This window comes from Apium graveolens, chromosome 4 (assembly GCF_009905375.1).
Source record: "Apium graveolens cultivar Ventura chromosome 4, ASM990537v1, whole genome shotgun sequence".
Classification (NCBI taxonomy): Eukaryota; Viridiplantae; Streptophyta; class Magnoliopsida; order Apiales; family Apiaceae; genus Apium; species Apium graveolens.
In genome coordinates, this window is record NC_133650.1 from 85907758 (window position 1) to 85979846 (window position 72089).

Sequence of the window (72089 nt, forward strand, 5' to 3'; positions counted from 1 at the left end):
AAAATGAGAAATCAGAAGTTAAAAAGGAATTAGCTTCTGACAAACTAAAACAGGAAAAGACAGCTGAAGTTAACATAGGCTTAATGACAAAGAAGCAGCTTAAGCATAAGCTGAAAGATGTTAAGAATGCAAACAAGGTAAAATCACCTAGGAAAAACAGGAATGGAAAGGAAGGTGTGAATAAAAGCAATAACTATAAATCTGTTCCTGGTGCTCCTAGGAAAGCATGTCATAACTGTGGAAGTTCTAACCATCTGGCTTCTTTTTGCAGGAAGAATAAGAATATTAACTCCTTATCTACAAAGTCAGGAGTTAAGAGTCAGTATGTTAGATACAAACCACAAAATCCTTGTTTTCATTGTGGTAGTTTATGGCATTCCATTTATACTTGTAAGGAATATCATAGTTTGTACTATGATTATTATCAAATAAAACCTTCTTTAAAGAAAGTTTCTGTTGTTCCTTCTAGTGTAAGTTCTGATTCAAAGTCTGGTAGTATAAGTTCTGATAAGAAAACTGTTAACATAAAATCTGATGCTAAATCCGCTGCAAATGTTAACAAACCTAAAAAGGCCAAAGGATCCAAGCAAGTCTGGGTCCTTAAAACTAATAATTAGTGGTCTTTTTGATTGCAGGGCAACAGGAAAAATATTTTAGTTCTGGACAGTGGATGTTCAGGACACATGACTGGAAATAAGGCCCTGCTATCAGACTTTGTGGAGAAAGCTGGCCCAAGTGTTTCTTATGGAGATGGCAACATTGGAAAAACTTTGGGATATGGCAATATCAATCTTGGGAATGTCATTATTAAAGATGTAGCTCTGGTCTCAGGACTTAAACACAACTTACTGAGTATAAGTCAAATCTGTGACAGAGGTTATCATGTTGATTTCTTTGCAGAACATTGTGAAATAGTTAGTAAATCTAAAGGAAAAATTGTTCTGAAGGGATTCAGGCGTAGTAACATTTATGAAGCTAAGCTTTCAACAAGTTCTGATGGTTCTGCAATCTGCTTAGTGAGTAGAGCCTCAACTGAAGAAAGCTGGAATTGGCACAAGAAACTCTCTCATTTAAACTTCAACAAGATAAATGAACTGATCAAGAAAGATCTTGTGAGAGGACTGCCAAAATCAGTGTTTGTTCCTGATGGTCTTTGTGACTCATGTCAGAAGGCTAAACAAAGAAAATCTTCGTTCAAGAGCAAGACTGAATCATCAATTCTTGAGCCTTATTATCTACTTCATGTTGATCTATTTGGTCCAGTGAATGTCATGTCTATTGCAAAGAAGAAATATGCGTTGGTCATAGTAGATGAGTTCACCAGATACACATGGGTGTATTTCTTGCACACAAAAAGTGAAACTGCATCTATCCTGATTGATCATGTCAAACATCTGGATAAATTGATCAGAGATTCTGTGAAAATTTTGAGGAGTGATAATGGCACTGAATTCAAGAATTTGATAATGGAAGAGTTCTGCAAAACTCATGGAATAAAGCAGGAATTTTCTGCTCCTGGAACTCCACAGCAAAATGGAGTTGTTGAAAGGAAGAATAGAACTCTCATTGAAGCTGCACGAACAATGCTTGAAGAAGCAAAGCTTCCAACCTATTTCTGGGCTGAAGCTGTGCAGACTGCTTGTTTTACTCAAAATGCAACACTCATTAACAAGCATGGAAAAACACCATATGAGATGGTGAAGAACAAGAAGCCAAATCTCAAATACTTTCATGTATTTGGATGTAAGTGTTTTGTTCTCAAGACTCATCCTGAACAGCTATCCAAGTTTGATCTAAAAGCTGATGAGGGAATCTTTGTAGGATATCCACTTTCTACAAAAGCCTTCAGAGTCTATAATTTGAGAACAAACGTGGTCATGGAATCTATCAATGTCTCTTTTGATGACAAGAAGATCACTGGACTTGAAGATTGCATTGATCATGATCAGCTGAGATTTGAAAATGAAGATTCATATTCTGATACCTCAAGTCCTGACAATCTAAGTCCTGATACTGTAATTTCTGATGGATTAAACTCTGATGTTATTGAAACTGTGGTGACTACGTCAAAGGAAGATGCACCAATGCAGGGGGAGCATACTCAAGAGATTATCACATCTCAAGAAGCATCAGAACATACATCTGGCTCTTCAAATTCTGATTCGTCAAGTTCTGATAAGCCAAATACTGATAGTGCTGAAAATCTAAATACTGAAGGATCCAACTCAGAGAGCATAGTTTCAGGGGGAGCATCAGAAAATGAAATCGAAGACAGCATGAATCATGGGGGAGCATCCAGTTCTAGAGAAAATCTTCCATCTGCAAGGAAGTGGGCAAAATCACATACACCTGATTTAATAATTGGAAATCCTGAGGCAGGTGTCAGAACTAGAACAGGTACTTCGAATGAATGTCTTTACAATTCTTTTCTCTTTCAGTCTGAGCCAAAGAAAGTGGAAGAAGCTCTTCAAGATGCTGATTGGGTGCAAGCAATGCAGGAAGAGTTGAATGAATTTGAAAGAAACAAAGTATGGACCTTAGTGCCAAGACCCAAGAATAGATCGGTTGTTGGTACAAAGTGGGTATTCAGAAACAAAACTGACAGTGATGGCATAATTGTAAGGAACAAGGCAAGACTGGTTGCAAAAGGATATTCTCAACAGGAGGGAATTGACTATGATGAAACATTTGCTCCAGTTGCTAGGTTAGAAGCCATAAGGATATTCATGGCTTATGCTGCTCACAAAAAGTTTACTGTCTTTCAAATGGATGTGAAAAGTGCTTTTCTCAATGGAGAATTGGAAGAGGAAGTATATGTTGAACAACCTCCAGGCTTTGTAGACTCCAAACATCCAGACTATGTCTACAGGCTTGATAAAGCACTTTATGGACTTAAGCAAGCTCCTAGAGCATGGTATGAGACTTTAGCTCAGTTTCTTCTGGAAAGTGGATTCAACAGAGGAACTATTGACAAAACATTGTTCTATCTCAACCATGGCAAGGACTTACTTCTAATCCAGATTTATGTTGATGATATTATTTTTGGGTCTCCAAATGACAAACTTTGCAAAAAGTTTGCCAAACTAATGCAGTCAAGATATCAGATGAGTATGATGGGAGAACTTAGTTATTTTCTGGGCCTTCAAGTCAAGCAGACTGAAGAAGGAACTTTTATTTGCCAATCTAAGTATACCAGAAACTTGCTGAAGAAATTTGGAATGCAAGACTGTTCAAGTGCATCCACTCCCATGGCCACTGCAACAAAACTGGATAAGGATACTGGTAATTCAGTAGATATTACTGATTACAGAGGTATGATTGGCTCACTTCTCTATCTAACTGCTAGTAGACCAGATATCATGTTTGCTACCTGTCTTTATGCAAGATTTCAAGCAGATCCAAGAGAACCTCACTTAACAGCTGTAAAAAGAATCTTTAAGTATCTTAAAGGAACAGCTGATCTAGGCTTATGGTATCCTAGAGAATCAGATTTTAAATTAATAGGTTACTCAGATGCAGATTTTGCAGGTTGCAAAATTGACAGGAAAAGCACTAGTGGTAGCTGCCAATTTCTTGGAGGCAGATTGGTTTCTTGGTATAGCAAGAAACAAAAGTCAATTTCCACATCAACTGCAGAAGCAGAGTATATTGCTGCAGGAAGCTGCTGTGCACAGATTCTCTGGATGAAGAATCAGTTACTGGATTATGGGTTAACATATTTCAAAATCCCTATTTACTGTGATAATCAAAGTGCTATTGCTATGACAGGTAATCCAGTTCAACACTCTATGACAAAGCACATCAGCATCAGGTACCATTTCATCAGGGAACATGTGGATGAAGGTACAGTGGAATTGCATTTTGTTCCCACAGATCAACAAGTAGCAGATATCTTCACAAAACCACTGTGTGAAGCTACCTTTTCAAAATTGGTAAATGAACTTGGAATGATTTCAGGTTCTTTCTCTAAATCTGCTTAAACTTGTTCTATGATATCAGACTTTATGATCAGTATTTACAGAATTAATCTCTTTGTATATTCTGTCCATTAATTGATAAATGTCTTTAAGTACTGACTGTTGTCTGATATATGTTTCTAAACTCTGATAAGTGATATGTCTGTTTCAGTAACTATTCTATCCTATGAGGATAACTGTGCTAGATACTGACCTATTAGTCTTCAATAAACAAATGATCCCATGAAAGAAGTAATTATTTCTGTGGAAATCTTATGACACAAGCAACTTCTGATAACTGAGCTTAGTTAAGTTTACCTTGTATATCTTATTACTAAGTCACAAATTAGAATAATGCTACTCATCTGTTTAAGTTCTGATTCTAGTAAAACTGCTGAATGTACTAAGTGCTGATAAACCTCACTTATCGAAGAAAAAAAAAAAAAAAAAAAAAAATATCAGGTACTCCTTTGAGATCTAGAGTAAAAATGTGAAAGGGACGACCCAAGTGCATTGCTGGTATTAAGTAAATATGCATTAGAAAAGCAAAATATTTTCTTGGTGACTTTTCACACTCTATGATTACTGGAGAAATACTCTGATAATAGCATAAATTCTGATAAACAGTCGTGACTCACTTACACTGAGAAGCCACTGTAAAATAGAATTTCAAAAGATGCATAAAATTAGCACAAAAACAGTTGAGGTGGACTCATGCATGAACTCATTTATCAGTAGGTTTCAGGATAGTGACAGCTCTTTAGCAAAATTTTAATTATGACTTATTTCTAAGATGTACTGAAGTAAATCAGACTTTACTCTTTGTCTGTTATTTAGCTTAATGCACACACACATCACTCCATATGAATGATGAAATTTCTGTGGTGGTCTCTGTTATTTTAGATAAACAGTCATTGTGTCACTAATGCACAAATTCTGAGGACAAGTTCTAGTTACACGTTCTGATGATTAAGTTCTGACGTTCATAACTAAGAACTTGTATGAGTATTTACTAAGATAGATATTCCTTGTTCAAGTTAAGACATTATGTTCTGATGACTGTTAAGTTCTGGTATAGGTCTAAGTTCTGATTTTTCAGTCCAACCCTTTACTTGACTTATCTGTGAATAAAATTTGGTAACAGTCTCAGATTAATTTCGAAATGTTGAAGTGGAAGATTAATAGTCTATGGTTAAAACATAATGGCACTCGTTCTTGAACAGTTCACTCTTGTTACATGTGCACATTCCTTTTCCAATGACTGTTATTCTTTTTCAAAGTCTAGGGAGACGAGGTAGAATTACTTCTATCTGTCAGCATTAAATATCTTCGCGTCTCTTGGCATTCTCTTGCCTATATAAACAGCCACTTCACATTATTCTTCTCATCCCACTTGTATCACAAATTCAGTCTTGTTTTTCATTTACTATCACAAATGGCTGAATTTGGCTGGTTCTACAATTACGGTGATGAGACTGTGCATGTCTTTTTGAATGGAATTCCAACTCCCTACCCTATCACCAACATCCCTCACAATCTCTGGATTCAATTTCCAGAGGTTATCAAACGTGATCTGGTGGCCGTTCGAAGAGACCTTCACCTTCGTCGTATCCGTAAGCAAGAGCGAATCATTCGACTCGCCATCTTGTTTGTCGAAGATAGGAAGAGGAGGATGACTTAATCTCATCTTCTTCCTGTTCTTCTTCATCCTCAGTTTTGTCACGCTTCTTAGCTAAGACTAAAGCTGTTGACGTTAGGATTAGAAGCTTAGGGAAAATCTTGTATTGATGTAATTTCAATTTCATATATGTATTGACTTGATATATTAATGAAAACTGTTTTTACTTCAAGATTTTGTCTCTGAGTTATTTTATCTTGTGTTGATAAATCCTGATTGATATTCTGATGACCATTTAAATTTTGTTTTTTAAGTTCTGATTCTCCGTCAGCACTTATTCATAGAAATTATCTCGGTCATTTTTAACATGATTCATTTTCAGAATATTAATGTTGCAGTGAAAAACAATCCAATCAGTGATAACGGGTTAAAATTTGAATTGTTTTCCTTGACAAAAGGAACAGTTTTTTTTTCCTTGAAACTCGGCAAATGGGTAAGTCATGATTACTGTTTTCTTGAGCCCAGTAACTATCCGTTATTACTGCATGTCTGACAGGTGTCCAACGGTAACATTTTTTTTGTATAAGTACAGCAGAGAGAAGATTTCTTTAATCTTTTTAATTTCTTCATCTTCTATCTCTCTTCTTACTTTTACTCTCCTTCACTTTACTATTTCCGTTGTTTTCATACAGATATTATATCATACACCTATCAGGCATACTTAACTCTAACTTTTTCACATGGCACCAAAGGATTTAATCATTGATGGAGCAAAGTTTGTTCCAAACAACTATGCAACAAGAAACAGAGGGCACAGAGGCCAGTTTCAGATGATGAGGAGGAAGCAGCTAAGGAAGGGGATCAGGAATCTCTGATCTCACAAGACAAGGAATTTGCTCCAGTCACTTCTTCTCCATCAACTCCATCTCAGGAACCTGTATCTGATAAGGCTAATTCACCTTCTATATCTCTTGTTGATCCAGGCACAAGTGCTGAAATTGATATTCAGAACTTGGTTGTGCCTGAAATACTTTTCTTAGAAGCTCCAACAGCAAATAATCCTTCCACAACACCTGTTACTGATGCTGTTCAAACTCCTGAGTTATCACTAACATCTTCTCTGCATCAAGATGATGATCAGATTTTAGGTGAGCATCAGGAAATGGCTGTTGATCAGCACTTAGTATCAGATCAGCAATTAGAGGATGTTGAAGCCTCCATTGCTACTCATACAGTTGTCTTATCAGAAGATACTGATTCTGTAAATTCTGATGCTGCAAATGTTGGAGATACTGGTGAAGCTGCTACAACTATAGATGCTGATGAAGCAGGTCCTTCAGGACATACTCCTCCACTGACTCTTCCTAAGTCTGAACTGCTAAAGGAGTTTGTTATCAGGGATGCACCAGTACCTTGGAGTGAAACTCCTGCAGGTCAGGAGTGGACTAAGAAATGGAACTCAGTTTCATGTGTTCCAAATGCTTTACATCTTGCTGAGCACTTGACTAAAGCTGATGAAATGCTAAATTCTGATGATTTTAAAACCCAGCTTAGAGTCACTGCATTGAGTACTAAACATCTACAAGGTCTTCATTCCAATACTCATGCAGAGCTACACAAGATTCAGGAGAACTTAATTAAACAGGAACAAGTTTGGAAACTTGATAAGAAAAAGTTCTTCCAACCTACCATTGACAGGATTGCTTATATTGAGAAAACTCAAGAGAAGCAACAAGCTCAGCTTGATCAAATTCTGACAAATCAAGCTTCTCAGCAATCACAACTTACAGAAATCCAATCTTCAGTGGAATTGCTTATCTCTCTTCTACTTCCTGCTGATGCCAAAAAGGGGGAGAAAGTGATTAAGTCCAAATGCAAGGATGACAAGTCACTGAAAGGAAAGGATGATGGAAAAGATGACCAAGGAAACTCTGGAATGGGTAGTGGTCATAGTCAAGGTAGAAGGTTTATATCAAGACAAGCTAGTTACAGAACAAGTTCTGATACTGGGAAAAGAATAAGTTCTGCTGCTGGTAAAAGAATAAGTTCTGATGAACTTCTAGATCTTGATGAGGAAATGTCGAGACAGTTATTTCTTCAAGAAAATCCAGGGATGGACTTGGAAAGTTTAAAGGAAGAAGAAGCCAGACTTAAATCAGAGAAAGTCACATCTAAATCTGAAGCTTCTGGTAAAAAGTCACTTCCAAAACTGAAAGGTATTGTGATTAAAGAAAAGGCACAAACTGAAGCAACATTTGCTAGATCACAACCACAGATAGATCCAAGATCCAAGGGTAAAGAAAAGGTTGGTGAACCTATCAAGCCTTATGTACCTCCTGAGGAAGAAGAAATTACTGATGGAAAAGATAATCTTGCTCTGACTTCAAGAAAAGTTCTTAAAACAACCTCTGACATGGCTCAAGTTGTTCAGAGTCAAGAAATTGTAAGTTCTGATATTCAGAAGAAGCAAGTAACCTCTGACAGTGCTCAAGTTAACTTGATATCAGAAATTAAATCTAAAACACTCCTACCAGGATTCACTAAAGCAAAACAGACTCAATCTTTGAAGACTACTTCAAGTGGTTTTGAAGCAAGAGTAGTTACTGGAAAGGAAGCTAGAGATAAAACCGGATTGGGAAGTGCTGATGAAAGAAGAGTACACAACACTACCGATGATCAAACTTCCTTGAGTGAACCAGGTATTGGAGCAACTCCTGAAAGATTGAATCAACTAGAATCTGTACAGATGGTTTACCATACCTACTTGAAAGAATACATCATGTTGTATTTCATGACAGATGGTAGGGTTTATCATATAAGACAAAATGCCATTCCGTTGAAGTATTTTGAAGAATTGGAGCATATATTGTTCTTACTTCAAGTGGATGACAGAATAACAGAGACTGCTGCAAACTACTTAAAGGAACAGATTCAGAGACAGAAAAGACTTTATTCTGTTAAGTCTGACAGCAGATATGTTCCAAAGTACAGAAATCACAATGGTGATATTGTTGATATGAAGCCTAATACTGCACAGATCAGAACATATCTTGGTATTAAGGGGCTTGAATTCAATCTAGAGTCTAACAAAGCTTATGTCATAAGACTAGATCAGGAGTTGGGAAAAGCAAAGATTAATGATCTCAGAGCTGCAATATTTCAAACTGGTGAAGACACTGCAGAGCTTAAAGATGTTAAACGGAGAATGATTGATGAACTCAGATATGCTGAGAAATGTTTGTTGAAGAATTATCTCAGAACAACTCCTGACATCAGAGAGATCAGAAAATGATGAAGCCAAGTCGAAGATCTACAACTGCTTAAATTCTGATGTTTATACAGATTGAAGTTGTTATCAGAAGCTGAATTGGTAAAAACTTTAAGGACTGTAAGTTGTAGTTATCTTGTTTATTTCTCATGCATTTGTACTTAATGTTTTTGACATCATCAAATATCTGTTAAACTTGTATATTTTGTTAATTTACAAGTTGGGGGAGATTGTTAGATATATTTGATAATGTCATGGCTAATATGTTTTATGTTTAGATTACAGATCTTATTTGAACAGAACAAATCAGTACTTAACTGATCAGTACTTATACTGGAAGTCAGAACTTAAGGGATATCAGTACTTATGTCATCAGGAGATAGATATCAGAACTTAAGTGCTGAAGGACGATCAGATAAGGACAGTAGCTGATTAAAGTTAAGAAGATCAAGATAAACATAAGAAGAGATATGCATGAAGAAGGAATTCCGTGAAGAATGGAATACTTGGAATAGAAGATATCTGATTGATATATTTTAGGAAGCAGAATTATATTCCATATCAATTAGCGAATATCTTGTAACTGTGTAGTATATAAACACAGAAATAGAGTTTACACTATAAGTGTTATCATTATCGAGAATATTATTAAAATATAACTCTAGTAGCTCTCGTGATATTTTGTTCATCACTGAGAGATAACAGTTCCAGATTGTAACAGAGTTTATTGTTTAAATAAAGTTTGTTTTCTGTTACATAAGTTCTTGAGATTTGATTTGATTGTAATAAACACTGTATTCACCCCCTCTACAGTGAAAGTGTGACCTAACAAGATATTTAGCCACGGTCTGATCACCGCATACTGGACAGGCCCTATAACCCTTATTAACGCACCTCGACAAACTTTCATATCCCGGGAAGTCATTTATTGTCCACATCAAGATTGCCTTTAGAGTGAAAAAGGATTTGGTATGGGCATCGTACACGTTTGGTTCACCTTCCTCCCATAATTTTTTTAAATCGTCGATCAGTGGCTGGAGATATTGTTAGGGCGAAAACATGCACTAATATTCACGCAAGTATACGCGTTCGCAAGTAATATAGAATACTTTCTAGTTCGTTCCCTCAGAGACTCAGACTAAGTTATTGTCTAATTAAACTCACTCACCAATGTATGATTACTTCTCAATGTTAAGATAACACTTAAAATTGTTGATTAAATATTAACTATAATTAACTACTTAATTAACCACTTAACTAACACTTCAATTTATCAATAATAAAACACTCATGAGATCACAACTTCATTATTACTTCCTTCTATAGCCATTGTTATTACCTTTAGCATGTGACGGTGATGATATTAATCGAATAACACGGAACTGATAAAAGCCAACTTTCATTATACTAATACCATTCTACCAAACATCCACAATTAAGATAGAAGTTGAATAGTCATCAATTATGTTGAGTTCCTATATGTCTACAGAAATTGACAACATAACGATTTAAGCACAAGTTATTCCTTTTGATTATATAGGGCAAATAAAACTGTTAGAGTTACCCACTAATCATGCACAACGTACATGAACCTATGCTAGCATGGCAAGTTCTAAATCTCAAGATCCATCGTCGCTTCACAAGAGATTAACACCCTATCTTATATGTTCGCGACGCACATAAGACGAATACGCACAACCAATACTAGATATCATGCAATCATCACACACTAAAGTATTAAACAATTAACTAAAGAATTCCATAATAAATCCGTTGCAACCCCATGATCACGATTAGCCCATAATAGAACTTATCGCCATCATGGGTTCATATGAAATCATGATAAACAAACACAAGAAAATAATAACTAAACTAATTATATTAAAACAGAGTACGTCACAAGAGTAAATAAGTCAAGTAAGAAAACTAGCATCCAACGTTACAACGAAACAAGAATCACAAGAAAATATGCTTCCTCTTCGCTGCAGTGTGCTAAATCGGTCTTCTTCCTTATCTCCTTCGCTTCTTGCACAAAACACAATCTAAAACATAATCTCCTTCATTCTCTCTATGAAAACGTCTCAAATCTACTTATATAATAGTCCCATAAAACTCAGATTACATAGAAGTTGGAAGCCAAACAGAAGTAGAAGTCTAAAATAATTTATCCTTTTCCCCGACCCTGCGCGGCCGCTCAGCATTTCTGCGCGGGCGCGCAAGGCTGCTGCACGGCCGCTCAGCATTGCTGCGCGGGCGCGCAGGACCCTACTGGAAAAAATCCAGGTTTGCTCCATTTCTTCGCCGTAATCTGCCCGTTCTTTTCCTCTCGCAATGGTGAACACATGCCAAGGCTTATTCTTGATGATTCCTCCTCCGAAATGCAACTAATACCCTGAAATGCATAAACACTAGAAAAACGCATCAAATACACAAAATACTTGATTTCAAGACACCAATTTAAGCCATTTTAAGACGTTCTAAGTGGTATAAAATGCCACTTATCACACCCCCAAACTTAAATCGATGCTTGTCCTCAAGCGTCACAGACTCAAAACAAATAAAAATATGCATGAATGCAATCTATATGAAAATGCAACGATCCCCCTTACTACAATTAACCAACCAAATTATCACATCTCAACGAATGCAGTTAGACAACTAAAGATCAATAAACTCATGCAAACGGACATACAGCCAGAAACGTGGTGTGTGCAAATGCTTAACAGATATGCTTCGGAACTAGACCAATTACTATGACTAGACTATCTTCAAGGCAATCCTACGATTATACAAAGAATAAAAATTCTAGGCACAAAGTGATATACAACACTATAAGAACTCTGGAGCTTACTACGGAATTGTGCTTTTTATTTACAACTCAAATGCTTATTTGACCGTGCAATGAGTGAGGTCCACAAAAGACTTATACAATGGTATCCATGTAACGAGCGTTAGGTTAGCGGATCCCAGACTCTAAAAGCCTTAGGTCACTAGGCACAAAGTCCCCTAAGAACTTAATAACTCGAATACCAAAGAGCCCACTCTTGATCAATTATGCAAAAGTTTTTTTTTTCTTTTCTGAGCAAGTGCGTTTCGCTCCATCTTGCTCAACCCTAGACTACTCGCATAACATGCGAGCCGGCTACTAGCCATTTCACGCCTAGCCACAACTAGCAACAAATTCCATTTTTACTCCATTTTTTTTTCTTTTTCATGCCTTTACCACTAAGAACCTATTATCAAATTCTAAGCATAATAAATAGATTAACCTCGAAAATAATCAGATCATAACAACAATCTAGCCCTTAAGCATTCTCTAAGACTTAGTGAAAATACAAGTGCTTCTAGCATGCATATCAACCTACACAACTTAATATCACTTTAATGTTATCACTACACTCGCATCAATATCACAATTCAGTCGATAAATCATTGCAAAAGGGATCATGGTATATGCATGAGCTATATGATATGACAAACAAATAAAAAAAAACTATATGGCAAAAATTATGCAACTATATGAACTAACTATCATGAATATGCAGCTATATGACACACACAAAATATTCCTTAACTACCACCCCCAAACTTAAAATCTTCACTGTCCCCAGTGAAGGTAGTAGAAAGGAACACAGGGTATACCTACTCGGAGTCATCATCATCATCACCCTCAGTGGGTGGAGTATCAGGCGGCGGGTATGCAGAGTCCTCACCAAAAACTGGCCACTGGATATCAGCTCCAAGGCCTCGAAAAGCAGTCCCTAACGCAAGAGTGAGCTCCTGAGCAAACCTGTTCTGCGTCTCATACATGGCATCCATCCGCCGTGAAAGCCTCCTATACTGGGCATCACCCATCCCAGCACCCTCCTGAGCTCTCGAAGAACCAGCCTCACCACGCCCTGGCCTAGCCATAGTAGCACCTCATGCTGGACGTCCTCCTGGAAGACGATAACCCAGCCCATACTCCTCAGGCTCTCCACCGGTCCACTCCTGCATCCCATTCAGAGTGCCAGAATCTATTGGAGCTGCTGGCAACTGCAACTGCTCATGAGCCGGCCAGTTCACTCCTACTACTCGGCATAGCTTCATAACCGTGGATACATAAGGGATGTTCATATGCTTTGCTCCCCTCAAAAACTTCAGAATTCCTTGGTAGATAAACTCACCAAGGTCCACATAGTATTCCTCATTCAGAATTCCCCACAACAACTGTGCTCTCTCAACTGTGACCTCGTGTGCATGTGAAGAAGGCAAAATATTAGCACATATAAATGCATTCCATGCACGGGCATACCTGTTCATGGCGATCGCTGGAAAGTGACGATACTCATTATTGGCTGGACTGCGGTTCCAAACTGTGCCCGGTCGACAGAGAGTCGCACAAATCAAATCCAAGTCAAAATCCTCAGCAGTCTTTTCATTCCAGTTCTCCTCCTCGGGCTTCCTCTCTCGCTGTCCAATCACACGGCGAATCGCCGCAGGATGATAATCAACCGTCAGCCCACGAACTACAGAAAACCCATTCTTTTCAGCCTTCGCGTTCGCGTAGAACTCGCGAACAACACTCATCGGTACTGCTTCGGGTGACTCACAAAAAGCTATCCACCCCTTCTCTGCAATCATGGGCAACAACTCACCATCCCTCCCTGATGGTAAAAACCCCCTCTCCTTCAGAATTGGCTTCCCCAACAGCCTAGTGTACTCCTCCTCCGCAGCTCTGTCAGTTAACCGAGGCCTTGCAGCAGTACCCCTTGATGAATCAGCAGTAGGAACTGTGCTGCTGCTGTCAATAGTGCGTGCTCTCTTGGGTGCCATTGATTTGTGAATAAAAGTGTGTAAGAACTGATTTTTGATGTTTATGAGAGGGTTTAAGAGTAGAAAGTTTGTGGGAGATATGTAGGATAGGTGTATGTATATATAGGGTGTGGAGTAGGTTAAATTAGATTAGGAGTGGGGTTGAGGGATAAAATCATGGGGTAATGGGAAAAGAATTTGTGGGTTTATGTTCTGTGATGGGTTTTTTATGTTTTTTTTTGTTTTTTTTTTTTCTGAACTGCAAAAAATTTTCTGGAACTCGACCCCTGCGCGGCCGCTCAGCATTTCTGCGCGGGCGCGCAACAAGCTGCGCGGCCGCTCAGCATAGCTGCGCGGGCGCAAAGAGGGTCTCTGGAATTTTTTTTTTCAGCCCCTGTTTTCTGATTTTTTTGTGTTTTTGGATAGGTTATTAACTTCTAAGGGTTCCTGTAACAACAATTCATGGGTTGCCTCCCACGCAGCGCTTCTTTTTCGTCATTAGCTTGACATTCCGTACCTTTCTCAAGTAGTCAACAAAATGGCACTAACCACCTCTCGGTTTTCCATGTCCCCATAGTAGTGCTTCAACCGCTGACCGTTAACCTTGAATGCTTGGTCCGAATCATTCTCAAAAAATTCCACCGCTCCATGTGGAAACACAGTTTTGACAATAAAAGGTCCAGACCACCTTGATTTCAACTTCCCAGGAAAAAGTCGGAGCCGAGAGTTGAATAAAAGAACTTGTTGCCCTGGCACAAATAACTTAGGATGTAGCTTCCTATCGTGCCACCTCTTCACCTTTTCCTTATACATTTTGTTATTCTCGTACGCTTGCAGTCGAAATTCATCAAGTTCATTAAGCTGAAGCATTCTTTTCTTACCAGCTGCATCTAAATCCAGGTTCAATTTCTTCAATGCCCAGTAGGCCTTATGCTCAAGCTCCGCCGGTAGATGACATCCCTTACCGTACACCAACTGAAACGGTGACATCCCAAGTGGAGTTTTGTATGCTGTTCTGTAAGCCCAAACAGCTTCATTGAGCTTTAAAGACCAATCCTTCCTTGACAGACAAACAACCTTCTCTAGAATGCGCTTTATCTCTCTGTTAGACACTTCCGCTTGACCATTTGTTTGCGGATGATAGGCAGTAGCTACTCGATGATTCACATTATAACGCTGCATCATAGAAGTGAACTTACGGTTGCAAAAATGCGATCCTTCATCACTTATGATTACCCGAGGCGTTCCAAACCTTGTGAAAATTTGCTTATGAAGAAAATTTAGTACTACCTTTGCATCATTTGTCGGTAAGGCTTTAACTTTGACCCATTTTGAGACATAATCGACTGCCAGCAAGATGTACTGATTATTGCAAGATGAGATAAAAGGCCCCATTAAATCGATTCCCCATACATCAAAGACCTCGACTTCAAGCATCACATTGAATGGCATCTCATCCTTCCTTGACAAATTTCCCACTCTTTGGCAACGATCACACCTTAAAATAAAGTGATGAGCATCCTTGAACAAAGTAGGCCAGAAAAAACCTGCTTGCAGAATACGAGCTGCCGTCTTCTCACCTCCATAGTGTCCACCATAAACCGTGGAATGGCAGTCTCGTAATATCCCCTCCGTCTCACAGAACGGGATACATCTCCTGATGATCTGATCAGCTCCCTGTCTAAACAAATATGGTTCATCCCACATATACCACTTCACCTCATGCAGAAACTTCTTCTTTTGAGCGGATGTCAAATTAAGCGGCATTATATTGCTGACAAGATAGTTTATAATATCTGCAAACCATGGTTCTTCCTCCTGAATTGCAAACAACTGCTCATCCGGAAAAGATTCATTGATTAACGTCCTATCTTGTGAAGTAGAATCGGGATTCTCCAACCTAGAGAGATGGTCAGCTACTTGATTCTCGGTACCTTTTCTATCTTTGATCTCTAACTCAAATTCCTGAAGTAAAAGCACCCAACGAATGAGTCTCGGCTTCGAATCCTTCTTAGAAACTAGATAGCGAATAGCTGCATGATCAGTGAATACTGTTACTTTCGTACCAAGCAGATAAGATCGAAATTTCTCAAAGCCAAAGACTATAGCCAAAAGCTCCTTCTCAGTAGTGGTGTAGTTCAATTGGGCCCCATTTAAAGTCTTACTCGCATAGTAGACCACATGGAAAAGATTTTTCTTGCGCTGTCCCAGAACTGCACCTACCGCATAGTCACTCGCATCACACATCATCTCAAACGGTTCTGTCCAATCTGGTGCTGTAATAACTGGTGCCGTGATCAAACTCTCCTTGAGAGTTTTGAATGCTGCCAAACATTCATCATCAAATTTGAAAGGCACATCTTTCTCAAGTAAATTGCACAACGGCTTAGATATCTTTGAAAAGTCCTTGATGAATCGCCGATAAAAACCCGCATGACCGAGAAAACTACGGATTCCTTTCACCGAATTAGGTGGGGGAAGATTTTCAATGACTCCCACCTTGGCCTTGTCCACCTCCAGACCTTTGCTAGAGACCTTATGCCCAAGGATAATGCCTTCACGCACCATAAAATGACATTTCTCCCAATTAAGCACCAAATTAGTTTCCACGCATCTTTTGAGTACGGCTCGCAGATTATTCAAACATTCATCATATGAGTGTCCAAAGACGGAGAAGTCATCCATGAACACTTCGACGTTATTTCCAATCATGTCCGAGAATATAGCCATCATACATCTCTGAAAGGTGGCCGGGGCGCCACATAACCCAAACGAAACTCTACGAAAAGCAAATGTGCCAAATGGACAAGTGAAGGTAGTCTTTTCCTGATCCTCTGGTGCAATACAAATCTGATTATACCCGGAATAACCATCCAGAAGACAAAAATACTCATGTCCCGCCAATCTGTCAAGCATTTGATCAATGAATGGGAGAGGGAAGTGATCCTTCCTTGTGGCTTTGTTCAATTTTCTATAATCCATGCATACTCTCCATCCTGTAACTGTTCGAGTAGGGATGAGCTCATTCTTTTCATTTGCGACCACAGTGATACCTCCTTTCTTAGGTACACATTGCACGGGGCTCACCCACGAGCTGTCAGAAATAGGATAAATGATGCCTGCATCTAGCCATTTCAGAATTTCTTTCTTCACCACCTCCTTCATGATCGGGTTCAGTCTTCGCTGCTGTTCCACAGTTGGCTTACTACCTTCCTCTAACAGAATTTTATGCATACAATATGAAGGACTTATCCCCTTGATGTCTGCTATGGTCCATCCTATAGCCGATTTGAATTCTCTCAAAATCCTTAAGAGCTTGTCTTCCTCACTACCTGAAAGGTCAGCTGAAATAATAACAGGTAACGTAGATGAATCACCTAAGAAAGCATACCTCAAGTGTTCAGGTAATGGTTTGAGCTCCAAGGTAGGTGCTTCCGCTATTGATGGTTTGAGCTTCCCTTCAGCATTCTTAAGGTCAGAAGTACCAAGAGATTCAAATGGTATGTCGAGCTTTCGCTTCCATGGAGAAGCGTTCAGATATTGTAATTGCTCGTTGCTATCTTCATCATCGCTGCCAAAATCCCCCACTAAGGCCTTTTCCAATGCATCAGATATTAGCATGTGATCGAGTTCCGAAGTAACTGCGGAATCAATCACATCCACTTTTAAGCACTCTTCATCTTCTGTAGGGAATTTCATTGCCTTGAATACGTTGAAGGTCACATCCTGATCTTGGACCCGCATAGTAAGTTCCCCTTTTTGCACATCTATCAAGGTACGGCCAGTAGCCAAGAAAGGCCTCCCCAAGATTATGGGAATCTTCTTATCTTCCTCAAAATCCAGAATAACAAAATCTGCAGGAAAGAAGAGCTTATCCACCTTGACGAGCACATCCTCAACTATGCCCCTTGGGTAAGTAATGGAACGGTCAGCCAATTATAGCGACATGTATGTGGGTTTTGGATCAGGCAGATCCAGCTTTTTAAAGATCGACAACGGCATCAGATTAATGCTTGCTCCCAAATCACAAAGGCACTTGTCAAAAGTTAGATTGCCAATGGTGCAAGGAATGGTGAAGCTTCCTGGATCTTTCAGTTTTGGTGGTAACTTTTGCTGCAGAATAGCGTTGCATTCTTCCGTGAGAGCAACGGTTTCAAGGTCATCCAGTTTCACCTTCCTTGAAAGAATAGTCTTCATAAACTTCGCATAACTAGGCATTTGTTCCAGAGCCTCAGCGAAAGGTATATTGATGTAAAGTTTCTTGAACACCTCAAGAAACTTCCCGAACTGTCTATCTAGCTTTTGTTGCTGCAATCTCTTAGAAAAAGGTGGTGGAGGATAGAGCTATTTCTCCCCTGTATTAGCCTCAGGCAGAGTGTGTTCAACAGTAGTCTTCTTTGGTTCCGCCACTTTCTCCTTTTGCTTAGATTCTTCATCTCTAACTTCAGCTTCGACTTCTTTTGCCTTTTCAGCATCAGCTACTTTTCCAGACCTTAAGGTAATAGCCTTGACTTGCTCTTTAGCTTCCTTCCTGCCTGGTACTTCCGTGTCACTGGGAAGAGTGCCAGGTTGACGATTGAGCACTGCATTGGCTAATTGACCGATTTGATTTTCCAAGGTCTTGATAGAAACCGCCTGACTCTTGCACAACAGCTTAAGTTCCTCAAAATCAGCACTAGTAGGTGCAGCTGCACTTCCCTGTTGAGGATATGATTGCCTTGTAGCATACTGCTGTGGTTGCTGGAATCCAGGTGGGTTAAACTGTTTACTCACTCCTTACTGATATGGTGGCTGAATAGCATTCTGATTATTTCCCCAGCTGAAATTTGGATGATTTCTGTTGTTAGGATGATATGTCGCTGGCACAGGCTGCTGTTGTTGCTGATAATTATTCACATACTGAACAGATTCGTTGACAAGAGAACACTGATCCGTAGCATGAGAACCTGCACAAAGCTCACAAACCATAGCTATTTGTTTAACTCCATACGTAGCCAGAGAATCAACCTTCATTGATAGCGCTTGGAGCTGGGCTGCAATAGCGGTGGCTGCATCAACTTCCAGAATACCTGCGACCTTGCCTGACGTCATCCTCTGAGTTGGGTTTTGATGCTCGTTTGCAGCCATTATCTCTATAAGATTATACGCCTCAGTATAGCTTTTAGCCCATAAGGCTCCTCCAGCTGCTGCATCGAGCATGGGCCGAGATTGGGCCCCCAAACCATTATAAAAACCAGTGATTACCATCCAATCCGGCATTCCATGATGTGGACATTTTCTCAACATTTCCTTGTAGCGTTCCCAAGCCTCACACATAGATTCTGTAGGTTGCTGCGCAAACTGAGTAAGAGCACTCCTCATAGCAGCAGTCTTTGCCATTGGATAAAACTTCACCAGAAACTTTTGCGCAAGATCTTGCCACGTAGTGATGGACCCAGCTGGTTCAGAATGTAACCAGTCTTTAGCCTTATCCCTCAGTGAGAATGGGAAAAGCCTCAACTTGATAGCCTCATCAGTCACGCCATTATACTTAAAAGTGCTGCAGATCTCGACAAAATTCCTTATGTGCATGTTGGGGTCTTCAGTTGCCGCTCCTCCAAAGGAAACAGAATTCTGCACCATCTGAATAGTGCCCGGCTTGATTTCAAAGGTGTTAGCTTGAATAGCCGGATGAAGGATGCTTGACTGAATGTCATCAATTTTAGGCCGAGAAAAATCCATAAGAGCTGGATCAGCTTGAACAATACGATCTCCCATGTTTACTGGTTCTTTCTGCTCAGTTCCTGAATCCGAATCCTCAAAATCTAACTTCTCCGGAGTATCAAGAACTTCGTCTTTCTCCTCAGCTGTATCTATGGTCCTCTTGCGAGCACGAGAACGAGTTTGCATAAACGCTTGCTAAAGTACCTGAAACACAACCGAAAAGAGTAATTAACTACTACGTCCTAATCACTGAGTCCTAATGACCAATGATGGTAAGTACATAAACTAAACAAATACGCCGAGTCCCCGGCAGCGGCGCCAAAAACTTGTTAGGGCGAAAACATGCACTAATATTCACGCAAGTATACGCGTTCGCAAGTAATATAGAATACTTTCTAGTTCGTTCCCTCAGAGACTCAGACTAAGTTATTGTCTAATTAAACTCACTCACCAATGTATGATTACTTCTCAATGTTAAGATAACACTTAAAATTGTTGATTAAATATTAACTATAATTAACTACTTAATTAACCACTTAACTAACACTTCAATTTATCAATAATAAAACACTCATGAGATCACAACTTCATTATTACTTCCTTCTATAGCCATTGTTATTACCTTTAGCATGTGACAGTGATGATATTAATCGAATAACACGAAACTGATAAAAGCCAACTTTCATTGTACTAATACCATTCTACCAAACATCCACAATTAAGATAGAAGTTGAATAGTCATCAATTATGTTGAGTTCCCATATATCTACAGAAATTGACAACACGATGATTTAAGCACAAGTTATTCCTTTTGATTACATAGGGCAAATAAAACTGTTAGAGTTACCCACTAATCATGCACAACGTACATGAACCTATGCTAGCATGGCAAGTTCTAAATCTCAAGATCCACCGTCGCTTCACACGAGATTAACACCCTATCTTATATGTTCGCGACGCACATAAGACGAATACGCACAACCAATACTAGATATCATGCAATCATCACACACTAAAGTATTAAACAATTAACTAAAGAATTCCATAATAAATCCGTTGCAACCCCATGATCACGATTAGCCCATAATAGCACTTATCGTCATCATGGGTTCATATGAAATCATGATAAACAAACACAAGAAAATAATAACTAAACTATTTATATTAAAACAGAGTACGTCACAAGAGTAAATAAGTCAAGTAAGAAAACTAGCATCCAACGTTACAACGAAACAAGAATCACAAGAAAATATGCTTCCTCTTCGCTGTAGTGTGCTAAATCGGTCTTCTTCCTTATCTCCTTCGCTTCTTGCACAAAACACAATCTAAAACATAATCTCCTTCATTCTCTCTATGAAAACGTCTCAAATCTACTTATATAATAGTCCCATAAAACTCAGATTACATAGAAGTTGGAAGCCAAACAGAAGTAGAAGTCTAAAATAATTTATCCTTTTCCCCGACCCTGTGCGGCCGCTCAGCATTTCTGCGCGGGCGCGCAAGGCTGCTGCGCGGCCGCTCAGCATTGCTGCGCGGGCGCGCAGGACCCTACTGGAAAAAATCCAGGTTTGCTCCGTTTCTTCGCCGTAATCTGCCCGTTCTTTTCCTCTCGCAATGGTGAACACATGCCAAGGCTTATTCTTGATGATTCCTCCTCTGAAATGCAACTAATACCCTGAAATGCATAAACACTAGAAAAATGCATCAAATACACAAAATACTTGATTTCAAGACACCAATTTAAGCCATTTTAAGACGTTCTAAGTGGTATAAAATGCCACTTATCAGATATACGTCAATATCATTACCAGGCTCTTTTGGGCTAGAAATTAATATTGTTAACATCATAAACTTCCTCTTCATGCATAACCATGGAGGAAGATTATACGTTACTAACATAACTGGCCAACAGCTATACCGATTATTTAATCCATTGTTATATGGATTTATACCATCGGTCGCTAATCCTAAACGTATATTTCTTGCCTCGCTACCAAACTCAGGCTACCTACAATCTACATTTCTCCAAGAAGGAGAATCAGGGGGGGCGCATCTTTCCATCTTTGGATCGATTATTTGCATGCCAACTCATTAATTCAGCAGTAGACGAAGATTTAAACATTCTTTTAAATTTGAGGATTATCGGAAAATACCACATAACCTTAGCTGGCACATTTACCCTAACTTGACCATCTTTCCCAACTTTCCAGCGAGAGAGATGGCATTTGGGACACTCGGAAGAAGACTCGAGAACTGAACCCTTGTATAATACGCAGTCATTTGGACAATCGTGGAATTTAATATACTCGATGCCTAAATCAGTCAAGGTTTTCTTGTCTTCATTCATATTAGACGGAAGCAAATTATCTTTAGGAAGAATTGATCCAATTGATTGAAGCAGATCAGTAAAAGCTTTATCGTAAACTCCAAACCTAGCTTTCCCATTATGTAATTTTAAGACCGACTCTAGTTTAGTACACTCACTTCCCTCAAAAAGAGGTTGTTCCGCATCGACATCAAACCTCTTAAAGTTATCTAAATCTTTATCGCAATCTTCCCTACTAAAGGCTGCTTCACACACGTTAAATGTTTCTGAAATTGGTATGGGCTTCGAGGGAGGACAAGTACTACCAACAGATGACCTAGTACTATTAACATGGTTTTCTCCATGCCAAATCCAATCAGAATATCGTAAACTAAACCCTGATTCATAAAGATGACCTCTGATTATATTCATAAAAAACTTTTTGAAGTTAGAGCAATCTGCACAAGGACAAGGAATTTTCTTAGGGTTTTTAGCATTTTCCTCAGCAAATATCAAGAAGTTCTCAACACCAATTTCATACTGTAGAGAATCCCTAACGGCTTTTATCCAAGACTTATCCATTTAAAACCACCTGGTATGTCACTAAAAAATTCAGTATAAGGCTTATATTTATTTTATAAGTCTAATATCTATTTTATAAGTCTAACTTGATTTTAAGTATGACAACCACACATAGGGCTACAAACGACATAAGAAAACTGAGAATTCATATTATACATAATGCATATTATACATTTTAATGTTATACATTCTATTATAATATGAATCGATTTGTAATGCATTGCATAATTCATATTATACATTTAATTATAGTACTAGTACTATATATTAACTAGTTATTCAATACTTAATGTATAATCACTATATAATTAACTATAATTAATCATAGTATAATAGTCAGATCTCAGATGCAGATTATCAAATTATAAATGTACTATTTTCAACTAAACACTTGCATACACAATGACTAAATTAAGAACACAAAACTGAGATTTCACACCACACACTTGCATACAAAATTCAGAACATACTAATACAAAAATGAATTCTCCTGCACATAATTGTAAACAAAACAAAACTCAGATTTCATATTATACATAATGCATATTGTACACAGCACATAGATCAACATAAGAACCAACTACATAGCACATAGACAAAAAAACACTATCAAAACTAACAAAACAAATCAAATGTATAAGCGTACAAAATAGAGTTGGAAAGGAAAACTCACCGAAGATCGAAAAATCAAACAGCACTAGTGTCCTGCAAAAATAAATCATAACATTACAAATAAATGAAAACCTAATTTACAAAAAAAAATAAACAAAAATACAAATGTACAACCAAAAACACCCAAATTACCTAAAGCTTTAAATCTTTTTCTCAGATTAGTCCTGTATACAACAAGAAGAAAAGTATTAGCAACAAGTTTAGACACTAAGTTAATAAAAAAAATAAGGGTTTCGAATTAGAAAAAACCCCAATTTATAAAATTAGGGTTTTGAATTCAAAATCTTCAACTTTTAAAACTGGTCTTCATGGAGAGAAGACCAGTTTAATTCAAGTAGATACAACACTTACCGAAGTAGAGAGGTTAACTGAAAGAGGCTTAATAGAGATATTGAGAGCGGAGAGAGGTTCAGAGAGAGAGAGAGGTTTCAGAGACAGGTTCGAGAGAGAGAGAGGTTCGAGAGATTGTGATGGTGAGATGATGACCGGAGTTCAGAGAGATTGTGAGGGGAGAGAGGTTCGATCGAGAGAGAGGTTTGAGAGAGAGATAGAGGTGTTCGAGAGAGAGAGAGAACAGTTTTTTGTTTTTTAGTTTTTAGTTTTATTTTTTAGTTTTTAGTTTTTAGTATTGATTTTGTGTCTGAGGATTGATATTTGGGGGAACCAAAATTTGGTTAAGGGAGGAGAATTTTGGGATTGGGGGGAATTTAGAATTAAAACTGAATGAAAATTTGACTAAGGGGGGAAAGAAAAGGTGGGTGCAAAATTATTTTTTTTGGTGAATTTTAGACATCGGTTTAATTATAACCGATGTCTACAAAGAACAAAGACATCACAAAAACACGGGGTGATGTCAATACTTCTTTTAACATCAGTGACAAAGTTAACCGATGTCTAATGTGTGATGTCTATTGACATTATTCTTGTAGTGATGGTTGAATAAATGCTAGTTGTAAAGAAGTTTTAGGTAGTAGTTGAAGGAGTTGGTTTGCTTATTTCCTAGTTTGTAGGTGTTAGTTTCTTTCAGTAACTCTTTTATATATTATATTGTTTTATTGAAATAAAAACCACGGGACTTAACATGTACAAACTTTTGTTTTCTCCGTTTTATCATATCAAACAACTATATATATATAAACATGTATTTATATATATTTAAGAATTACAATAAACAGCATGTCAATATTGTAACTTCGATACATGGACTTACTAATTGCACACAAGTTTTCCCATTTATCATTCCTTTAAAAACATGTAAAACTTCTGCATATCTTTGTTTAAGGCAGAGTTCAGTGTTTCTAAAAATATTGTTACATTGTGACCGTGACATCAATATACAACTAAAGAACGAGGAGTATCCCTTGAAGGAGAATGATAATGTGTCATATCAATCTAATATATTATATTATTATCATGCATTCATATCTATATTATAAAGATTACTTAACTAACTAATAAATATGTTTATAAATATTTTTTCATTGTCTGCACTAGTGACCAGGCAGAATATTACAATATTATATTCATTACATAACATACAAGAGATTTGCAGTAGACTAAACAAAGAATTTAAGATACCTCAGTCAAGATATTCATCTTTTCGTGAGTCCTCTTTCTTGACTTTTCTACCAGCAACGATCTTTGAATTGCAGTTAATGCCTTGGTGTAGCTTTGCAAGGAGACCAAAGTGCAAAACTACAAACAACTATCCATGATTAATATCAATATAACAGCGATAGCTTACATCTGTTCTTGGCATTTGCTCCCGCTAAATCCGGTAATTTTATAATATTAGTAGTTGTAATCTTAATCCTCAGATTCTTAATTGTTCTCTTTGCTTGTTAAGAGCAAAGGTCCACTATTCCACTAGTAAAAATATCACACAATAAGAACTAGAATCTAAACAGTGCAAACACATTACCTTTGCCCAGTCAACCTAGTAGGGGTCTTTGTAATTTTAATTTACAATGATAAATTAACCAGTGTCAGTGACTGTACTAAATTCGTAGACTCGTAGTACACCCATTTATATATATTTACAATGATACATATTAATATCAAAATAACGGTAGAGATTTATTTAATAATGAAAAAAAGAGTTAGTAAGTTACCTATGTTTTTTCTGCAATCTCTCTCAAGATAATATCCAAGACTCTCAGGGCCTTTTGAGAGTTCTTCGTAACTTGACCTTTCAAAGCATTTCCAATGGCCTGGACTGGAATCTTTGCTGCAAAACTAGTATTCACTTTCATTACTTTGGACAGGGAGGAAATGCCTTATCCTCTTGGTGTCACTCCCATTTAGACTACCACTTTCACCATTCTCCCGAGTCCTAAAAACACATTCCTTCCTATTAGCATCAAAGAAAAAGTCTAATTATATTTCACGATATATATAGAGATCATAAAAAAAACATTTCACCTCTCTGAAATGATAGCATCAAGTATAACTGTGAACTCTATATGCCTGCATAGCAAGTTTGTTTCCTGCATTTGATCCACTATTGATGACATTAAAAGCAAGAACTAGCAACACCAACTTCTTGTGTAGCGACTAAATTTGCCATATGCTCCAATTGATAAGATAAATATAATCAATTCTAGTTTGTTTCATGACTACTACTTTCAGTTGACAACTAAGAAGAAAGCTAGCCATATTTTAAACTACAAATAATACTAGACTGATGAAGAGAAGATAGAGACCACAAAATATAATTCATACTTGACTCCAATATAACGTACATACACACATATATATCTATTTAAATAAGTAAAATATTAAGAAAGATCCAAGAAAGCAATAATTTTACAGCAGAATTACATCTTACAAATCACAACAGAATATACACTGAATATAACAAACAAAAACACTATAAATTTAAAAAGTTATTCCAAAAAAAAAATTCTATACAGTTAGCTACAGTCTATTGTTTAATCGTTACATACCAAAAATCCAACATACAATCATAGAACATGCTCAAATATGAGAAATTAAAAAACAATATAATTATAGACCTCAGCTCTGAATATAGGAAACAAATCCTTGCTCAAAGATTCAATGGCCATAATTGTATTTAAGAAAGGTCCTGTATAGAACAAATTCAAATAAATTAGTAACTTAAAAACATCGAACGCATATAGTGCACCAATTAGGGTTTCGATTTCAAAGACCCCCAATTTCAAAAATTAGGGTTTCAATTTGAAAAGCCCAAATTAAAATTACATGCAGAGAAGACCCTAATTCAAGGTTATATAATAAATTTACTTACTAATTCAAGTTTCTAAAAAGACAAGAGACCCTAATCCGAGCTAATCCTCTAACCAATAGAGCAATGAGTAGCGGATGTGTGATGGGAAGAGTGAAGGTGAGCAGAGAGTCAAGATATAGAGGTGAGCCGAGAGAGAGAGTTTTGTCGAGAGAGAAAGAAGGAGTTGAGAGAGAGAGAATTGTTTTTAGTTTTTAGGTGTTGGGTATGTTTAGTCTGTATAAAAGATAGATCGGAAAAAGGGGGAAATGTAAAATTGGTCAAGGGGGGAGAAATTTTTGGAATAAGCGGGGAAGAATTTGACTAAGGGGGGAATGTTGGATCGGGGGCACGTTCAATTTTTTTTAAGTTACTTAAGACATCGGTTATAAAATTAGTGATGTCTTAAAAAATGAATGATATCACATTTACGCGGGATGATGTGATTATTTCTTTTAACATCGGTGACACAATCAGTTGATGGCTAATCTGTGATGTCTATTAACATTTTTCTTGTAGTGTTGTAATAATATTTATTATTCAGATGTAAGGTTAACTAAGGTTGTGGTTTGTGTGTATACTTTAACCTGTTGCGATCCGTGGTTATTTTAAGTAGTGTTATTATATATATTATTTCATAAATAGATTTATATATTGTGTGTATGTGTGTTGTGAACCCCAAACTTCTGACCCGGGTTTGGTATCAGCGCTACAGGTTATAAGCCACAGACACAACCCTAGATTGTCGGGAATGGGTAGAGGGTTAGGATTAGGAGTAAGAAATAAAAAAATAGGACGTCGAGAGGATAAGTGCGACTATATACTAGGTCTTTCGTATGATTCGTGTTGTGATTCAAGATTCTTATTTTGCAATGTGATTTTAAGATAGCAGCGATGGTAGATCCTATCATTCATGTACCATCTGATCATTCAGAGCTTTCAGTTCGACATGCCAATCTTGGCTCAATAAAAAAACAACATGAATCAACAACAACAGAGACATGCCAATCTTCAGGTAACTTTTAAGACTTTTCAGGCGGTGAATCCACCGGAATTCAAAGGTTCTTTAGATCCAATCGAAGCAAGAGTTTGGTTAAAGGAGATCGAGAAGTCATTTTCTTTAGTCAATGTGAGAGAGGAACATAAAACGAAGTTTACGAGTTTCTATCAGAAGAATGAAGCCACCTATTGGTAGGAAACTATTAAGACATTGAAAGGTACAAATGTTATTGTATGGGATAAATTCAAGGAGTTGTTCTTAGAGAAATATTTTCCTCAATTTGTTTTGGATCAAATGGAATTAAAGTTTCTGGAGTTAAAGCAGGGGAATATGTCAGTAGTAGATTATGAAAGTAAGTTTGAGGAATTGTCCAGGTTTGTACCATTTTATGTAGACACTGATAGGAAGAAATCCAAGAGATTTCAACAAGGTATTAAGCCATGGATCAGAAGGAAGGTAGCTATATTTGAGTTGGATACGTATGTAGGAATAGTACAGAAAGCTATGATTACGGAGACAGAAAGTGAAATGTCACAAAAAGAGATTGAGAGTAAGAAGAGGAAGTTTGAGGGAAATAAAGGACAGTCACAAGTAGGGAAGTTTCCAAATGTTGGTAATCAGAAGAAAGGCAAGTTTTAGACGGGAAGGAATTTTAATTTCAGGAAGCAAAATGTGGGAGACGGAGGATAAGGCAACCGTCTAGCCATGGAGAAGCAACCAAATCAGCAAAGGCTAGTTGTACCAGAATGCCATGTGGAAAGAGACATGGAGGAGTTTGTAATAAGTTAAATGTGGTATATTATAGATGTAACCAGAAGGGGCACTATTCAAGGGAGTGCCATAATCAACTAACCAGAGCGCCAACAAATAAGGATCAACCTACCAGGAATCAAACATGCAAGGTTCCAACAATTGGGTTTACATGCTTCAAGTATGGAAAACCAGGATATATAGCGAGGGATTGCTAAACACCAGCCCCAGTGAGTAATGTGCTGAGAAAATATGGGATCTACTCTAGTAGTGAATGAACCTCCCAAAGCTAGAGTTTATGATATGTCTATGAAGGATGCTATTCAGGACATTGATGTTGTGGCATGTACGCTACTGTGAATTCTTTATGTGCTAACATGTTAGTAGATACGAGAGCAATTAGATCATTTATTTCTCAAGATTTTATTGATAAGCCAAACTGCCCAGCTGGATTATTAAATGAGATTATGACTGTAGAATTAGAAAATTAGGAACGTGTATCCATTAACCAAGTATGTACGGATTGTGAGATTGAGATTTCTGTTAATAAGTTTTGTGCTGACTTGATACCATTTAAGTTAGGAGAATTTGACATGATTCTAGGAATGGACTGGCTATCTAAGCATGATGCTCAGATAGACTTTCATAATAAGAAGGTAATTTTAAAGACACCAGATGAGAAAGTGGTGGCATTTAGAGGTCAAAGGCAAGTGAAGAATTTCTTAACAATGATTCAAGATAATAAATTACTGTGACAATGATGCGAGCATTATATTGCTTATGTAATAGAGAGAAATCAGGAGCCAACAAAACTTGAAGATATTCCAATATTCAATGAATTCCCAAAATTGTTTCCAGACGAATTACCAGGACTTCCTCCAGATAAAGAAATTGAGTTTGTGATTGATTTAACACCTGGATTGGAACTGAAGGAGTTAGCAAAGGGCCCATACATAACGGTGCCTGTTGAAATGAAGGAGTTAGCAAAGAAATTGCAAGAGTTGTTAGAAAAAGGAGTGATTAGACCCAGTGTCTCCCCATGGGGTGCACCGATGCTATTTTTTAAGAAGAAGGATGGAAGCATGAGATTATGTATCGACTATCGGGAGCTCAATAAGATTACTATCAAGAACAAGTATCCATTACCTCGAATCGATAATTTGTCTGAACAGTTAAAAGAAGCAAAGTATTTTTCCAAGATTGACTTGATATCCGGATATCACCAACTGAAGATTAAACCTGAAGACGTATCGAATACATCTTTCAGAATAAGGTACAGTCATTATGAATTCTTAGTGATGTCATTTGGATTGACTAATACCCTAGCAGCATTTATGGACTTGATGAACATAATTTTAAGGAATATTTGGACAAGTTTGTCATTGTGTTTGTAGATGATAATTTGATCTACTCGAAGTCAATGGAAGACCATGCGGAGCACTTAAGGAAACCTTTTGGAATTTTGATAAAGGAAAAATCGTATGCTAAATTTTCAAAGTGTGAGTTTTGGTTACAAGAATTTATATTCTTAGGGCACATAGTTAGTAACGAAGGGATCAAAGTGGACTTAGCGAAGATTGAAGATATTATGAATTGGGAAAGGCCAAAAACATCAACAGAAGTGAGAAGTTTTTTAAGATTGACATGATATTATCGAAGATTTGTTCAAGATTTCGACACCTCTGACAAAGCTTACTAGGAAAAATGAGAATTTTATATGGAACAAGAAGTGTAAAGAAAGTTTTCAGGAATTAAATAAGAGGTTTATCACGACACCTATTTTGTCGCTTCCAGATGATCAAGGAAAGTTTGTAATCAATAGCGATTCTTCTCATAAGGAATTAGGTTGTGTTCTGATGCAACACAATTAAGTTATTACATATGCATCTATACAAATGAAACCTCATGAGCACAAGTATCCTACTCATGATATAGAACTAGCAGCAATAGTATTCGCCTTGAAGATTTGGAGACATTATCTATATGGAGAAAGGTATGAGATTTATATGGACCATAAGAGTTTGAAGTACATATTAATGTAAAAGGAACTTAATATGAGAAAACGAAGATGGTTGGAGATGATCAAGGATTATGATTGCACGATTAACTATCACCCAGGAAAAGCAAATATAGTGGCAGACGCGTTAAACAGAAAGGAGAGATTATATGTGTTTAAAGTACCTGAAGAGTTATATAAGGAATTTGAGAAATTGGAATTGGAGGTCAGAATTTGTAAGCCTAATAAAGCAAAGATGTATTGTGACGGCCTAAACCCCGGGGTCAGGAGTTGACGTTACTAAACACAATTGCCAAAAATATAAACAACAGAATTATTATTAAAATATACTAACTTGACCCCGAACCAAGATCCGATCCAGGTTCAAGTATAATTCAGGTTCTCATTATTACAAACTCTTTATTCAACAACTAAGACACACAAACTTTATTCAGCAACTCTTCAGACCTCATGGTCTGATACAAACTACCTCAGAGGAGCCAGGTCCAGTAGGGGCGGGAACACGGGTCGGTCTAACTGATCTTCTAGGCATCTGCGAAATATACATAACAGTTTCCAAGAGTGAGCATAATCGCTCAGCTGTACCAAATATGAATAACAGATTAAAAACTGGAATGTAACAATAAACAGGAACAGAACTGTAATCATGATATCAATATTTCATAATGAAAATTAAAGGTAACTGGATATCACTATTTAGCATGCTTTGTTAAAACATTATAGCAGTGTGCTGGGTAATACCAGAGTCCAATTTTAGCATGCTACTCATTTTATACAACCGCTGTATCAACCAATTATACTCTTATATAATTCACAAATCCCATTCAGATACATAGCGGATATGTGAAGACAGCTGATCAAGCTATCAACACCAGACGGCTCTAACTGCCATCCCATTTACCTGTTCCGGAACTCAAAGACTAGCTAGGTTTCTGACCTGCTGGACTAATCGGTTTTATAATGCGCGCAACTGAATTAGCCTCTTACGCTACCTCAATAGGCCTACTATGGCCCCAATGTATCCCATATCTGACCGTTTTATCCAGTTTTCAAAACACTTGTACCTATCTCATTTTCAAAATCATTTAATTAACCAGCACACATATAAAATCCGTTTCGCAATTCATTTCATTTGAGACAGGTACCTTTCGAAGTTACTTTTCCCCAAAACAATTCGAAAACAATGATTTTATAACTACATGGGATACGTAACTTAAAACATTTCTGTTCCATTACGAGAATAAAACATTTAGCTATTCATATACACTGAACCATAAAAGAATGGTCAGGGGTACTTGCCTTGCAACGCTTTAGAAACCCTAAGTAGCTTTCACGGTGACTTTGATCCTGGAACAACTCGACTGGGATCTACAATTAAAGAATACCCTAATTAGTTATACTGATATGCTTGATATCCTCAAATCCTAATAACCCAAATCCGACAACCCGACTCGTATTATTATTATACACATAATCATGTAATCACGTCTCTCGACATAAATAAGGGTAACACGTAAAATATAATTATGTACGATTACAAATATATTTTTAGAAAATTTTGGCAGCAACTTCTTTATTTATAAGACTACCCGTCGATTATAATCAACGTCAACAATTCTCAACAATCCACAACATTATTCCACCATTTATATAACGTACATCCCAACACCAATCAAAATTAGTTATTTAAATCCAAACATATTTTACATAATTATTTTATTTTATTTATTTATAGAATTTAGGACTCAAAACATCATCATCACCGTCCACCGTCCGCTCATAGCGAGTCATCGCGGTACGGCGGCAAAATTTCCGGGGTACCCGATAATTAGGATTCCAACCAAAAATTTCACCGATTTTTAAAATTATTTTTAGTGCACGGTATTTTATTTCACAAAATCAGTCAACAAAAATCCCTGCAATAACACAAATTAATTCATATTAAACCAACTGCACAATAATTAAGCCCATAATTAGAGCCCACTACTAAACCCAACTGTCAGGCCCAATAATAGGCCCAACAAAAACCAACACAATCGAGCCCAACAGAATCCAACACAAGGAAACAGCACAACACAGGACCAACATGACCACAGCACACACGCGCCACGGCTCGTGCGCACACACCGCAAACAACACACACAACTCACACACACCACACACACAACACACACAACACACACAACACCATACAATACACACACAATCACACACAAACGCCTACCGCCGCCACCAACCGGAAAACCAGCGGCAACAGCGGCCAGAGAAAGGAAGAGACAACGAGGGAATACAAGAAAACAGGCAGCATAGTAATTACCGAGAGGAGGTGGAAGCAAGCGAAGGAAGAAGAAAATAAAAACGGAACCAAGAAACGAGAGAGAGAAGAGAGCAACAGGGAGAGACAATAGAGAGATGATGTTTTAATCTCCCCAAAGCCAACTGCTGACACGTATCTGTTAATTGGATACGTGTCAATTTCTTTTATAAGATTTTGACACGTATCCCAGATATACCCGGGAACTGAAATTTTGCCTCGAAAACTGAATTTAGCGAACCAAGCCACCCTTAAAATAATTTCGACAAATTTCCAAAATAAAAGGGAAAATAATGTAAATATCCCGAAGTTATGGAAACATAAATTTCGAAATTTTTAAAACAATTCTGGGTTGCGCTGCATACCCGCTTTTTAATAAATAACGAAACAACGCGCGCATGAAACGATTCCCGAAAATTCCCAAAATAATTTTAAAATTCTCAGAATAATACGAACATAATAAAATATAAATTTCATAATTTTTAAAGATTCGCATAATTAAATATGGATTTTAGCATTTAACACACTCAGAAAATCATTTAAAAATGAATAATTAACAAAATATTAATTTCTCAATTTTATAAAGTCCTAAAAATAATTATTGAAATTATAAAATTAGAAAACCAATTTTAAAAACAACCCGAATATTTATGGAATTAAAATTACAATAAAGTCACCTTTACAAGTAAAATAAAATCACATAACTCATCAATAAATCACATAATTCCAATCCCACATATCAACAAATCATAATTAATTAAATAACAATCAATAACCGCTGCCAAAATCAATACACATCTTTTATTTATTTACTTAAACTTTTATTACACTTCCAAATATTATAAATAAAATAAAAATAAAAATACACGAGTCGTTATATTCTTTCCCCCTTAAAAAGATTCTGTCCCCAGAATCTAACTCAACTAAACAAATGAGGATATTTATCAAGCATGTCTGACTCGAGGATTTCTCCACAAAACTTTTACTATAGGAATTGACTTATTCCTAAGGACTCGTTCCTTACGGTCTAGGATTTGAACCGGTTGTTCTACATAGGACAAATCTTGTTGAAGCTCAATCGGTTCATATTCTATAATTTGATTCGAATTAGGGACATAGGGCTTCAACATAGATACGTGGAACACATTATGAATGTGCTTCCACTGCGGTGGTAACGCTATCTCATAAGCGACCTTTCCCACTCTCTTCAAAACCTCAAAGGGTCCTATAAATCTAGGGCTAAGTTTACCCTTCTAACCAAATCGTACTAACCCTTTCCAAGGCGATACTTTTAGTAACACCAAAGCTCCTATCTCAAAGTCCATGTCTTTCCTATGCAAATCTGCGTATTTTCTTTGTCTATCTTGAGCTGCTTCCAATCTTTTCCGAATCAACACTATGGCATCTCTAGTCTGCTGAACCAACTCAGGGCCTAACACTTTCTTTTCTCCTACCTCATCCCAGTACAATGGTGATCTACACTTTCGTCCATACAAAGCTTCATAAGGTGACATCCCTATACTGGCATGGTAGCTGTTATTATACGAGAACTCAATCAAAGGTAGGTGCTCGTCCCAATTACCCTTAAAATCTATGTAAGTCATATGTCATAGCCTATTTGTATATTCGAGGATTCAACTCAACTCAAATAAGAATGTAATAAGTAAATAGTGGATCGACCGTCAGAGAGATCTCGCAAAGTAATATCTGTCAAAGGATTCAGAAACAAGGTTCATCTACAGACTTGAGGAGTTAATTCACTGGAAGAAGTTCAAGAAGTTGATCATGCCTCAGTGATATAAATCAAGATCGTGGATTTAATCAAGTGACAGAGATCTCGTAAGAGTATCATTAATTACAAGGATTTAATCTGAAGAAAATCAGAGTATCAAAGTCAAGACATGAAGAAACGTCACGGAAGTTAGTCACTCATGAACCAGACAGTACATCGAGTGTCAACGTTGAAGTGGTGGAATTGATTCATAATTTTCAGTGATTTTCAGAAGATATTCAGAAGATTGGTTGCTGCTCACGGTTAGTATTAATTCTCTATTAATTAAATTAAGTCATATAATTTAATTAAGAAAATAAATTATATCTGCAAAGATTAATTTATTGATTAATTAAATTAATTGATTAATTAATTCAGAATTAATATTAAGGATTTTCAGGTTTTTAATTGGTTTAAAATCTGTTTAAATTGAAACAAGGCAAACTGATTGTATTAGTATGACAATCGGTATGACAATCAATAGTCATACCGAAAGTCATGCTAATTCATTTAATTGTCTTGATTAGAATTTTTATTAGATTAAAAATCTGTTATTAATCTTTGCAAGACAATCTGAATTGTACTTATGTGACAATCGGTATGACAATCAATTGTCATACCGAAAGTCATGCCAGTTCAAATAGATTGTCCTGCCGAAAGTCATGCTGGTTCAAATGATTGTCTTGCTAGTTCAAAATGATAGTCTCACCGAAAGTCTTATTGAACAAAAGATTGTCATACCAGTTCATTCATCTCAGCTGTTTGATAAAAAGAAGCAGAAGACTTTTTGTTTCATTAGCAATCAACACAGCAACCAATACAGAACAAGAGAGAACACAGCAGAAAACAAAAGAAAAATATTTCATCATTCATCTGCTTATTCAAGATCAATATTCTAGTTGTTAATGTTAAATCCAAACCACTAGAATTATTTATCTTGTTCTTGTATATCAATCTAGCGGATCAAAATCCCTAGAACTTAATCTCAAATCGCTTTTAGCATTTGATCTTTTAATTACAAAAATAGAAAAAGTTCATGTCGAATTTATTCTAAATTTGTGATAATTGATTTGAGATTAATACCTTGTAATCGATACAGTTGTTGTAACACATTTCAAGTTTAATAATATTTTTATTTAACTTGAATTTTGTTTCACATTTTTTATTCCGCATTTTATTCGATTATTTGGTAACGTTTGTATTCAACCCCCCTTCTACAAACACATTGGGACCTAACAATTGGTATCAGAGCCTTCTGATTAACGAACAAATCAAGATCCTAGACTTTTGTGATTTTTCAACTCTTTGAATTTTTATTCATTCAAAAATTCATAATGACTTCACATAAAGTTGGAACCGTTAAAATTCCACAATTTGATAAAGAAAATTATATTATGTGGAAGAAGAAGATGCTCTTGTTTTTACAAGTTGCAAATCCCAAATATTCAAGCTTGTTAAAGAAGGATATAAAAACTCCAATGGTTATTGAACCGGAGGTAATAATAGATGGTGTGGTGACTACTAAAGCCAGAACCTATCCAAAAGATCCTGAAGATTTTACTCCTGCTGAGAAGGAAGAATTCTCCTTGGATGCCAGCCTTCAATTAATATTAATTGATTCCCTTGATCCCCTGATGAACAGACATGTGATGAACTGTAAAAATGCTAAACACATGTGGGAAACTATTGAGGTAATTAATGAAGGCACAGAGGAAGTTAGGGAAAACAAGTTGGAGATCCTAACCTCTGAATATGAACATTTCAAATCAAATCCAGGAGAAGGAATTACTGAAGTGTTTGAGAGATACAATGCGTTGATCAACAACCTGAACATCAATGGAAAGTATTATTCAGTCAGGGAGGTCAACAAAAAGTTTCTTTTAACACTACCAACTCATCTTGAACATAGAATCACTGCCATTAGAGAAGCTAGAGATCTGAGTGAGATTTCTTTGGACAGGCTCTATGGAGTGTTAAAAACCTATGAGTTGGAGCAGATTCAACAGAAGGAAGTCTACGGGAAGGATAGAATGGTCAGCACATCTACTGCACTTGTAGCTGAAGGTCAACAACAACAACAATCTCAACAGTTAGAAAGAATGGTACAGTTTTCTAAGGGTGAGGAAAATGAGTTAGTAGCAGAATATGATCCTCCTACTACAAATCAATCAAGTGATGATTTTTATTCCTTGGAAGAACTGGAGCAATTGGAAGATGAATCAATGGCCCAAATTGTCAAGAGATTCTCTCATGTCAGATTCAAGAAGAATCCCAAGTTTAAGTACAAGTCCAACTACAACAAATTCCAGAAAGGTGGATCTTCATCCTCTAACACCAGCAGTGGTGGATACAAAACAGGGATGGTTGATCGAAGCACCATTAGATGCTATAACTGCAATGAGTTGGGACACTTTGCCACAGAATGTAGGAAGCCAAAGCAAGTAAGAAAGAACTCTGAAAGGGCTTATCTGGCAAAGGGAAGAAGCTGGGATGATACTGATAGTGAAGATGAAGATGAAGGAAATCTTGCTCTTATGGCTATTGATGGAAAAGCTTCATCGTCAAGAATAGAGGTAAAACTTTCTGATGCTGAAATGGTTTATCATCTAAGAGGTAACTTAGATTGTGCACGTCGTGATAATGAACTGTTAAGTTTACAGATCACAGACCTTGAGAAAGAGGTCAATGAATTAAGACTTGTGCACATTAATCAAGACAAATTAAAAGAACAGGTATCTTTTCTAGAGAATAGAGTTGACTGTTATAGAAAACTCGAAACTATTCTCAAAGACAAGATCACCGGTCTTGAGACTAAGGTTAGAGCCTACTTCAATTCTTGTTCGAAGGCTAAAGAGTTCTACAGTAAGCAATCTGTTAATCAAACATCTGGAATAGGTTATGATTACAATGTTGCTATTGGAGAATTAGGCATAAACTCCCCTCCTCGTGTATGTGCTAAAGGGAGGGAAGTACCACATGTGCTTAAGGGTGTTGATGAACCCCTCTATAAACCATCAATTGCTGAACCATTTGATGCGACCTCTTCTGTTATTCAAGAAGAAATACGTGCTGAGGATCATGCTTATGAGAAGATTGTTTCCAAGTCAAGTGAGTCGAAAGTTCCAGTCAAAGTTGTGAAAGCAACTGAGACTAACTCAGACACACATGAGTTGGATAACAATAATGCCATGTCTACCATGCATAAATTACCTGCTGTTAATCACTCTCATAAAGCATGTGGTGTTGCTAATTGTATGTCTTGTGCTTTTAATATGATGTATGCTTATTTTAATGGTAAGCATGTATCTAATGATAAGACTACTCCTCGTCAGCATGTGAATAACAAGAAGCATGATAGGTCTAAGACTGCTAGTCCTTCTAAGGCTAGAAAGGAGACATTTGTGCCTAAGCTTAAACAGAAATTTGTTAAGGCTGTTTACAAGGTCAAATGTTCAGTCATTGAGAAAGTTGAGACAATTAAAATTAAAAATGTTGTTTTGCCTGACAAAGGACAGTTCTACAAGTATGCCGGGCCCAACCAAGTTTGGGTTCCGAAGAAGGGTTAATCCATTTGTGTTGCAGGGCATTAAACAGGTATAACCGGTAGTGTGGATTCTTGACAGTGGATCATCAAGACATATGACCGGAGATAGAGCCCTGCTATCAAATGTGGATTGAGAAAGCTGGCCCCATGATTACCTTTGGAGATAACAGCAAAGGTTTATCTGAGGGATATGGCTGTTTGCAAGCTGGGAATGTTATCATTGTAATTTTGTATATTGTGCTAGGTTATTATCAGGAAGCAGTATCTAACATATAGCACCAGTGACGAGACTTGAGAATATTACGACATATCAGGCACCTGCTGCACATTACACTTGGAATTGTACTCTAGTAAGATGTGTACAAGTGTACTCCTGATTGGTGAATTAAAAGAGGAAGTCAGTGCACCACAGTTCATGGACTTTGCAGCTGCAGATCTATTGGACTATGCAATCTCTTCTTCACAATCTCACTTCAGGTTGGTATGAACTAGTATACTGCTCAAGCAATCGTCAAGGACATGGTATGGCACTCTAACAGAAGTTATAATTTTATATGAATAAGTAGAGTCGTCATATTAATAACTATCTTATCACTAAGCACAATCATATTGTTTTATATGTGCAGTGGTATATTGATTATGCAACATAACAATTAGTATCTAAAGTACTTGACAAGTATCGGTCAATGATATCTTGTTAACATTATGTTGCAGATATTTGTAAGCTTTTGACATGAATGAGAATTACTTAGACTTTACCCTAAGTGATCAATGTTTTATCAAAAACTCATTCATTTTGAAAAATAAAAATTAAACTTCTTTCTACATTAGTGATTTCTTATTTCATGTAAAATCTTTTTAAATCACTATTGTAAATCATTTTCTCTCTATTACCATATGTTCTGTGTTACAGGTTCAGTCTCCAATGACTTTCTTTCATTGACAGTCATGAGGTTGAAAACCCACAACGTCTATCCCAGACTGTAAAGACAAACACAAAAATAGATACCAACCAACACTCTCTTACCACTAAATATAGTATGAATGAGCGTGAGGGAGATAGTGCCTAGTGCACCACATAAGGAAGGTTCTGTAGTCAACCCAGTGGCTCTGTCTCATACATAGATGAGTAGTATTTAAACCGAGACAACTGCTAGCCCCCATACATCTTCTCAAAAAGATGTAATGGCTGAAAAGGCACAAAAACAGTTACTAGATTCATTCTCTCAACAGGGTGAGTCTATTGAATTTTGCCTGTCGGCCAAGGTATCCGATGTAGTGTCACCACTTCAAACATAAACAATTCTTGATGCACAAGGAGAGGTTACACACACAAAGGATGAGTTGACGGAAACAAGAGTTTCGACCATTTTAAGGTCAGATTCGATTGTTCAAGGTTCGTTAGTGGACCAATTGCCTTTACAGGTGTTAGGAGAGGATACTGATCCAAAAGCCATATGTCAGTGGTCAGTGTCTACCTCCCCAGGCTTAAATCCCCTGGATGCATCTGCGGATAGTGGATCTGACATAGGTGCAGATCGGCAACTTGTTGACAATGATTCAGATATTACCTGATGAGTCACAAGGAAGTGTCTTCACAGACATTAGAAGGGAACTTTGATCTTTATGCTAAAATCGTTGGATCATTGTTTACCTTCCCAGAATTCAAATCTGGAACCCTAAAAGGGAAACTAGCAACTTGTAGATTATGACTCAGATTTATCTGACGAGTTTAACAAGGATGGGGATTTGTGAACTCCCATTGCACCACCTGTGACCTCCTTAAAGGATGGCTAAGGTGATTTTCCTTGCAGGTACAGCTGGATTATGGAGCTATGAGAGAAGAGTGATACACTTGTGAGAATGAGTGTAAACACGAGTGGAGAGAAGAGTGAAACACATGTGAGGTACACTAAAACACAATCACACACTCACAGTGAGGAAGAAACAGAAACTACTTGTTATTTCTTTTCCAACCAAGTGAAATATGAGAACTCCTTCAGACGACGGCATACATTCCTTCTTTAAGGGGGAGATAAAAGCTTAAGTAATAGTTTGGAGGATTCCTCAACTAAGGGGGAGAAATAGCAGGGAGGAAGAAAAAGATCCTACATGTACACTACACCACACCATTGTTGTTTCTAACTACGGATCCTATTGTACGGGAGAGGTGGTAAACACAAGGTGATTTCCTAGTAAGGGAAGAAGCTGTTAGGGGAGTACCATTGGTTTTTATCTGCGGATCCTATTGTACGGGAGAGGTGGTAAAACGAAGGTGATCTTTTTTAATCAGTTGATTCTCATAGGGGGAGAAGCAAGAGATATGGGCTTCTCAACAGGAAATGTGGTTGTATAAATGAAGATGGAACTACTTGAAGATATGTTCAGTCTAGAGGAACATCTACTTGGAATCTGGAAAATGTTAAATCTCATCCAGAACTTTTCTGCTATTTACTTTGCATGTATGTTTATATCTTTTTCTTATTTGTTAGTTGAGTTATCCTCTAGGTATTTGTGTGTTATTGTCTAACAAACAAATAGGGGGAGATTGTAAGTCATATGTCATAGCCTATTTGTATATTCGAGGATTCAACTCAACTCAAATAAGAATGTAATAAGTAAATAGTGGATCGACCGTCAGAGAGATCTCGCAAAGTAATATCTGTCAAAGGATTCAGAAACAAGGTTCATCTACAGACTTGAGGAGTTAATTCACTGGAAGAAGTTCAAGAAGTTGATCATGCCTCAGTGATATAAATCAAGATCGTGGATTTAATCAAGTGACAGAGATCTCGTAAGAGTATCATTAATTACAAGGATTTAATCTGAAGAAAATCAGAGTATCAAAGTCAAGACATGAAGAAACGTCACGGAAGTTAGTCACTCATGAACCAGACAGTACATCGAGTGTCAACGTTGAAGTGGTGGAATTGATTCATAATTTTCAGTGATTTTCAGAAGATATTCAGAAGATTGGTTGCTGCTCACGGTTAGTATTAATTCTCTATTAATTAAATTAAGTCATATAATTTAATTAAGAAAATAAATTATATCTGCAAAGATTAATTTATTGATTAATTAAATTAATTGATTAATTAATTCAGAATTAATATTAAGGATTTTCAGGTTTTTAATTGGTTTAAAATCTGTTTAAATTGAAACAAGGCAAACTGATTGTATTAGTATGACAATCGGTATGACAATCAATAGTCATACCGAAAGTCATGCTAATTCATTTAATTGTCTTGATTAGAATTTTTATTAGATTAAAAATCTGTTATTAATCTTTGCAAGACAATCTGAATTGTACTTATGTGACAATCGGTATGACAATCAATTGTCATACCGAAAGTCATGCCAGTTCAAATAGATTGTCCTGCCGAAAGTCATGCTGGTTCAAATGATTGTCTTGCTAGTTCAAAATGATAGTCTCACCGAAAGTCTTATTGAACAAAAGATTGTCATACCAGTTCATTCATCTCAGCTGTTTGATAAAAAGAAGCAGAAGACTTTTTGTTTCATTAGCAATCAACACAGCAACCAATACAGAACAAGAGAGAACACAGCAGAAAACAAAAGAAAAATATTTCATCATTCATCTGCTTATTCAAGATCAATATTCTAGTTGTTAATGTTAAATCCAAACCACTAGAATTATTTATCTTGTTCTTGTATATCAATCTAGCGGATCAAAATCCCTAGAACTTAATCTCAAATCGCTTTTAGCATTTGATCTTTTAATTACAAAAATAGAAAAAGTTCATGTCGAATTTATTCTAAATTTGTGATAATTGATTTGAGATTAATACCTTGTAATCGATACAGTTGTTGTAACACATTTCAAGTTTAATAATATTTTTATTTAACTTGAATTTTGTTTCACATTTTTTATTCCGCATTTTATTCGATTATTTGGTAACGTTTGTATTCAACCCCCCTTCTACAAACACATTGGGACCTAACAATCTAGAACACAGACTCTCAACATATCCTCTATGGTCTGAATCATTCTCTCACTTTGGCCGTCCGTCTGAGGGTGATAGGCGGTGCTAATATTCAATTTCGTTCCTAGGCACTCTTGGAATTTAGTCCAGAACCTGGAATTAAATCTAGGGTCTCGATCCGACACTATAAAAACAGGAACTCCATGTTTGATAACTATCTCATCCAAGTATAACTTCACTAGCCTTCCAACGAATACCTCTCATTAATCAGAAGGAAATGCACCGACTTAGTCAATCTATCAATGATTACCCAAATAGCATCATGATTCGCTCTCGTCTTCGGCAATCCCACTACAAAATCCATAGCAATGTCTTCCCATTTCCATTGAGGAATCTCCAGAGGTTGTAACAATCCACTCGGTCGTTGATGTTCTGCTTTCACCGTCTGACACACGTGACATTTACTTACCCAATTGGCAATATCCTTCTTCATTCCTGGCCAACAAAAATTTCTCTTCAAATCCTGCTACATCTTGGTACTACCGGGGGGAATAGAAAACCTAGGGTTATGTGCTTCCTGCAATACTTCGTTCTTCAACTCTGTTACATCAGGAATCCAAACTCTGGACGAAAACCTATATAAACCTTGACTATCTTTTTGAGTACACAGCTCTTCTCCTGTCAAAGTATCCAACTCTTGTTCCATAACTCCTTCTTGACATGTTCTAATCTTTTCCATCAAGGCCGACTGGAAAGTAATTTCATATAGTTTCTCTTGACTTCCGTTAGATCCTTGAACTTCAATTTCCATTCTTTCCAAGTCTTGTGCCAATTCCTCAGCAATCTTAACCATATTCAATCTTTCCTTCCTACTTAAGGCATCATCCACTACATTGGCTTTACCCGGGTGATAATTAATCGAACAATCACAGTCCTTAATCAACTCTAACCACCTTCTCTGCCTCATGTTCAGATCTTTCTGCGTAAATATGTACTTCAGGCTCTTATGGTCTGTATAAATGTTGCATTTCTCGCCATACAAGTAGTGACGCCATAACTTTAAAGCAAATACTATAGCTTCCAATTCAAGGTCATGAACCAGATATTTTTGCTCGTGAGACTTTAGTGTTCTGGAGGCATAAGCTATCACTTTGTCATGCTGCATTAACACACAACCCAGTCCTTTTAAAGAAGCATCACTGTAGATTACAAAGTTTCCCGTCTCATCTGGTAATGCTAACACTGGAGCCGTCACTGGTCTTCGTTTTAACTCCTGGAAACTCTCTTCATACTTTTCCGTCCAAACGAACTTCTCCTTCTTCTTGGTCAACTTAGTTAGTGGGGATGCAATCTTCGAGAAATCTTTCACAAACCTTCGATAATATCCTGCTAATCCAAGAAAACTCCTTATTTCCGTTGGTGTTTTCGTTTGCTCCCATTTTGATATGGCTTCAATCTTTACTGGGTCTACTTTGATACCTTCTTTACTTATTACGTGACCAAGGAACTGTACTTCCGTCAGCCAAAACTCACACTTAGAAAACTTGGCATACAATTGCTTTTCTCTTAACTTTTGAAGGGCAATCTGCAGATGCACTGCGTGATCTTCTGGATTCTTCGAATATATGAGGATGTCATCAATAAATACAATAACAAATTTATCCAAATACTCCTTATATACCCTATTCATCAAATCCATGAAAGCTGCTGGCGCATTCGTCAATCCAAACGACATCACTAGAAACTCATAATGGACATACCTTGTTCGAAATGCAGTTTTAGAAATATCTTCCGGCTTTATCTTCAACTGGTGGTAGCCAGATCTTAAATCAATCTTTGAGAAGTAATATGCGCCTTTAAGCTGATCAAATAAATCGTCGATTCATGGCAAGGGATACTTATTCTTTATTGTTAGCTTGTTCAACTCTCTATAATCAATGCACAATCTCATGCTTCCATCCTTTTTCTTCACAAATAACACTGGAGCACCCCACGGGGAAACACTGGGTCGAATAACTCCTTTATCCAATAATTCCTGAAGTTGCTTAGCCAATTCTTTCATTTCCATTGGGGCCATTCTGTATGGAGCCTTAGAAACTGGTTCGGCTCCAGGTACTAAATCAATGGAAAACTCTATCTCACGATCAGGTGGCAATCCTGGTAATTCTTCTGGAAAAACATCAGGGAATTCTCTTACTATAGGGATTTCATCCAAAATAGGGGTCTCTTTCTTCGTATCCACTACATGAGCCAAGTACGCTTCACATCCTTGTCTCAACAATCTTTTTGCTTGCATCACTGAGAGAAACTTCCTATCTTGCCTCTGCCCTTGGTAACTGATCCTTCTATTATTTGAGGTGTACAGAACAACTCTCTTTTTCTTACAATCAATATTTGCCTTATATTGAGACAACCAATCCATACCTAAAATAACATCAAAGTCTCCCAACTGGAAAGGTATTAAGTCAACAGGGAACATATACCCCAAAATCTCTAGGAAACAACTAGGACAAAATTGTCTTACAGGTACTTTATCTTTATTAACCACTTCTATAGTTAGAGGTTCGTCTAAGTCTACTAATATCAATTGCATTTTATTCATACAATTCACAGATATAAAATGTAATGCCCCCAAATCCGGGGTCAGAGGATTTGGTCGTCACTATGAAACCTCAATCCAAATCAACCTGTTTAATCGATAAATAAATGCCCGCGGAAGATATTTAGCATAAATGACCCTAACTAATCCAAGATCTTCTAAGGTTACAGTTCTAGAAAGAAGAATTCCAAATTCCATAAATAATTTTTCACTTTCTTTTGACACTCTTTTCAATAAACTCCAACTCACAATTAAACCCACGAGTGTAACTTCGAAATGAAGTATACTAGGCCCAAATAAAATACACAACTATAATATAATATAATATAAACAACTTTATACAATAGAACTTACACTAGCCCGCAAACCCTGGACCAACCACCTTCCAAAAGCTTCTTCTTTGCTTCCTCGAATTACGCAGCTAAACAGCGCAAGCTAATCCTCACTGGAGGTTAAATTTAAAAACAGGCAAGTATGAGCGGAAGAAATGCTCAGCAAGTTCATTATAGTAAATATAGGGTCGTTTGATATGAAACCGACATCTACATTAGAGCAAAATATTTAAACTCATAATTGCTGAACCAGAAAACTCTTCTTAATATTTTCAAGCGAAAGGCTTCAGCAATACTTTGAATCTTGATAAGAATCAAACTCGTAAAACAGTGTTTACGGAAATATCGTAAACCACCACAACAAAAAGAAGCAATGATTATGGATGAATCATAAACTTTACTCAAAACTCAACTCTTGATATTAATACTTATTTTGTTGTCATATCAAATTAGATATCAATACGAACTTTGATGTTCACAACACCCATACTGAAGTCAACATCAACCATCTATACTAACACTACCTTTGATATTTAACAACAACGTAAGTATCAGCATAAATCAAAATCTGAATCAAAACTGCATTTTATCATTATTCCAAAACAGAAACAGTTGATAAATTATTTATTCTATGAATATCAAAAATGATATGATAATTTAGATTAGGATCATCCTTCGACGGACGTACTATCATATGCTGATCAGCCCGTGTGATAGCACAAGGTCATGATTCATAGAAACGTGACCCCAAAACACGAGTACTCAAACAAAAAGGCATAACTAGCCTGTGGCAAAATGGTGTCATAATATTTCATATAGCACTTAGAAATAGCTCTCTGCTGGACCGTCCGTCCCGGTCACTTACGCAATTATGATCCAATCTTAAAACCTTTTATTGAAATGGGGTCATGATAACAGACACCCAAAATAATTTTATTCCCCCAATTCTTGGGTAGGAATATTCGCAATCAAATCACTTTTCTTAAAATCCGAAACATTGGTAAATCCGATAATTGGATAAGTAAAATTACTTGACTATTCTAAACATAATAGCAGATGAGTATTTGTATATAAACAAAATTATTTAATTCAGCGATATGTAAAACATTTATCGATTCTAAACTGAGAATGGGGAACGCAATACTTGCATCAAAAGATTTAAAATAAATATCACTTGAACAATAAGTGATGATAGGGATACTTGCATAATATGATTTGAAATAAACGTCACTTGAACGATAAGTGAAGTCAGGGATACTTGCCTTTGAGATTTAACAGTTAGTCACGCTCGCAAACACGCATCTATTCTGACATTCTGTCTCAAGACATCACCGTCCTTCTTTTCAACACTTCACCGATATGCTGCTCCTGTAATTGCTAGAAGCCAGATACCCAATACCATTCCATCTCATTCTTTATCCAACGTCTTGTCCCGCTCAACTCGAGAGATCCGCATCTATAATTAAAATATAGAATTTTAATTGTCTAAACGATAACCACTCGATGTACTACGCGTCAAAAGCCTATCGTCTACCCATACGATAACCCGCACATAAAAGAAACAGTCCAACACAAGATTCTTATGACCCACACATAAATATAACAGACAAACATAGGACTCTTGATCCACAAATGCACATAATTCACATAGCACATAAGCACATAATCCACGTATCACATAATTCATATCACATATGACTCAATTCGTCAAAAAGTTCGACTCGATACGTTTAAAATGAAAATCGGGTCAATAATATGATTTTATCGATCAAAAATCGACTCAGAATGATTCGTAAAATAAGCGACCTTTCGAAACAAAAGAATTTGGGTCTCGAAAGTATTTTTATTGAAAGCGGAATATTTTTATGAGTCTATACGCGTTTGTTTCGTATTAAACGGAATTTCAGAATAAAAACAATCTCCGAATCATTTAATAATTAATTAATAGGGCTCAAACACTCAAAAATAGTTTTATAAAATTTATCGAGCCTAGAAAATAATTTAAAATAATATTTTAAAGCTCGAAACTATTTTTCAGAATTTTTAAATCAAAATAAATAATTAAATCTAATTATTAAATTAATTAAAATTATTTAATAATTAATTAAAATAATTAACCAATTAATAATTAAATTAATTGATTAATTAAATAATTAATTATCACTTAAAATTAACTAATCAAATAATTTAAGATTTAATTTCGTATTTAAAAATAATTTTGGGAATTAAAAATATAGATTTTTAGAATTAGAATAGGATTTTTGAATTATTTTTAATAGGGAAAATCCAGAAACAGGTTTTCAGGGTTTTGGAACTAAGCAGACAGATCGAAGGCCGGGGTTAGCTGCAGGAGGTGGCCGGATTTTCGCCGGACCTCGACCGGAATCTGGGTTCATCCCAAAAACCGGCGAGCTTCGCCGTTTTCCGGCAGCCTCCGTTAACAGCCGAAACAACACGGTTTTTCCTCGTTTTCAGCTCAAAATAATTCTAAATGCTACCAGAAACTTGTTTCTTTCCTCAACGAACACCAACAATCGGTTTAGCACCGATTCCGATCACAACCCACTCAAGAACTCGCAAATTCCGGCGAAAACCAGAAATCATCCAATCCTGAACCAAACTCGACCATTAATAACTCAAATTAAAGCCCTAAATTCATAGAATCTAACAACATAACCAAAATTAACCACAACTTATCAAAAATCTAGAAAATTCGAAATTAAAAACCAAACATCCTAGAACTCGGTTATACCCAACTAGCAATCAAATGATACAAATAAATAATCAAATCAACTCCCCTGATCATTCTAAAGCTATATTTAACATCAAAACAAACCAATAATTACTCAAAATCATAGTTCGATTTCAAGCCTCAAGAACACAAAAACGATTTTACAGAATACTGCACCTCGATGTATGAAATTGGTACCAATAGAAAAAGGATGAAAAGGGCTTCGTTTTGATTATTAGAACATCAAGAATGGACTTGAAAATCTCCAGTTATCAAAGGATTAAGATCGGGAACAAATTACTCACCCCCAAGAACATTATCCAATTTTTGGTAATTATCTAAAATATTATGATTTTTTTTTCAAAATAGAAAAATCAGAATTCGGTATTTATACTAAAAAGATTTTGTACCCGATAAATCACAAATCGATGTTTGGTTCTCGTAATTTAAAATCACTGGCCCGAAAATGATATTTAACGAGGAATAATTTTAAAAATATTATTTTTAATTAAATACAAAATGTATACTAAAATTTCCCCAAAAATTGCGAATGATTCAAAAATGCAGAAATACCGGGTATTTGGAATGCGGATGATTTTATAAAAATAAAACACGAATTTTGTGGGCTTTGATGTCCCGGTGGGGTCCCGATCCGTTTATTTTTGGAAAACAGAAACGATTCCTAAATTAACAGAAAACCCCGAAAATACATAACACACATTCTAATGCATATAAAATGAAATAAAACGAGTAACGCAAATAAACACGCACCCAAATTACAGATCGATTCATATAAATGCAGTTTTAAACACGTAACAGGTATTCTATTGGGTCATATCTGATCCGAAAATACATTACTTAGCCGCTAAGTAACTATAAAACGATACCATTTAATACCAGATTTAGATAATTATCGAAACCAAGCTTTTTACAAAACACCATATATGAAAATAATATAAAAATATCCCGTCTCTTGAGAAGACGGGTTTTTGCTGATTACCGAAATGATTATTGTATCGAAAATTTTGCGCCGGGACGCGCACAGGTCAAACCGTAATCCGGATCGAAAAAGTCAAAACACGGAAAATGTCCGGAATTACCAGATATAAAACACTCAAACATCAATTCCACTTATCATATAATTCACAAAAAATCACATAAAAATCACATAAATAATGCCAAATAATTATAATAATAATATTTGAAAATATGGGATATTACATAAAAGATTTGGACGCTCCCGAATCAAACAAAACGTTAACAGGTACGGAATTTAGAGTAAGCGTACCTGCAACCACATCAGAATCATGAAATGGAGACTTCTGGGTCATCTTAAAATTCCTAGCTCTCGCAGTACTGGATACTGGTCCTTGGGACACACTTTTTCCAACATTACCTTGAGTCACTGACTTGCAATTCCAAGCTATGTGTCCCACTTTGCCGCAACTAAAACAAGTAACTCCTTGAATCTCAGACTAACACTCCGTGGAATAGTGACCTTTCTGTCCACACTTAAAACAATTAACATTCTCTCGGCATTGTCCACTGTGCTTTTTCCCACACGTCTTACAATCAACCACTGGCTTACTCATCCTCGTCGGGGCAGAGTTAACTGATGTTGTACCGGGCTTAACTTGGGGAAAGTTCTGCCCTTTAAACTTTTTATTCTTATTCCTTCCAAACCAATGCTGAAACTTCCGACTCGCTATTCCTGATTCTGATCTAGCGGGTCCACTTTTAAATTTCCTTTTCTTCTCACCCTGCTCTTTTGCAGCCAATTTATGATCACTTTCTATTACCAGGGCAGCCTGAACTACCGAAGTATATATCTTGAGTTGTAAAGCTACAACTCTACTCCTTATTTCTGGCTTCAACCCTTGTTGAAACCGCTTCGCTCGTTGGGCTTCTGAACCCACATCTTCCGGTGCTATACGGGCCAACTCCGTAAACTTTGCTTCATATTCCGTAACACTCCTATTTCCTTATTTCAGCTCCAAAAAATCCATCTCCATTTGACTTTGGAGACAGGCTGGAAAGTACTTTTCCAAAAACAATTATGTGAATCTGGTCCAGGGAACTGGACCTTCTCCTTCTAAGGCTCGCGTAGATTCCCACCAATAATTCGAATCATTCCTCAGAAAATAACTAGCATAATAAGTTTTTAAATCCTCGCTCACCTTGGTGAGCGCAAATGCCTTTTCCATTTCCTTAAACCATATCCTGGCAGAGACATGATCTACTTCTCCTTTAAACTCTGGGGGCTTCACTGCTTGAAAAGAATTAAAACTAACACCTTGAGTTGCCCCTCTCATCTCATGCTACTGTTGGATTTGTAGTTGCTGCTGTTGGATTTGCTGTTGTTGTTGCTGTATGAGCTGCTGTTGCTGTTGTTGTTGTTGTTGCAATTGTTGCTGCTGTTGCTGGAATTGTTGTTGCAGTCGGGCCAGCTGTACAGTCTGCTGACACAACAAGTTCATCAAATCACTCATGGAAGGATCCCCATCAGATCCGTTATTGGGCTGAGAATTTCTCTTTGGTGGCATCTCCTGAAACATAATAGTCATATATAAGAAAATGGATTGCTCCAGCAGTTTATAATTATGCATCAGGAGAGCGTTGCCACTAAGACAATATTCTCATCCCCCATTATAATTGGATCCGTCCTGAGTGAATGATTATAGTCTAAAAATGCCAGCAACAGAAACAACAATAATAATAACAATAATAATAGCAACACACAATATATAAAAACTGAATAATAATATAAAGCAGCTGAAATACAATAACCAACAGAATCCACCCAGTACAACTGAAAATCCAACTACAAAGAACCATCCGAATACACACCAAAATTGGTTGTCATAGCAGCCTCGCCTACTACAACCTATCACAACATAATGTACATATACTAGGTAAACAACTGCAGAACTCCTAGAAGTCACTCTGAGCTCTGCATCCCTCTATAACAGCTCTTTCTAGCCACTACCACTGCCACCAATGGAACCTAGCTCAAACACTAGCCAGTTCACTAGGTCCTGATACAGCACAGCTCTGAACTCTGAACTAATGAAACGGTCAACAGATCTAGCCCTCTCTACAGCCATCTGGGTCAATGCTCTCACATGAGCTCGCACCTCAGGGGAAGGGGCAGAAATACCCTGAAATCGTGCAACAGGTACCTGGTCCAACTGGGCAGCAAACTCGGGACTCTGATCTTTGATAAAGGAAGTATTCACCGCCCTATGGACATGATAAGGGATCAGTGAAGAAGTACCACTAAGGGCCACATGAGGTACCAGAGGTCTCATCATGGAAGAACTGGGACCGCAGCCGGGAGGGAAATCCCTGACAGCAGACACAAACCTACGTACCCAACGGGGACAAGGACCTGATCCAGGGATGTCTCGAGGCACAAAAGAAGGGACTGGTGGAGGAGGCATAAGGGTCTCCTCGGTAACAGCATCAAGAGGTCTCTCAGAATATGAGCTATCCGAATCAGAAGGATTCTCCCGAGATGGAGAGCTCGAAATCGCAATAGGCTACTGTCTGGGTCAATGCTCTCACATGAGCTCGCACCTCAGGGGAAGGGGCAGAAATACCCTGAAATTGTGCAACAGGTACCTGGTCCAACTGGGCAGCAAACTCGGGACTTTGATCTTTGATAAAGGAAGTATTCACCGCCCTATGGACATGATAAGGGATCAGTGAAGAAGTACCACTAAGGGCCACAGGAGGTACCAGAGGTCTCATCATGGAAGAACTGGGACCGCAGCCGGGAGGGAAATCCCTGACACCAGACACAGACTTACGTACCCAACGGGGACGAGGACCAGATCCAGGGATGTCTCGAGGCACAAAAGAAGGGACTGGTGGAGGAGGCATAAGGGTCTCCTCGGTAACAGCATCAAGAGGTCTCTCAGAATATGAGCTATCCGATCGAGGTTCAAGTATAATTCAGGTTCTCATTATTATAAACTCTTTATTCAACATCTAAGACACACTAGCTTTATTCAGCAACTCTTTAGACCTCAAAGTCTGATACAAACTACCTCAGAGGAGCCAGGTCCAGTAGGGGCGGGAACACGGGTCGGTCTGACTGATCTTCTAGGCATCTGCGAAATATACATAACAGTTTGCAAGGGTGAGCATAATCGCTCAGCAGTACCAAATATGAATAACAGATTAAAAACTGGAATGTAACAATAAAGAGGAACATAACTGTAATCATGATATCAATATTTTATAATGAAAATTAAAGGTAACTGGATATCACTATTTAGCATGCTTTGTTAAAACATTATAGCAGTGTGCTGGGTAATACCAGAGTCCAATTCTAGCATGCTACTCATTTTATAAAACCGCTGTATCAACCAATTATACTCTTATATAATTTATAAATCCCAATCAGATACATAACGGATATGTGAAGACAGCTGATCAGGCTATCAACACCAGACGGCTCTAACTGCCATCCCATTTACCTGTTCCGGAACTCAGAGACTAGCTAGGTCTCTGACTTGCTGGACTAATCGGTTTTATAATGCGCGCAACCGATCTAGCCTCTTACGCTACCTCAATAGGCCTACTCTGGCCCCAATGTATCCCATATATGACCGTTTTATCCAGTTTTCAAAACACTTTTACCTATCTCATTTTCAAAATCATTTAATTAACCAGCACACATATAAAATCCGTTTCGCAATTCATTTCATTTGAGACATGTACCTTTCGAAGTTACTTTTCCCCAAAACAATTCGAAAACAATGATTTTATAACTACAGGGGATACGTAACTTAAAACATTTCTGTTCCATTACGAGAATAAAACATTTAGCTATTCATATATACTGAACCATAAAAGAATGGTCAGGGGTACATGCCTTACAACGCTTTACAAACCCTAAGTAGCTTTCACGCTGACTTTGATCCTGGAACAACTCGACTGGGATCTACAATTAAAGAATACCCTAATTAGTTATACCGACATGCTTGATATCCTCAAATCCTAATAACCCAAATCCGACAACCCGACTCGTATTATTATTATACACATAATCATGTAATCACATCTCTCGACATAAATAGGGGTAACACGTAAAATATAATTATGTACGATTACAAATATATTTTTAGAAAATTTTGGCAGCAACTTCTTTATTTATAAGACTACCCGTCGATTATAATCGACGTCAACAATTTTCAACAATCCACAACATTATTCCACCATTTATATAACGTACATCCCAACACCAATCAAAATTAGTTATTTAAATCCAAACATATTTTACATAATTATTTTATTTTATTTATTTATAGAATTTAGGACTCAGAACATCGTCATCACCGTCCACCGTCCGCTCGTAGCGAGTCATCGCGGTACGGCGGCAAAATTTTCGGGGTACCCGATAATTCGGATTCCAACCAAAAATTTCACCAATTTTTAAAATTATTTTTACTGCATGGTATTTTATTTCACAAAATCAGTCAACAAAAATCCCTGCAATAACATAAATTAATTCATATTAAACCAACTGCACAATAATTAAGCCCATAATTAGAGCCCACTACTAAACCCAACAGCCAGGCCCAATAATAGGTCCAACAGAAACCAACACAATCGAGCCCAACAGAATCCAACACAAGGAAATAACACAGCACATGACCAACACGACCACAGCACACACGCGCCGCGGCTCGCGCGCACACACCGCAAACAACACACGTAACTCACACACACCACACACACAATACACACAACACCACACAATACACACACAATCACACACAATCGCCTACCGCCGCCACCAACCGGAAAACCAGCGGCAACAGCGGCCAGAGAAAGGAAGAGACAGCGAGGGAATACAAGAAAACAGGCAGCATAGTAATTACCGAGAGGAGGTGGAAGCAAGCGAAGAAAGAAGAAAATGAAAAAGGAACCAAGAAACGAGAGAGAGAAGAGAGCAACAGGGAGAGACAATAGAGAGATGATTTTTTAATCTCCCCAAAGCCAACTGCTGACACGTATCTGTTAATTGGATACGTGTCAATTTCTTTTATAAGATTTTGACACGTATCCCAGATATACCCGAGAACTGAAATTTTGCCCCGAAAATTGAATTTAGCGAACCAAGCCACCCTTAAAATAATTTCGACAAATTTCCAAAATAAAAGGGAAAATAATGTAAATATCCCGAAGTTATGGAAACATAAATTCTGAAATTTTTAAAACAATTCTGGGTTGCGCTGCATACTCGCTTTTTAATAAATAACGAAACGACGCTCGCATGAAACTATTCTCGAAAATTCCCAAAATAATTTTAAAATTCTCCGAATAATACGAACTTAATAAAATATAAATTTCATAATTTTTAAAGATTCCCATAATTAAATATGGATTTTAGCATTTAACACACTCAGAAAATCATTTAAAAATGAATAATTAACAAAATATTAATTTCTCAATTTTATAAAGTCCTAAAAATAATTATTGAAATTATAAAATTAGAAAACCAATTTTAAAAACAACCCGAATATTTATGGAATTAAAATAACAATAAAGTCACCTTTACAAGTAAAATAAAATCACATAACTCATCAATAAATCACATAATTCCAATCCCACATATCAACAAATCATAATTAATTAAATAACAATCAATAACCGCTGCCAAAATCAATACACATCTTTTATTTATTTACTTAAACTTTTATTACACTTCCAAATATTAGAAATAAAATAAAAATAAAAATACACGAGTCGTTATATGTATAGGATGAGCTTTCAGCCGGAGTTGGTAGAAAAGATAAAGAAATGTCATGAGGAACTAATGGATCAGGATATCACCCGTTTGGTAGGAGAAGAGTTATCCACTCAGAAGGATGAGCAAGGTATTCTCAAATTTTCTTCCAGAATTTGGATTCCGCCAGTGGGAGAGTTGAAATATGAAATTCTACAAGATTCAAAGTATTCCATCCATCCAGGAAGTACCAAGATGTACAGAGATTTAAATGAAAATTATTGGTGGCCAGACATGAAAAGAGAGATTTCAGAATGGGTTAACAGATGTTATACGTGTCAAAGAGCTAAGGCGGAGCATCAGAGACTAAGTGGATTACTGTAACCGTTAGAGATTCCAGAATGGAAGTGGGAGTACATTGTTATGGATTTTATAGTCGGCTTACCAAGGAAGAAAGCGAACCATGACGCCATTTGAGTTATAGTAGACAGTTGGGATGAGCATTTGTCCTTAGTAGAATTTTCTTATAACAACCGTTATCATGCCAGTATTGGAATGCCTCCCTATGAACCTCTTTACACACACAAATGCTGATCACCGGTATATTGGGATGAAGTTAGAGAACACAAGATACTTGGACCCGAATTGGTGCAACAGACAAACGAAGTTATCGAGGTTATTCAAAAAAGGCTAATTGCAGCACATGATCGTCAAAGGAAATATGCAGACCAAGCCAAAAAAGATATGAAGTTTGAAGAAGGAAATTTAGTATTGTTAAAAGTGTCACCATGGTAGGGATTGTCCAGATTCGGAAAGAAGGGAAAGTTGAGTCCTAGATACATTGGATCTTTTGAAATTTTAAAGCGTGTTGACAAGGTAACATACGAATTGGTGTTACCCCCGCATATGGAACACATTCATAATTTCTTTCACGTCACTGCTAGAAAAAAGTCAATAGACATCACCGTTTTAACATTAGTCGGAAAAATAACTGATATAAAAAACATGTTTTATGTCGGTTATTTTCAAACTGATGTTAAAGATATGTTTTACATCATATTTTTAAGTAACCAATCTCTAATAGTATTTTTTTTAAAATATAAACCTATATTTCGCATCAGTTTTGTTTTAAGCGATGTTAAATACTAACTTTCCCGTCAGTCGTTTAAGGACCGTTGTTAAAGTCTGTTATTCGCATCGGTCCTTACCCAACAGTTTTTAATGATAAAATTTGAAAAAATAAAACAATAGAAGGCAAAAAATAATTTCCTTCTTTTGTACTTAACCAAAAAATACCCCCTTTTCCCAAATATTTCCCCCTTTCTTTCCCCCTCTTTTTTTCTCCTTTTACCCGACATTTTTCCCATCTCTCTCACTCACTCATCTCTCCCATCTCTCTCACTCACTCATCTCTCCCATCTCTCTCACTCACTCATCTCTCTCACTCACTCACTAATATATGCCACTCACTCACTCACTCATCTCTCCCCTCACTCATCTCTCCCCTCACTCATCTCTCTTATACCCTAAATCGATCTTCTAATTGAGCTGTATAGGTCTACATGGCACCCTAAATCGAGCTCTACAACACGAATCGAGCCCTAATCAATTCTCTATAACACGAATCGAGCCCTAATCAAGCCCTAGTAAACAAATCGAGCCATAATTTGTAAGTCTCCTTTCAGATTTTGTTTTTTTCCCATATTTATGCTTATATTTTGTATGTTTTTATGCGTTTATTTTATGCTCATATTTTGTATGTTTTTATATGTTTAATTTATTATCAGCTCTATAACATTTTGATTTATGTGTTTTGATTTGAAATATCTTTAATTCTCATATGTGTATGTTTTTATGTTTATATTTTTTGGTTTTTATTTGTATGTTTTATGTTTGTATCTCTGTTATGTTCTTACGGCTACTTCTCATCTATGTTTGTATGTTTAATTTTTTTTATGTTGCGATTTGTTTTTATATTTTACCGAATGATACTAAAATAGTTTTTCCATGGCAAGGCAACCATACTAATAATGTGTTCTCCTTGGAAGCATACTGTTCAAATTTGTTAATTGGACTTGACAGAAGAACTTGTTAATTGGATTCATACGGCTGAAATTTGTAAATAAATCACAATGTAATGGCTGTAGAAAATAATTATAAGGCTAGCATATTGGGGCGTATTTTTGGATATTTCTGTTCATCAATAAACTTGTTATAATACCCTGTTATTAGGCGGTTTCAGTAGATAGTTATGATTAGTGATACTATTAATACTAATTACTAACATGATAGTAATATTAGTTGTTACTAGGATTGTATAATTAGATAGTAGTAACATGATAGTATATAATATGGAACATTTTACCTTAACAATTACAAAAATGGAATAACATGAGAGATAACATTTATAATTATAACTGTAATTATATCTATGATTATGTAAAATTGTAAATATATATACATAATATATGTTATTTTGATCATGAAAATGATAATCGTAGGTTATACCTGTCTACGATACATGGATAAGTCGTGGATAAAAGCAGATAGGGACTCACTAGAGTATGAAATTGGGGTTGAACAATTTCTGATATATGACGAAGAAAATTGTGAAGATCCTAAGAAAATACCTTGTCCATGTTGTCCTTGTGCTAATTTCAAAAAACTCAGTGTCAAGGTAATTAGAGGTCATGTCTATGAAATGGGTTTTAGTTTGGGATACGTCGATTGGATTTGGCACGGAGCTAGGGCTACTACTAGGTCATCTGTAGGTAGCACAATTTCATCTTCTTCTTCCTCATCAGAAGAGTGTGTAGATGCATCAGAAGCAACAAATGTTTGTGAAGCAGCATTTAATGATTTGGGTGATGGTTGCGATAAAGAGTCATATGAATTCAATAGGTTTTTGGCCGATGCTGAACAACCATTATATGAGGGTAGTGATTGCACTAAATGGGACTAAATCTTAAAATTACATAACTGGAAAGCACGATTTGATATTAGCGACAACGCCTTATCTGATTTACTCTCTTATGTCAGCTCCTTACTTCCTAGTGATCATGTACTTCCAACTAACACATACATGGCCAAGAAAACCCTCTCTGATTTAGGTCTCGAGTACATTAAAATACATGCATTACCCAGTGAATGTATTATGTATAGGGGTTTATATGCCGATATAGTTGAGTTCCCCAAGTGCCACATATCTCGTTGGAAGTTAGGAAAGGATGGTAAAGCGAGGATTAACATTCATGCTAAAAAATAATGTGGTACTTTCCAATCATCCCTAGATTTAAACGAATATTTAAGTCTGCTTCCACTGCTAAATTATTGTCCTGGCATGCTAATCAAAGAACTGAAGATGGTTAAATGCCCCATACAGCTGATTCTCATTTGTGGCGTAATATCGATTATAGGTGGCCAACTTTTGGTAGTGAGCCAAGAAATATACGTCTAGCTTCGTTTGTCGACAGTATAAACACACATACTAATGGCTTAAACAATAGGTATAGTTGTTGGCAAGTAGTATTAACCACTTATAATCTTCCTCCGTGGTTATGTATGAAGAGGAAGTTTCTGATATTGACGATACTAGTATCTGGTCCGCAAGAACCCGGTAATAATATTGACGTATTCTTAGAACCATTAATAGATGATTTGAAGTAACTTTGGGAAGAAGGTGAACCGAATGTTTACGATGCTCATAGTGAATCATACTTCACTTTAAGGGCAGTATTGATGTGGACCATAAATGACTTTCCAGTATATGGAAATATATCCAGCTGCGTCAATAAGGGTTACATGGCATGTCCAGTGTATGGTGATGATACAGTAGCTAAATATCTTCTTATAGCAAGAAAATGTGTTTTCAAGGTCATCGTCGGTATTTTCCTTGGCATCATCCTTATAGGAGAAAATAAGCGGTTTTTAATGGTGAACAAGAATTTGGAAATGCACGTCAACCCCTATCTGAAGAAGAAGTGTTAGTGCAATAAGAGTGGATTAATTTCAGTTTTGGAAATGAAGTTAGGAAGTCAAAGAAGGTCACCTGTTCATGGGAAAAGAATCCATTTTCTTTGAGTTATAATATTGGAAGTTTCATCATGTTTGTCATTGTCTCGATGTTATGTACGTCGAGAAAAATGTTTGTAATAATATAATAGGAAGACTACTGAATTTAAAAAAAATCTAAAGATAGTGAGGCATCCCTTCTTGATATGGTTGAGATGGAACTTAGGATAGATGTGGCTCCACAAAAAATAGGAGCAAGGAAAACCTATCTACCCTCTGATTCTTTTACTCTTTCCAGAAAAGAAAAAAGGCGATGTTATTATCATTTCAGAATATGAAACTTCCCTATGGATATGATTCAAACATCAAAAATTGTGTGTCGATGCCAGATTTGAAGTTGTTTAGGCTGAAGTCTCATGATTGTCACATACTCCTACAACAGCTGCTCCTAGTTGCTATTTCTTCAATTCTGCCAAAAATTGTTAGGGTCGGTATCATTCTGTTATGTTTTTTTTAACTCATTGTGCAACAAAGTTGTAGAGGTATAAAATTTAAAAAAAACTGCAGTCAGATTTGGTATTGACCTTGTGCGAACTTGAAACAATATTTCCACCATCATTCTTTGATGTAATGATACATCTCATAGTCCATTTAGTTAGGGAATTGCGTTTCTGTGGCCCTGTCTTTTATAGATGGATGTATCCGTTTGAACGGTTCAATAAAGTGTTAAAAAGCTACGTGCACAATTGTTATCATCCGGAAGGTTGCATGGCTGAAAGTTATTTAGGAAAAGAATCTGTAGAATTCTGCACTGAATTTATTCGCCAAAGTTGTAGAACTGCGGGTATTCTGAAAGACGAAAAGTTTTCGGGTCCATTGTCCATTGCAGTAATGAAGTCAGTTGAAGAAAAAGAACGCGATGAGGAACATCTTCATGTTCTTATAAACAATTCTGAAGTTAATCCATACATTATATAAGTTAATTTATATTTCCTATTCAGGATTCATCTAAAAGTTAGGAATATTTGTTTGGTTTCTGATTTTGTAGTGTATTTTTTAATGATGCACAAGAAATTATTGGAAGACACTTAGAAAAGGAAAAAAACTATACAATGGCTAATTGGAGATCACAATCGGCTATTTGCTCACTGGTTTAAAAAAAGATCAAGTGAAATGATCGAGAATAGATAAGTTATTTCGGACACGTTAAGATGGCTGGTTGGAAAGCCATCTTATACTGTTTTCACTTTTGAAGGTTATCTAGTTGATGGAGTTCGTTATTTCACAAAAATGCGGGATGCTGCAAGGGTTGTCCAAAATAGTATTATTTTCATAGTTTCTAAGACTATCCCAGTATCCAGTGCCAAGGATCTTAATCCCGTGGAGAGTGATATGGCATTTTATGGAATTATTGAAGAAATATGGGAGTTAGATTACCATGCCTTTAATGCCCCGTTATTCTTGTGTAAATGGGCAGATAGCTATAGAGGCGTCAAGGTCACAAAAATGATAAATACATTTCAGTTGACCAAGTGAACCAAGTTTGTTATATCGAAGATCTGGTATATACTAACTGGTCAGTTGTGTTGACCTCCACAACTCAAGACTACCACGAGGTGTATAATGACGATGACCTCGGAGACACGAGTTTGGAAAATCCCCCATTCTATACTGAAATCCATGAAGTCGATTTTTCTATCGATGAGGATGACCCTAGTATTGGAAATCAGAGAGAGTGTTGAGGGAATTTGGCTTAGAAGATGATATAATGTATCTGAATTTATGATTACTTAATGTGAAATTCTACTTGTTACTTTTAAGTTGCAAATTTAGTTTATCATTTTTAGAACATTCAATAATCATCACATGCTTAATTGTTTACTCATACCATTATTGTGCATTGCATCATTTTTTACTCAAATAATGCTAAACTTGTTGGGTTTCGAGCACATAAACGCAACAGAAACAGTAATTAAAACGTGAAAAAACCAAAATTTTTGAAACCCAACGCAGGATCCATGCGATAAATAGATATTTAATTCATAGATCAGATTTTTTACCTTAAGAAGCTTTACAAATTGGTTGACTAATGGAGATCCAAAGCTTGTCCAATCACCACGCATCCCGCTCTCGCGATCTATGCTCTATCGGTATCCACACGAATGCTTGAACTCAAGGATTGGATGTGTACTAGCACAAACTCATTTCTTCTAGCTCTCTCCATCTTCTCTCTTAGTGGCTAGGGTTTGAGTATAAGTCTTACACTCCCAAAAAAATTAGCCACACAAGAGATATCATATAAAGAGTAGAAAAATGAATTATAACCCTTAACTAATTAGGAGTTATTATTAATTCAAAATTCCTATTTGTATTATAATTAAGTCTCACTTAATTATTTAACAAATAAATTTCATAATTAATATTAGTAAATTTGAATATCATTATTTATCTAATTAATTAAGTCAAACTTAATTAATAATATAAATAGTTCAAATTACTTTAATTTAATTTAAATCAAATTTAAATTAAATAATACTTCAAGCATTCATTGTGTGTGACCCTATAGGTTATTATTACATTAGAAACTCATTTCAAATCTAATTTAAAATCGTAAACAATGAGCGACATCTAGTAATACATCATTGCTACCCAAGTAATAATAATTGAATCAGTGATTGATTAAACCTCTTGTGAATAATGTATAATGTAATATAATCCCTTTAACCACATATTATATATTAAACTAGAGGCATATAATGTGTCATCCTCATCAATGTTTAATCCAAGTTTCCCTGATCAATAAGTTGACTATCATATCAAATCAACATTTGAGCTCACATAAGAGGCCAATAATATCACTCCTAAAATAGGAGGGTTAAATCCCATCTAGATCATTCATATTTCTCATACGATTCATAATATACCCAATGCCCACTTTTATCATTACACGATCAAGGATAACTTTTATGGAATCAATGTATATTAATTCTCGTATAAAAATATAATGACTTCAGGTCTAAAGATCATTACATCATTATCACTGTGAGAATTACTTATGACACAACAGACATGTAGAATCTCACATTGGGTCTGTCTAGCACCATGTACATGTACATCTTCCTGTGTCTTTGACTTTAGTATCACTATACATATGATCAATGAGATGTGATCATCAGTCAACAAACACACTAGTCTTAATGCATTATTATTGTCCCTTAATAATAATAATCGACTAGGGACCTTTAGGAATATTGATACTATTCTCATAATCTCATTTCTAAGCCACGTACTTAGAGATATAGAATTTCATATCAGATTCCAAGGACATTTATTAATCCAACATTTATATCACAGTAAATTAAGAATTAAGAAATTATAAAGGGAATAATTGATAGAACATAAACATTAATAATCCTAATGTCTTAAACTAAAACCTCATAGTGTTGTCTCTAGGGCACAAACACTAACAATCTCCCACACTTGCACTAGAGCCAATCACCCATTAATCTAATACTCATGGAACTAGTATGACCATTGTGCTTCTCCTGCGACAAAGCCTTAGTCAGTGGGTCTGCACCACTATCATTACTATGCACTTTACATTTATATCTCCTTGATCATTAATCTCATAAATAAGGTGATATCGCTTAAGGATATGCCTAAATAGTCTCCTTGGCTGTTTCGAAAACATGAATATATTTGGCTTCCATAGAATCATCAATGTTCTTACTTTAAACTATTCAAGCTAACATCAATTATATTTAGACAAAACACAAACTAGGCATAGACACATAATTATCCTTGTCTATCCATAAATTAGGTTAAGAAACTAGTATCAGTGTAACCGTTTACAACTAGTTCCCTATATTCTCCTTACTCCAAAAATAAATCTTTAGTCCTCTTTAAGTACTTAAGAATATTCTTGACAACTATTCTGTGACCCTCACCTGGATTAGACTGGTATCTGGTCATTATGCTCAAAGCATACGAAATATCAGGACAAGTACATATCATTGCATACATTATAGATCCAATTGTCGAAGCATATGGAGTTTTTCTAAGATGACCCTTCTCATCTAATGATTTAGGGAAGTTATCCTGTGAGATCACTATCCCATGAGATATCGAGACATATCCTCTCTTTGCCTCCTGCATCCTAAAATGATACAATATTTTATCAATATATGTACTGCGATTAGATCGATAAATCTCCTCAATCTATCTCTATAGATCTTAGTGCCTAATATATAGGTAGTATCGCTTAAGTCTGTCATTTAGAAACTAGTTCTAAACCAAGTCTTAACAGCCAGTAGAGAAGGTATGTCATTCCTTATTTGTTATATGTCATCTACATATAATACTAGGAATGTCACATGGCTCCCATTACCCTTCTTGCAAACACATGGTTCATATTCATTTTGAATAAAGCCAAACTCTTTGACCATTTAAAAAAAAAGAATATTCACTCTCCTTGAGGCTTGCTTCAATTTATAAATAGATAAAAGCAATTATAAACTATCTTAGCAAACTTTAGATCGACAAAACCCTCAGGTTGTATCATATATACATCCTCTTCAAGGCTGCCATATAAGAAAACAGTTTTGACATCCATTTGCCAAATCTCATAGTCAAAGTAAGCAACTATTGCTAACAAAATCCTAATGGACTTGACCATAGTAACCGGTGAAAAAGACTCATCATAGTTTAAACCATGAATTTGTTTGAAACGTTTTACCGCTAGTCGCATCTTATAGGTCTGTACTTTACCATCCATGTCAGTTTTCTTCTTGAAAACCCACTTGCACCCTATAGGTTTTACCCCTTCGAGTGGATCAACTAAAGTCAATACTTTATTTTGATACATGGATTCCATCTCGGATTTCATGGCCTCTAGCCATCTCTCGGAGTCTAAACTGGTCATAGTATCTTGGTAGGTGAGAGGCTTATCATTATCCGTAAGCAACATATCACCATCTTGTGTCAAAAGAAATTCATAATTTCTTCAGGGCTCATGGTGAATCAAATAAATCTACAAATAACCTGTGTTTCCTAAATAGGAGGGTTAAATCCCATCTAGATCATTCATATTTCTCATACGATTTATAATATACCCAGTGTCCACTTTTATCATTATCCGGTCAAGGATAACTTTTAATGGAATCAATATATATTAATTCTCGTATAGAAATATAATGACTTCAGGTCTAAGGATCATTACATCATTATCACTATGAGAATTACTTATGACACAACAGACATGTAGAATCTCACATTGGGTCTGTCCAATACCATGTACATATACATCTGCCTGTATTTTTGACTTTAGTATCACTATACCTATGATCAATGAGATGTGGTCATCAGTCAGCAAACACACCAGTCTTAATGCATTATTATTGTCCCTTAATAATAATACTCGACTAGGGACATTTAGGAATATTGATACTATTCTCATAATCTCATTTTTATGTCACGTACTTAGAGATATAGAATTGCATATCATATTCCAAGGACATTTATTAATCCAACATTTATATCATAGTAAAGTAAGAATTAATAAATTATAAAGGGAATAATCAATAGAACAAAATCATTAATAATTCTAATGTCTTAAACTAAAACATCTTAGTGTTGTCTCTGGGGTACAAACACTAACATAACTATCATGCATTGGTTAATTTTTTACTTAATTGTTCACTTATTTACTCATTGATTTGAAGAGCTAATATTATATATTGTATTGACATGTATTTGCAGGAATTTTAGTGAAATAAAAGGATGGTCAAGAAGCATGAAAATGGAAAATCTCCGGTTAAACTTGGTAGTAAGAAGAATATAAATAAGAAGCCCAAATCTACAGTTAATTACGGTAGTAAGGAAAGTGAGAATAAGTAGCCCCATGAGAAATTGGAAGTAGTTCCACAAGGTACAGACCCCCCACCGACAGAGTCTGAAGTTCCACAGACAACTACTAGTACAGAATCCAGAAAAAGAATTATGGGTGCAGCGCGAGGTGTTTGTGCTATTTGCAAGGTGTTGATGAAGAAAGCTCAAGGAAAGAAAATAAAATTCAGGTACAACAGATTGGGAGTTTCAGTAGGAGATACTAGACACAACTTACAGTCCTATATAGGCATTTGTGCTAGGACAATGGTGCATGTTGATATTCCGTCTTGGCCGAAACTGTATAATGATTTAAAAGACAAGATATGGGCTGACATTTAGGTATAAAGAAATATTGTTTTTATCTTGAATATTAAGTTACTTCTTAATTTGTGCACGTGTATATATACATATGAAGTAGATGTTCTATTTTTAATTTACATTTTAGCAACTAGAATGAGCACGACTCAGAAGAAAAAATTATCATAAATAATTATAGCCATAAATCTTGTTTGTCATTTAGGATACGTTTAAAGTGGCGCCGAAAAGTGAGGGGTTAATTTTGAATTCGGCAGCGGCAAAATGGAGATAATATGTATTTTATTTATTAATTTACTATATTTTTTATGCACTCACTTGGCCACCCATGAGTCAACAAGTATAATTAATATATTGTAATAGTGACTAGTATTTTATTGTAATATTTAAATGTAGTCATTTAGTGAAGAGCAGAGTGGGAGAGTGAGGCAACGAAAGTATCCTCATCGAAAATCAAGGAAAGGATATATTGGCGTTCAAGCGGATGAAGTATGATTTTTATATATTCTTGTAATTTCTTATAGTTTTTATTATGGTTGAATATTTTTCAATGTGTGTTTAATTGCTGATTAATTATTTTTAATAGTTAAAAGCAGGGTGACTTGATGTCGAAGAAGATCCTGATCGAGCAATTATATGGAAAATAGCACATTGAGGACGAAGAAATTATTGATCCAGAATTGGCAGAAAAATTTAAAAAAATTGTAGGTGAACTGCAGATTTGTAAGTAATTTATTTCCAGGTGCATTCTTGATTAATTATAATTTTGTTGATAGGATGGGTCAATTGAAAAGAAGTGTACAGGGGAGTTCAAACCGTCTAGAAGCGAGGATGTGCTAACTGTTGCATTGGAAACCCCTGAACATTCAGGTAGGGTCAGGGGTGTAGAAAGTTTCATAAGCCCATCAACATATTTCAGTTTGCCAAAACAGAAAAGGAATCAGATTACGAAAGCTGAGTTGTTAGAGCATGATTAAGAAAGGGATGAAGAGTTTCAAAAAGCTAATGAAAGATATGAGAGAGCAGAGAAAATTTTAACTCACAGCTTGTTGCGATGAAAGCATGAATGACTGCATCCAATATGCATTTACAGATATTTTCGGACAAAGCTAGTTGTCCAAAGGATGAGGAAAAAGAACACGATGATAAAGTAAAATAGTAAGATGATCAAAGAAAAAACACGATGATAAAGAACTCCATAAAGAAGAAAAAGAACAGGCTGATACCAAAAGAAATCTTAAACATAAACCAGCCTCGCCAAGTGATGATTATGTTGTTATTCATGCACAATCTTCACCGTCAGGAGGAAAGGTAAAAATTACAATTTTTAAACAGTTGCAAATTACAGAAGTTTCAACATTTGTGTTTATCATAATTTCTTTTTATTATTGAATTTAGGATCCGAAAAAATGTAAGTTGGAAGTTGACAGTATTGACAACAAGGTAGCCTTTGGCATGGTTTTTTCTGATGGAGACATGAGTAAGTATGTACATGGAGTGCCTCTTCGGTCCGGATATGTTCGTGTCTCACTAGATGGGGATATCAAGGAAGATGGATTTGTTCCAGTGCCTATTGCTGGTGAAATTGAAAATGTGCGCCAAGTTGGCTCGCTTTTAGCGTGGCCTGAAGACATGGTCATCCTCATATCCGGTGTTGAGGTATATATGTAACGACCGAGGAATTACGCTTGTATTATATTATAATAATAATAAATTATGTGTATTATTATGTGATTAAATGTGTTAAGTCGTTGAACCCTGACTGCTATGTGTTATGTGTTGGTTGTTTTGATCCAAACGTGTTTTGGATATTTATTGAACGTTTTATCGTCAGTTATATATATTATATTAAAACCTGTACAGCTCAAAACTATGTTTTAAAAGCCCGTATTTCAAACAAAATCATTGGCCCTATTTTGCCAAAAATGCCCTATACCGTATCGCTATTCTAAACCCCTAGACGTTTTACAAATTGACCTTTTTCGCGAAAAACGACTTTTTCGGACCCCTTCGGGTACCAAAAACCCCACAAAAATCACATTTTTATTTTTATATGATTATGAAATTATCATATATCATTTTTCTTTGTATTTTTGTATTTTTCACAATTTTTGGGAATTTTTAGTATTTATTTTGTATTTATTGGATATTTAAAAATTCAATATTAATACCCAAAAATTATAAAAAAATTGGGGCCAAATATTTTTAATAGGAGTGTAATTAGACCCTTAATTTTATTTAGGGGTATTATTTTACATAGTATAAATATCTGATTTTTCAGTAATTATCTATTAATTAATTATAAAAAAATCAGAAAATAATTCAGAAAATTCAGAAAGGGGGATTAGGGTTCTTGAAGTTCCTGGAATTAAAGCTAAGTTTGATAGTGATTCTGGCATCCAAATCAGTCGTGTGAGTACTCGTTTTGAAGCTTATGATCTGTAGTTTCTGATTATGCAAATGTTTTTATTATCTGATTTCTTGATTTTTGATTCGTATTTTCGGTTTTAATTCTTGAATTCGGGTTTTGATTTCTAGTTATTGTTTGATGTTATGGTTGTTAGAAACGTTTAGATCGTCATTTTTCCTGTCGATTGGTACCGGGTTTGCTGAGTTTCGTGTTGAGTTCGTGGTCGCCGGAAAACGCCGTCAACGGCGGCTGTGTTTCGGTTTCTGGGTTGGTGGTCGACGAGGACGAAGGAGAAAGGTGGGGGGACGTCGTCTATGTTGCTGTGCCTCAGAAACGCAGAAGAATCGAACTGAAATCACTCGATTTGACTGTGTTTTGGTTCGCCGGAGTTTTCGCCGCCGGTGCCGAGTTCAGGCAGCCGGCCGGCGTGTTCATGTTCAACCCGGCGTCGACCCGGTTTCCAACCCGGTTTCGACCCGGGTTTGATCCTAAAAATCCAACCCCTGTTCCTGTTTTTGTGTTTCTGATTAAATTAATAATTTATTTATATTTTAGTAATTAAAAATCAGTTTTAATAATTCTAATAATTAATTAAAAATTAGTTTTAAATTCTGAAAAATAGTATTATTAATTTCTAAATTATTTTATTAATTTACAAATTCTAATTTAATTATTTAATTATTTAATTATTTATCTAATTATTTATTAGTTATCTAATTAATTAATAATTGGGTAATTAATTAATAATTAGGTAATTAATTAATAATTAGGTAATTAATTAATAAATAAGAATTAGAAATAATTAAGTGATATGATTAATAATCTAATAATTAGTTAATAATGCGAATAGTAATTCGATAATTAGAATTATTATTCGACCGATAATTGTTCGAAGAATATCGTAATAATTATTCGTATCTAATAATTAAATATAGATAATCAAGTGATTAATTAATCGTATAGGTATAGTAATAATAGCGATTCGATAGTTATTCGAGAATTGCGAGTAGCTCGTAGTTATACGAATGATTAATCGTTAAGTGATTTATAATTCGAGTAATTTGTAGTTATACGATAAATAGCGTATCGGTTAATTAAGTTGATTGATTATTTGTAAATAATCGATCTAATCGAATAAATATCGATAAGTTATAAATATTATAATAAATTGTGATTAATCCTGATAATTAGAGATTTATTATTTTAGATTATTAAATAAGCAATTATTAATTATTTATTAGTTATTTATTTATTCAATATTTAAAAAGTGATTAATTATTTCGATAATTAATCACATAATTTTCAATAAATAGTAACTTCTTCATTTTAACTCCAAAAATTATAAAAAAATTATTTTTGACTTTGATTTTTCTTAAATAATTATGTAAAAATTATTTTAGGATTTAAAAGGTTGTAATAATTATTTATATTGAATAATAAATTAAATCATCCGTATTTACTTCATAACAATTCAACCGTTAGTCCGATTTGAGTGAAACGAAGACCTCTAGACTCAGAAAAATGAGACGAATCCAATAAAAATGATTGTAAGTTATAATTTCTTCTGAAAAAAGAGTGGTTTGGTGATAATTGATAGTTCGTAGGTCCTAGTAGGGATATAATTGAGCCGAATAAATCTCGAAAAATTATAATAAAATCAGATACGACTAGTAATGCAGGTATAAGCCCAGAATTGATTCTAAAAATAATTATAAATCTAGAAATTAATTATGTGCTTTACGTGCTACGTGCTTTATGTGATTATGTGAATAGATGTGTTGTATAAATGTATGTATATATATACATATATGCGAGTCAGATAGAAACGCATGGGTAGACTGATAAGGTTGCGTGATATCAATTCAAGATACACGTATGTAGTAAATTATCTAAACACCTATCTTTCCATGATTTGTTCAGTGTTAGCAAGGCAGAGCAAGCTAGGGTCAGAAGGCAGTGAGTTAAACCAGGTTAAGTACGCGCAAGGCAAGTTTTTCCCCAATTCTAAATTCAGAATAATGATTTATATTTCTTTTCTATCATATCAATTCTCTTTGATAATCATTGTTCATATACACTGTTATCCATTTATTATTACTTGTTCCAGTTTCATTTCAATTCTTGATTTACCCAATTTATTGAATTCCCTGTTCATATTTCAATTCTTTTACCCTACATATATTCTGGTATATCTTGGTGTTGGGATATATCAATAGCATACCGATTGTTCCGGATGCTCAGCCTTGGACTGGATGGTTACTATAAAGGCTGGGTTTTTCCCAGACCATTAATTAATAGGCCATAGTTGCCTGAGTACTCCTTATGTTGGTTGGGTCTATGCAGTTGGGTATAGATCCGCACTATATTCTGACTGATCAGCAGATTATAGTGCATATGTTGGTTCTTGTTTCCAGTCTTGTTCATTTGGCACTCGCCATCATTGGCAAATTATTATCATATACAGATACATATGGTTGTTCAAACCAGCAGCTTATTGGTTCATTTATTTCTCTCTCTTTATAATATATATATATATATATATATATTGTTGCAGGCTTGTTGAGCAATTTTGGCTCATTTCTTTTATTGTCACTCCTATTGTTTTACAGTTAAGGTAGAGAATGAAACCCATCAGGACCCGCATAGTCAAGAAGCGAGTCAAGCAGCGGGACCCTCTTATACCAAGAGTGTTCCTTCCTATTCTCGAAGAGAGTTTTGAATTGCCAGACCAGGTGTAGCAGGATAAGTAGTAATGTTGGGTTGAATAAAAGTCTTGAGTAGTTTGAATAAAAGATTGCGTAGTGAAACTGTAGATAGAATAAAGTTTTGTAATAAAGAGAGTTCTTGAGACAGGTTTTATTTAGTTGGGTTTGTAATAAAGTGTAGTGCATGATTCTTGTTTCCAAACTCAAACCTTAAAAGATCCTGAGTAGTGATAGTTCGGGGTAATTATTATATTTATATTCCGCTTGTGCAGGTATAGTTGGTAATTGTTGTTAATAATGCCCCAAATCTATACCCCGGATTTGGAGGGTGTTATAGTTGGCATTAGAGCTTAGGTTTGACCTTTGAAAACAAGAACGTTAGGGCTAAGATAAGATAGGAAAATGAGATAGGATGAGATTAAGAGTGTTAGGATTGTTTGTCTATGTGATTAGAAGTTATGAGTTTAGGATTGTGATTTGATTGTTTTTGTGTTATTATTTTTATGTATATTAGATGGCTTCTTTATCATCATCTACGGAGAGGACCGAGACAGATCCAGTGGATGCACAGGTAGTAGCCCCAGTGTCAGGGCAGATCTTACCTCCATTGCCACCTGAGCCAACACCAGAGATACCACTTCCTCCAGAGGTACCAGGTTTTTCAGATTATTTTCCATATTTTGAGCCAGAGATACCAGATTTTCCACCATTAGAGTTCCCGAGGTTCGATATTCCTGATATGGTTGATCTTCCGCAGTGGGAGGATTTAGAGCCTCAGATTCCTATGCCACCAGTCGAGATTCCAGAGATGCCACCGATGGAGCCAGAGGCAGAGCCGCCAGTGTATGCGCCTATGGAGCAGCCTGTCTTATTTCCTGCCCCATTAGCCATTTATGCACCTGTTTCAGGAGTTTATCAGTTTCCTCAGCCGGAGTTTATAGATGAGATCGTGATAGATGGACCATTACCTTCTCGAGGTTCCAGCACTGATCTTCATGAGCATCATACCGTGACTTACCAGCGCTTTCAGGCAGAGAGGGAGGAGAGGATTAGATGGCAGAACCAGTGTAGGGAGATCCTTGGGTTGTATGAGACACATACGGATGGTCCTGTCAGAGCATTACGACCGGATTATATACTGAGAGAGAGACTACATCATATTCACCGGGTTAGTTCGCAGCAGCTTACTGATTTGAGACAGCAGGATCTTAGTGCGGAGACAGCATATCGCAGAGCATTGGGACTTACCGAGGCAGTGCTAGAGGCAGTGCAGGAGGAGTTGAGCCATGTACCACCAGGATTTTGAGATTAGCAGATCGATGAGTGCTGTATTATGTATATTTTGTAGATAGAGGCAGTATAGTATTGTATGAGTGTAGCTACTGACTCTGACTGATAGTAGTAGCAGTACGACTGTTATATCATAGGGTTTTGTATCAAGCATTGACACCTGTAGCTGGTGTTCTACCTATATATATATATGAGATAATCTTTTGCACGTTTTCTTTATTTTATTCCCAATCATTTAAGCATTTACATTTATTTCAGTACCATTGAATATTTACAAATGTAGTTTTATTTACGATCATGTTGAAAAAAAAATTAATTAAATTTAAAACATATCATACTGTTTTATCTATTCAGTTATTTAATAAGTTATTTTATTTCTCGAATCGACTGTTTTAATATATGTTTAATATACTGTTATTAAATAAGATCCATTATTTATTTACCAGAAAAATGGCACCTAAGAAAAAAGCGCAGCCCGACTCATCGAATGGAAACACCGATGGCCAAAACAATAATAAACAGATGGATCAGATGTTTAATCTCATGCAACAGCAGATGTTGATGATGCAACAACAAATGCAGCAGCAGCAACAGCAGTTCCAGCAACAGATGTTACAGCAAGCCGCTCATCCAGGACATCAAATACCACCAGTAGCACTTACGACTACTTTCAAGCAATTTCAGTCGGTGAAGCCACCGGAATTTATGGGTTCCACAGATCCCACAAAAGCGAGAGCTTGGCTGAAAGAGATGGAAAAGGCTTTTTCGTTGGTAAAGGTTGAGGAAGAGCAGAAGACAGATTTCGCTAGCTATTTTCTAAAAGGCGAAGCTAATTACTGGTGGAAATCAAAGAAAGCTTTGGAAGAAGGTGTGGTGACCTGGAACAGATTCACTAATCTTTTCTTGGAGAAATATTTTCCTCGTTTTATGAAGAACCAGATGGAGATCAAGTTCCTGGAGCTGAAACAAGACAACTTATCGGTTGCAGATTATGAAACCAAGTTTACTGAATTGGCAAGGTTTGTTCCAGAGCAGGTGGATACGGACGAGAAGCGGGCCAAGAGATTTCAGCAAGGACTGAAACCATGGATTCGTAGCAGGGTAGTTGTGTTTGAATTGACAACTTATATGGCTGTTGTTCAGAAGGCTATGATTATTGAAGGAGAAAGCGAAGCAGCTCAGAAAGAGAAAGGACCAGGGAATTTTCAGAATCGTTTCAACAAAAGGCCGGGATTTCAAGCTCGGGGAAAAGTAAATTTCAAAAGGCCAGAGCAGAACAATCAGAGGATGGGAAATCGACTTCCAGCCCCAATTCAGCAGAGACTTATCCGACCGCTTATACCTGATTGCAGAACGTGTGGTAGAAAGCATACAGGAGTTTGCAACAAGCTAAATGTTACGTGTTTCAAGTGCAAGCAAAGGGGACACTATTCTGGAGAATGTCCAATGGGAAAGGCAGAAGTTACTTGTTTCCAATGTGGGAGAAAAGGACATATCGCCAAAGACTGCAGAGGAATTGCAATGGCTGCCAGTATTGCAAGAATTTTAGCATTACCTCCACCTCCACTACCACAGCAAAATCAGCCCAGAGC

General features: G+C 36.3%; 1 long non-coding RNA gene and 1 other non-coding gene across 2 annotated transcripts; one reads left to right on the forward strand and one right to left on the reverse strand.

Annotated features, from left to right (window-relative positions):
* The first annotated feature begins 18893 nt into the window (after positions 1–18893).
* Positions 18894–19000, forward strand: LOC141722039 (small nucleolar RNA R71). Its single transcript, XR_012575074.1, has one exon. It is a non-coding gene; the product is annotated as a small nucleolar RNA R71 (small nucleolar RNA).
* A 1519-nt stretch (positions 19001–20519) lies between these two features.
* On the reverse strand, positions 20520–25560 carry LOC141716798 (uncharacterized). The gene is made up of 6 exons (XR_012573360.1): positions 25320–25560; positions 25010–25230; positions 24477–24593; positions 23031–23062; positions 22900–22931; positions 20520–21014 (listed from the first exon to the last, which is right to left on the reverse strand). It is a non-coding gene; the product is annotated as an uncharacterized LOC141716798 (long non-coding RNA).
* Between the last annotated feature and the right edge of the window lie 46529 nt (positions 25561–72089).